This window comes from Ailuropoda melanoleuca, chromosome 15 (assembly GCF_002007445.2).
Source record: "Ailuropoda melanoleuca isolate Jingjing chromosome 15, ASM200744v2, whole genome shotgun sequence".
In the NCBI taxonomy this organism is placed as follows: domain Eukaryota; kingdom Metazoa; phylum Chordata; class Mammalia; order Carnivora; family Ursidae; genus Ailuropoda; species Ailuropoda melanoleuca.
This window is the reverse complement of record NC_048232.1, coordinates 60,660,631-60,723,628: the sequence shown is the minus strand read 5'-3', so window position 1 is coordinate 60,723,628 and position 62,998 is coordinate 60,660,631. Positions and strand designations below refer to the sequence as shown.

Sequence of the window (62,998 nt, the reverse complement as noted above, 5' to 3'; positions counted from 1 at the left end):
AAATGTAGTGAGGAGTATTTTTAAATGCAAATAGAAATGCAACCTATCAAATCCGATGGGATGCCACCGAAAGTATGGGCCAAGGATCTTCCTAAAAATGTAAGAAGAGATCATAACAAAGTGAAAGGAAAATATACAAAGTCCACATAAAAATGTGAAAAATAGTTGGCTTTTTGAAAATTTTAAAGTTAATCATTAACCAAAAGGAGAAGAAAACTTGTTTTAGTTCAAAAGTAATTAATAAAAACGCGGCTAACTTTCAGGTTACCATGAACCTTTTTAAAGTAAATGACAGCCACTAACTGGAGTGGAAAAATTGGAGAAACAAATGTAATAGAAATGTGATTTATGGAATTATTTCAGGATTTTTTCCGGGCTCTTGAGTACCGTGTGTGTATACTTTTTATCTAGCCTTGTGTTGACAGGAGGTGGGTAATGTCAGGTTGGTATTAGTGTAGCTCCTTTGACACAAATCCTTTACTTGACTGTCCTACTGCAATCCTTCTACAGACTCTGGTTCGGCATGAAAAGTGTGGCTGGGACAAACTTGCAGAGCAGCACATTGGCCTTCTGCAAGCAGGAAGAGTATTTTTAAGAGTATTTCTCTTTCGTCACATTCTTTGTACAAACGTATCATTAAGAATATTAATCATCTGCCTTGTTCTAACCTCTGTTCCTTTCAGTGACTCAAAACAGTGACCTGGCAGGATGAGAATGGCACTTACTGATTTTATAAATATCTATCACAATGATTTTGTGTTAACAAAAGGCTACCTATAAAACCTTTTGAAAAATACAAAGGGGGGGGAAAAAGCAGCACGTCATCACTTTGGGATGAGACACCTCTGTGCTTGCCCAGGATCTTTCCGTGGCTGGGAGAAAGAACAGAGTGAAACCCGATGGGCAGGGGCTGTGGCGTTCTCCGCTGGGTAAGAGGGAGGAGGTCCAAGACCCGGGGTAAAGGGCTTCTTGCTCAGCCGACTCTGGGATACCTTTGCATCTCATAATTCTAATGAAACACTATCGCCACCTCAGGTTGTTTCCTCTGCTTAATCCCTAAAGGAAATCCCTTTGCTTTTCAGAGATAAAAAGTTAGTAGAACAAAGAGAAAGTCAGGGGAAGCTCCTGGGCCCTTTGCTATAGAATTTCACTGAAGCCTTTCCAAGCCCCAAGGATAGACCCCGAGGGCTATACTGTTTATTCCTACACCTGGATTGAATATCAAGGTCTGTGAGAAGATGAATCATTTAGAAACATGATGTTCTTGTAGGGGGCTGTTGCCTTTTTAGAACTCATTTAATAACAACTGTGTCAAAGTCAAAAATCACATAAAAAGTTCAAAGTCGTTAAATCCTCTTTCTGCACTGCTTTCAGTGAGTGAGAGTCTGAACTGCCAAGCGCAGGGGCTCCTTGTCACTGTGATGTTGATCATTTTTCCTCTGAAAAGGAGAGATTAAAGACCCAGCATTAGGGGCATTGAAGAGGACTAACTGCTTAAGGTGGCAGTTTTTACTCCGGGGAACACCTGTCTAGACGTTCATCATTTTCCTTTCCAATGTCTCCATAAACCGCGTTGAGTCAGGCGAAAAACGCAGGACGGGATTTTGGACCAGGCGGGATCATGAAAGATACATATAAAAGGAGTGTGGCCAAGGAGGGTCCTGACTCCTTTTCAATACAGAGCACTTGTGAGCTCAGGGGATTGGGGAAGAAGCAGTGCGAAGTCCTTATCCTGCCCATGCAAGGAACCAGAGGCGATAAAATCCTACACTGTATCTATTCACCATTAATATAAGCATTTGATGTCCTAGACTTATGGTAATAATGCAGTGGCTGTAGAGCCAAAATGTCTTAGAAGCAGCTCCTCAACGCCCCTGTGTGTGTCCTTGTTCCCGGAGTCGATCAAGTGCGCCGCGGGCGTAGCCGGAGTAGCCAATCAGCGCTGGATGCCTCTGCGGTATTTCGAATTAGGTACCGATATTTAAAAATGAAAAATTTCATTGAAAATCCAGGTTTCTGGGTTCTGTTCAAAAACGGGAAGATCTGGGACTCTGTGATGGTCATTTATTCCGATCCTATGTTCTGTTATTACATACGGGGCGTCCGGTGGCACGTGGCAGCAACTTCCCGTCCACCTGTCCGCTTGTCTTTGGGGCCGGTCCCGGCTCTGTCCAGTCGGTGTCTGAACAGTGTGGCTTGTGTGTCTCCAAGCACAGCTCTCACGATCCCGTGGCCTCGGAAATGGGAGAACTGAGGAAACAGCTCTTTATCTCGAGGAAACGGACACGCAGGAGCAATGCGCGCCAGGACCCGGCCGCGGCCAGCCCTCTTTCCGCTGTTCCCTGCCGCCTCCTTTGCTTTGTATTTTAGTTCAAGACAGTGAATATATTTCAAAAACCATCAAGCTTTAAAATAATCGTATGTTAAGTGAAAAAAAAAAAGAGGAAATTCATTCTCTATGTACCATAGGATTAGAACAGTAGGACATAGCGCATTGAGAGAAGACTTTGGGTGGGGGTCTTAGGAAATGTTTTTCTTCTATTTTCCAGACTTTCTTTAATAATGACGTATTAACTTCAGTAATTAAATAAAACTCTCTTTTTAAGCATTCTAAGTGCACTGAAGCAGATGCCTGGTCATGACGATCCCACTTCCCTTTGCCAGAAACTTCCTTGCTTCCCTTATAGCTCAGAGGAGCCCAAGTGCCTCTGCCCTGACTAATGACATGGGAGGGGACGTCTTCCGGCGGCTCAAGATTTTCAGGACTTGCAGTCTTAAATAGAGTTATGTGAAAATGTCAAGCCAGATTCTGGAGGAAGAATTACACATTCTAATCTTGAGTACTGGGTGGGGAGTGGGGTGGAGGGGGACAGACCCTGAACCCAGTTACAGATACCCCAGTAAAGAATGTCCTATAGTTTATGTAATTACTAGGTTTTCTATTACAGCCAAAAAAGTGGATTCGCACAAGAACATTTGCATTTTCTTTCAGATAATCAATTTAAACACATGATCTGGAGTTGAGGGTTTTTTTTTTAACTTCCTTTCCCAAAACTATCTAAGTAAATCGAAATGAGAGCCAATACTTCGATAACCTCCACCCATGAAAAGGGGTAGTGAGGAGATGAAGAGAAGGCTCCACACCGTATTCCCTTTACAAGCGTGCAGATAATCATCCATTTTAATTCCATTCACAGGTTTGGTTCTGACAAACCTTGGGTTTCATGGGGCTGGTCAAGTAGGGAAATCTTTCCACTGATCATTCCAGAGACGGAAAGAAGATGCACACTTGACTTCATACAAGCATTCTGCTTATGCTGGAGCCACACGGGGTGCACTTAGGACGGGCTGACTTTCAGTCTGCTTCATTAGCGATGCCGGCTATGGCAGGTGAGGAGGGGGGGACCGAGAAATTCAGAGAGAGGCTGAGCAGCGCAAGAAATTGGACGCCATTCCATAATGGTGGCTTAAATGTTCGGAGATCTTTACCTAGGAGAAGAGAAGACCTGGAAGATGTGAGAACTCTTAGTTAAATTCTGTGGGTTCAAGGCTTAGAGGTTCATTTAGTTTATTTTAGGTTATGCAGAAATTTTTAGAAGACTCTCTGTGAAAATACAGAAGGCAAGAATCTCAATTACAGTGCCGAGCAGCATGACAAACCCAGGAGGAATCACAGTCAGGTTTGTCGGAAAAGAGAGAAACTGTGGTCTGGCTGGGCCTGCCTGAGCCTAGAACTTCAGTCTAGTGCAGGATAGGAACCGTATGGCTAGAGTCCAGTTACAGGTAACCTGTCGTACCATACCCCCAGCAGCAGAACTCTGGTTCTGGGGCTTCATCACTAACAGGACTTGGCGATTTTTATTTTGTCTCTGCTTTGCTGACGTTATCATCTGACCGACCTCTCCCCATTTTTCTAGTCCAAATGCTTGAGAGAAACAATTTTATTGATGAATTAAATCATCATCCTCCCCAGCAAGACAAACACTGGTGAGGGGCTTCCCATAGGCCAAGGATCAGCCCCTAGGTAGACCAGAACGGCGGTGCCACATAGAACATGGCCATTTAGGTACCAGGAAGTAGGTTGCTTCCCTCAGCTGGGCATGGTGGACAGGGCAGGCCCGCCTGCTCCAGCAGAAGGTTCCTTTATAGGAAATGGCAGGCTCTGGGTGTAAGCTGCTACAGAGACAACCTGGGCTTTTAAAAATTTCTTTCAGAAGGTAGAAGGAGGTGGAAACTACAGAAAGGTAGACTTTAACCAGAGCTAAGAAATACTTTCAATTAGTACTGTCTGAAAGCGAAATGGACTTCCTTGAGAACGAGCTCCTTCCTGGAGATGCTTCAGAGAAAGCTAGATGACCGCTTGGCAGGGGATTAGTAGCTCAGAACAGAGCATAGCACATCGAGGATCTAACCCTGAGACTCTCGGATCCCGTGGTTTACCTTAGCTGAACTGGTAAATGCAGAAGCAGTTCTGGGACGGGGGGGGNGGGGGGGGGGGGGGGGGGGGGGGTGTCTCACAAATCGAAGGTGGCCTTGAAGAACTGTGAGCCTCAAGAGACTCTCAGAATGTAAGGCTCTGACTCTTCTCTGAGGCAGATATTTGACAAACTGGAGGCTGCACAGTGTCACTTGTCCCAAGTGACCCGAAAAACTGGTTGAAGAGAGGAGCCAGCCCTTGATGGTGAGGAGAAAGCCTGGGATTCTCAGCTCTTACCCCTATTTTGAATTTAGGTGTTGAGGATCCCACATTAAAAGTGTGTGTGGGGGGGACATACCTTACCACATCGTCATTTAGCAAATGAATTAGGCAGTGACCTTATTATAAAGGGGCTGATGGTTTCAAGAAGGGCAGCAGGAGAGCGGCTGTCAGAGTAACTTGTTACATTAATTTTCAGTGACTTCTTGGATCTCTTCTTCTGGGGTGGTGTTCTGGGGGAAGGAAGGGGAGAGAACACCTAACTGAACATCTGTTGTGGGTCAGGCACCGGCACCTTCTTGTCTCTCATCTCTGGGTGACGAAGGAGGGATGACTCAGCCGAGCTTCCCAAACTGTGCTCCTCAAAACACTCACGTGTTCCATGAAAACAAAACCAAAAACCCATCTGGGCCTTGGATTAAAGAAGTCTGTGTCATGCTTCCTACCGTAGCTCCTTCCTGGACAGTTACTTATTTATTTTAAGTAGGTTTTTTTTTGTTTTTTTGGTTTTTTTTTTAAGTATAGGTGACAAACTTCCAGGACGTTTACAATATGAATTCGTTTATAAATGTTTTACAAATGGCTGCATTTTGTGGATTTTGACATTTTGCCAACGTTTTTGGCCACAGACGTCTTTCCCTCCCATTTACCACTGATCCCATGACATCCGGTGACACTGTTTCTCCTGGTTTACTTCTTCCCCAAGGCTGTGTGAACCGTTTAGGAGGCTGAAGGGAACCACCTAAAGGAAGTTTGGGCCTCAGGACATGTGTTGCTCTCACAGCTCTGCCTTCTAGCCTGTGTCCGTTTTTCCACAGGGTGACTTACCTCATGCGACTCAGGCGAGTTCAAGATACCGTGAGTGGCACCTGGTCCCACGCTCCTCCCTTCACAGCCAGGCCAAGAACAGATTGTACTCGCCTTGCTCAGATGACCCCGGACCCTTCACCAGATCTAGCCAGATCAGCAGGGCTCCCCCATGTGGCTGGGCGGGTCCCGCTCATACCTGGGCCCACACTAAGGGGGGTGGATAGGAGGGATGTTCCGTGGGGGGGTATCAGAATGTTCTCCACAAAGTGGCGTTTCAACAGTGGAGAGCTGAGGGCGTTGTGCCCGGCTCAGGGAAACCTCTCCTTACCCCTAGCCTCCCCGATGATCAGCAGCTTCTCACGCGGCCCTCTAGCCCTGGCCAGGCTGTCCCCGGGCTGAGGAGGAAGGGGCGGCTCCAGAGGCTGCAGTGTGGAGGCCGGTGGCAGAGACACGGGCCCACCCCGGGGCTGCTCCCCGAGGGAAGGGTCAGCATACCAGTGTACGGACGTGCCTTGTGCATTTTCTTGCCTTTTTTGATTCCTGTGTTTTCCCACAACTGAATTTTTCTTTCTCTTTGGTGCCACCCAGATTTCCCCAAGGCCTGGCCCCTAGGAGCACAACTTTTCAGGACACTTCTGAAAAGACTACAGAACGCAGAACTGACAAGACTTGTGTAAAGGGCTAGCCACCATGCTGGCTGTGAGCTGCCATCCCCTCTGGAGCTTCCAGAAGCACCCCCATGTCCTGATTCAGCAGGTCTGCCGGGTCCCAGGCAAATTATATACATAGACAAGATAGATACAAAGAGATAGATAGGTGCTCTCCATGTCTTATGTGGAATAACATAGATATGGATATTTGCCATTTGTTTTATGGTGATTGTAAACATTCTCATTTTAAGAGTAACGGTAAGCAACCTACTGACTCTTGCCGTACAAAACTCTTTAATGTTTCTCTCTTTTTTTAATTTTTATTTTGAAATAATTTCAAAAGTTGAAAGAATAATATGAAGCCATATACATTTTTTTTTAAGATTTGACTTTTGAGGAATCTCTACACCCAACGTGGGGCTCGAACTTACAACCCTAAGGTCAAGAGTTGCACGCTCCACCGACGGAGCCCGCCAGGTGCCCCAAAGCCATATACTTTTCATCCAGGTTTCCAAAGTGCTAACATTTTGCCACTTTTGCTTATTGTCATCTATGTATCTATCATTCTTTTTATATCTATCACCTATCTGTCCATCCATCTTCTATCCATCTATCATCTATCATCTTTCTCCCCCCATCTATTTTCCTGAAATAATTAAAAGTTGCAGACATGATGCCTCAGTCCCACTAAAAATGTCAGTGTGTGTTTACGAGAAGACAAGGACATTTCCTCCATAACCACAGCTCAGCCATCAAAAGAAGGAAGCTGACATACAGTTCTGCCATGCAATCCACCTACCCCATTCCCATTTCTCCCGTTGTTCCGGTAAGTACAGAAAAAAAAATTTTTTTTTTCTTCTGTCTCTGGATCCGATCCAATTTAACGTGTTACATTTACTTTTGATGTCTCTGTAGTATTCTTCAATCTTTCTTTATCTTTCATGACTTCAATGTTTTGAAGATTTCATACCATTTTTTTTTTTTTAGAATCTCCCTCAGTTTGGGTTCATATGATGGGTTTCTTTATGATCGTGTATACATTTTGCCAGGAATATCATGGAAGTGGTGTTGCTCCCCTGTGTGTGTCAACCCGAAAGACACATAATGTCAATCTATCCCACTATTGACAATGCTCATTTTGGTCTCTGGTCAGAATTAGGCAGGTTAAAATAATAAACAATGCAATAAACGAAGTTAAATGCCACCATTCCAGGTATGAGAGTTGCCTTTGCTCCAGTCCTGCACGAGAAGATGAAAAAAGAATACAGGCTGAAAAGGAAAGTGTAAGAAAGTGTACTACTGAGGACAAACCAGATTTTCCTGTTTAATAATTTCCTTGATAGTCAAAGAGAAGAAAAATATAGTTTTCCTTTTTCTCCCTGCTAACAAAAAAGGGTGTGTTATAGTTGACACATTCAGGAAGTATCAAGTTTGCTATTAAACAGATTATAAAACATGTTTTTGCCATATCAAACCATGAGATTACTCTAGGTCATGTTTTTATTGCTTACTCAGTCATCCATTTGCATGAATCAATTTTAACCTCTAAATTTATCCAGTATAATCCAAATGTTAATAGTGCAGAAGTTACAAATGGATCAGAGAAATGCCAGCTTGGGGCTGGAAATTTGAATTCTGGAGCAGCTGTTTCAAAGGGAAGTGGCACACTGTGGAAACAGAGCAGATGGCCTTCTGGAATCCCCTGTGGGGGCGGGGGGCGGCACCAGAGTCCCTGTCGAGCAGGAGTCCGGGGCAGCAATCTGGTTAAAATGGGGTGGCCGAGGGTTGTCTTAAAGCTAGGTCATAGGCAGCACACTTTTAAAACTTGAAGTATGTACAACAGGTCCAAAAAGTAATAAAATTCTCTAAACATGCTTTTATATCCACCTCATATACTATTGAGAAAATGGTTATTGTATATATTAAATGATTGTTTTTATTTGTAGCAAATGGGCCAAATCAATCTGATCAACAGAGATTATGAGGTTCTTCCTGGCAAATTGCAGTTTCTTCAAACTGGCCAGTCGGCATTATTTGAGCCCCATCAGTTCATATGTCATGATCCAAGCAAGTCCCAGAACAAATAGGTCAAACAGACGCACACGGGGGCACCTGGCGGGCTCAGTCGGTAGAGCAGGCGACTCTTGATCTCAGAGCCGGGAGTTTAAGCCCCATGTTGGGCATAGAGTTTACTTAAAACACAAAAAGCAAAACCAACAGATGCACGCATTTTAGCTAGCAGGCGGGCAGGCAGGCAGGAGCACACATGGCCTTGGACAGCTCCCTAGCTGTAGCTCTGCAGGTCAACCAGCATCTTACCAGAAAAGCCTCCTCCTGGGGTCCACTGACCGAGATAGAGACATCTGTAGGAGGAGCAGATAGGCAGGAAGACTGGGGATTCAGTTTTGAACATGTTAGATTTGCAATGTCAAGAGGCAGTGGGATTTGGAGTTCAGGGGTCAGACAGGAGAAGGAGCCTGGGATTGGAGTTACATTTGTCTGTAAGGCACAAGACTGGAGATCCCCAGAGGACTGAGATTAAACAGTGAAGAGGTATCCAACCCTGCCTCCTGGGAGGCCGGTTCTTCTGCAAGAGAAGGGAGGGCAGGCTTACGGCCATATTGCAAGGTGGGTGGAATCAGTGGTGAGGGCAGTGGAAATGGTCTGGGTGCATCTATTTCTCACTGGTCCCGGTCAGTGGCAACTCCAACTGGGCCAGAAACCTTGGAGCCTTCCTACATCTCTCTTCATCTCTCATACTACCCGTCCAAACCTGCAGCAATTCCCGTCAGGCACACTGTCCGAATAATTCTAGTTCGGCACCATGGTCACCATCCCACTGCTCTGAGCCCCCAGAACGTCTGGCTGGATGATTGAAGTAGCCTCACAGCTGGTCCTCGTGTTTCTGCCCTTGATCTTCTGCGCCCCCAGAGTGATACCACTGAAGAATGATCCAGATTCTGGAAGGCTTCTGCTCAAAATCAGACAATGGCTTTCCAGAGCAGAGTAGAACAGACTTCTTGAAAAGACCTTTGAAATCTCACATAATCAGTCCCCTGCCTCTCTCACCTCAGGTCCTGTTCCTCCCCCTGCCTTCCTTGCTTGCCTCCCACTAGGGCCTTTGCAATGTTGTTCCTTCTGCATGAAAAGTATTCTCCACGGACACTGAAAGCCTTCCTCTCTCACTTCCTTTCAGTCTTTACTTTTCCACCTTTCTCTGAGGACTTTCTTGACACTCATAAGTCACCCCCTCCCCGGTACCCCGATAGGCTTCTCTACTTTATTTTTCTCCATATCACTACGTATTTTATGCATCTCCTTTGTTGCCTAGAGCCCCCTCCCCCCGCCACTAGAATCTAAGTGCCACGAGATTGGCCGCTGTGTCTCCTGTACCTGGAACAACATCCAGCCTGTGGCGTGTGTTCAATAAATGTTTATTGACCTAATACATTTTTCAAAAAGAAAATAGAAAAGTAAAATCAGAGAACTGGGGGGGAGGGGCACCCATAAATTAAAAATGGCATATTATTCAGCCACGAGAAGGAAGGAAGTCCTGCCATTTTTTACAACAGGGATAGATCTCAAGGGCATTATGCTAAGTGAAGTAAGTCAGACAGAGAAAGACAGATACTGTATGAGATCACTTATAAGTGGAATCTAAAAATGCTGATGGGGGCACCTGGGTGGCTCAGTTGGTTAAGCATCTGCCTTTGGCTCAGGTCATGATCTCCAGGTCCTGGGATCAAGTTCAGCATGGGGCTCCCTGCTCAGCAGGGCGTCTGCTTTTCCCTCTGCCTGTGTAGCTCCCTCCGCTCGTGCTCTCTCTCTCTCAAATAAATAAAATCTTTAAAAATAACAATTAAAAAATAAAAATGCTTATAGAAGAGAGAGTAGAGGCTAGTTATCAGAGGCTAGTGGGTGGAGGACATGGGGAGATGTTGGTCAAAGGATTTAAGTTTGCAGTTGTGAGTTCTGGAGATCTGAACTACAGCATGGTGATTATAGCCAATAAAACTGTGGTATATACTTGAAAGTTGCTCAAAGAATAGGTCTTGAATGTTCTTACTACCCAAAAGAAATGGTAAGTATGTAACATGACGATGTTAGTTCAAGTTCTAGTGGTAATCACTTTGCAATATATATATCTATATCTATAATTATATATATGTATAATTTTCCAAATCAACCTGTTGTACGCCTTAAATTTATACAATGCTTTAGATCAAGTATATCTCAATAAAGCTGGGCAAAAAATCACCCATAACCACACTCTCCAGAGAGCCATCATTTAAATGCATATAAACTCACCATTCTTTTTCCTGAAGTCATATGCATTTTTGGTGGGGTCACTGTAGACATACTTTTAAAACGTGCTTTAAAATTATTTGCGTGCATATAATTTAGATTTTAAACACATAGTCCCATAGAGCCTTTAAGAAATACCCATCTTGCTGAGAGTTTATGAGGGTCCATTTTGACACCTTCTCCAAAGCTTGATCTTATCAGATTTGTTGTATATATAATCCAACCACTATAATAAGTTTGACTCTGATCTTGAAATCTTCCTTAGCTGACGATGTTCAGTGGCTTCCTGGATTCTCGTCACCTTAATCCCTTGTCACGATACACGCACTTCCTTTGTCCCTGATAATTACAGGGATCTAAGGGAATGAAAATTGAACAGTCTTTCTAGAGAAAAATTTCCTAATTTGAGAATCTAGCCTGCTAAAAACTGAAAGAGCCTAATAGTTTGAAGTAGGATGCATGGATTCGGATGCGTGAATCAGCCAAATATGGACACAAGCTAGGATTTCCTGGGGATATTTCGGCAGCCGTCATAAACCATAGCTGTGTGGTCAGCTGTGCATCGCAGGACTCCAGAAGGTGCCAGCTACACGACTACACTAAGAGGTTGCCCCCTGGAGTCGCGCAATGTGGTGCCCCCCCCCCACCGCCCCAATCTGGCTGGATTACACTTAATTCCGTTTTAGGAATCGTTTCTAAGATGTTTTCTTTCTCTGGCTCTGCCCTCCCCCCCGCCCCCATTCATCTATTAGGCATTTCTCTAAGGAAAGCAGACTTTCTGTTGTGATAGCTAATTTTTTTAAAAAGATTTTATTTATTTATTCGACAGAGATAGAGACAGCCAGCGAGAGAGGGAACACAAGCAGGGGGAGTGGGAGAGGAAGAAGCAGGCTCATAGCGCAGGAGCCTGATGTGGGGCTCGATCCCATAACTCCGGGATCACGCCCTGAGCCGAAGGCAGACGCTTAACCACTGTGCCACCCAGGAGCCCCTATGATAGCTAATTTTTAAAAATTATCCTCTTAGAGCCTCTCTTTGGTGGGCAGATAAGGGGATGCAAGCTACGCAGTCCAGTAAAGTGACCAGACGCGTCTGTCAAATGAGTCAGCTAACGGAGCTGTGGGAGGAGTTGGGAGGAGAGCAAAGAGCGGAACTCCGACACCCGTCATCTCGGGCGCGTCAGCCAGCGGCTTGTGTGTTCCACGTGTTCCGTGTCTCTTTGGGGACCCGAGGCCTTGCCTGCTGCATTTATACACTCCATCCTTCAGCCCCTAACTCTGGCCCTGTGACGGCTGTGATGGGTCTTCTACGTTTGAATTTCGTTTTTTCCTCTTGCTATAAGAACTTTCCAGTTGTTTAGACCTGAAAATCCTTTCCTACCAATTTAGGACTTGGACAAGCCCTTACACAAAATGTTAGCAAACAAAACAGGTCAAGGCTGAGCTGCTCTGGCTGAAAATGTCCTACCTCTGTCCTGATGGGGCTCCTTTTGAATCTGTGAGTCTCAAGGAAGCCGGATCTGAAAGCCTTGTACCTCTGCTGGAACTCCCATAAAGGCCCCCCATTTCCTCCCACCCCCCTTTGGGCTTTGTTAGATTCCCCTGGAGGCTAGAGTCAGGCTCTCACGCAAGGTGCAAAATTTTAGGGGGGGGGGCACCAGAAAAACTCAGTCATCAACATAGAAAATATTTTAATGTAATATTTTAAACAACCAAAATGAATGCAAAAAATCCAAAGGAAGCAAAATGTTAACATGTTAAATAAAGAGAGGAGCAGCAGGAGTGACTTGCTGAGCCATACTGGAGTCTGAACCAAAGGGAAAAGTTAGTCGTAAGGATACTGTCTTTGGTAGGAAAATATTTCTTATCTTGGTTACTGACGCTTTGGCGTCCCTTTAATTTTGAGCCCAGCTGAGCGCTTCACTCTTCTCGCCTGGCTCTCCTAGTACCCTTTACATCCATCACTCCATGGTTGTCTAACTGGCCGTTTCTCTTGTTCCTCATCCCCTCTTGGACTGTATGTCCCCGAGGAGAAGGATTGTGTCATGCTCGGCTGTATCCCCAACATATTAAGCACATAGTAGACATTTAATCAACCGTTTTTGAATAAAATGAATCGAGCCAGAAACTATTGGCCATGGGTTTTTTCACTGGTTCAGCCTCCAACTGGCCTCTGATCTTGGGCAAAACATAACTTCTCTGGCTTCAGTGTACTCATCTGTGAAATGAAAGATGTGGCCCTCTCGAATGCCCTTCTGTATCCGTCTCTAGGGGTCCCCTGTCTGGAGAAGCCCACGTCTCCCCAGACGGTCCCTGCCTGGTGCTTGTCAGCATTAATACGGCAGCTGCAAGCGTGCTGGTCTTTTGCAAAAGATCAGAGAGCAAAGCTGTGGGGCTATCTCTAAGATGCCCTTTTGGCCAGACGATTGCTTTGAATCTACAGTTTGCTGTGACTGAACTTAAAGCGCCATGTAGAGGCTAATTCCTCTGGTAATGCTCTCCTGGCTGGGAAACACATGCATCGCCCTCTGAATAAATCAACATATGGTAAGAAATACTGTTCTCTTTCTGGTTCCCTTCCTGTTGGCCTGTTGCCTTTAAATGTGGGGAAAGGTGATAAAAGTATAGAAAAGCACTTTATGCCTTCCCAGTGATGCGGGGTCATTGAGTGCAACAGTCAAGAAAGAATTCTTAAGACTTTTTCAGTGCAAAATGGTGCTTTTATTATAGCACGGGGACAGGACCCGTGGGCAGAAAGAGCTGCGCTGTGATTGTGAGAAGTGACTGATTATATATTGGGGGGGGGGAGATGTAGAGATAAGGGAAGTCTCTAAAGGGATTCCTGTATGTTCAAGAAGACTTACGGGATCCCGGGGGGTCTGGCTCTCCTCGAGCTAAGGTTGCTTGTAGTCTCTAGTAAAGCAGTGAGTTTTCAGACCCTTCCAAGAGTGAAAACATGAGCAAACAGGTGTCCTGAATCTGTTATGTAATCAACTGCAAGTCGGTAAGAGCGGTGGGAGTCAGGAAGGTAGGAGAAAAGGAAGAAGCAAATCACCTTCAGTGGCCTACTGTGGGAGGACCTCAAAAATCTTACCTCGTGTCGTCTTTATAATTATCTCGCTGAGTTAGGGGTTAACATCTCTAAAAGTACTAATCAGGACACTGAGGCTGAGCAAAAGCCAATCAGGAAGCATTATTTACTTTCCCAGAGCGTTCACATACAAGTTCTAATGTGTTTGAAAGGAACGACTTGACCTGGGAACGGTGAAATTTAACTGGGTAAGGAAATACCTTTCTCTGCCTTTCTTTGATCTTTTCTGCCTTTCGCGATGCAGGCCTTTGGGTGGGCACCTGGCTTTATTTCACCATCTCATTGGTGAAAAGTCTGCCTGTTAGAAGATCACCTGGATTTAGAAAGTCCAGTTGGGGAACTTAAAACAGGCCATTAGTTTTATTTTCACACTAAATAGGACTTGGGCCTTGCTAGCGAGCCATCAGAAACAAGGGTTTCCAAGCATTATTTGGTCATTCCGAAAGCTCTGGTTTCGGTGGCCAGAATTCCCCACCTGGCTCCAAGCTCCAGGAGTTTTCTTTCTTCTTTCCAGGGGTGAGCTAGCTCCTGGCTGTTTCCACCTGAGCGCTCAGGTGGAAAGCTGCCTCCTCTGTCATTCTAAAGCCATAACCTTGAAATGACAGCTTCAGAGCTGCAAAGCCTGTAAAACTTGTTTGGTGCTTTCTCTCTCCCTCTCTTTCCATTCTTTTTTTTTTTTTTTTTTAATGAGTTTGCCCTGTTGTTATTCTTCCTCTCCTCCCTCCTACACCCTTGACCCCAGGCAGTGGGAAAAGGGGTTAGGATTTAACTATCCCTGAACAATGGCAATTTTGCAGTCTTGGAATGTGGAGGTCTTTTTACTGAGAGGTTAAATGGGAGGCCAGATGCAACGCACACAGCTCCAACCTGCCTGCCGGGAAGCGGTGGAGCTCCACAAAGCTCTCGAAGGTTTGTAAGATATTGCCCTGTGTGCCCATGAGGTATTTCTAACTTTAAATAAAATCAAATGGATCAAGAGACAACAGTGACTACCCAATATTTGCAGTGTTCGAGGTGGCTACAATCACATCAATAGAAAGGGGGCTTTTAAGATTCTACTTTTAAAAACACGATGACTTTGTTTTTGTAGGATGATGATTAAAACTTCTATTCCATACTTGCTCTGTGAATTTTTAAAAATTATTATCCATGAAATCATGATGGAATTATTGGGGCAGAGATTTTGAATATAAAATGCAAATTATCATCACAGAGGCTAAGAATATGAAATAGCAGAAAGATGGTATTGAATGAGGACCGAGGAACTTCCGGTAAGTGGTTTGGATGGTTCCTCCCTGGAAGCAGCACGTACTTGCTTTGGGTCAAAGGCATGCTCTTCCTCCTGGGTCTCGGAGACCTTGCAGCGGAGCGCATGACGCATCTTCCAACGGCCACACGGTCTTGTTGGTGCTGGTGGACAGAGCGCGCAGGGGGTGACCGGTGAGTCAGCAGCGTCGTCCACGATGGCGGAAAACACTTTTTAGTGTTTTAGCAAACACTAGGGACGATAGCAGACCCATGGGAAAGAAGGAAAAATAAGTAGAAACTATGGTCCCTGAAAGAGCTTATAATTCAATGGCACGAAAAGAGCCCACATTCAGAGAACTTCTCATCAGCAAGTAGAAGATTCCTAATACATCCAAGCACGGGGGAGCCCACGGGCCATCTTATCTGTCTCTGACCTGAACCACCTCTCCTACAGACCGGCGAGCCTCTCCCCACCTGCCTTTGCCTGTGTAACTTCCACTTATCCCAGCTTTTCCAGGAAACTTTCTGACACCCCAGAAGATGACTGTGCTTCCGCCTATCTCCAGCATTGCCCTTAGTGCCTTTTGTTAGGCTGTCCTTTGTGTGTGGACTGTGACCTCCATGAGGGCAGTGGCCGGGGACTTACTCATCACGGAGCTGCAGGGCGGAGCCTGGTGCGGAGCGTATCAAACACCCAGCACTAAGAAGAGCGCAAGTCAAGGGGCAAACAACTGCTCGGGGTTTGCAATAAGGAAGAATGACAGGGTCGTCAGGGGATGCTTCTCAGAGGAGTTGAGTGTTGAGTAAAAATTTAAGGGTGTGGAACTAATTGGATTGGTAGGAAGATGAGTGGAGCATTTACAGGAAAGGTCAGAAGCTGCCTTGTGCTGCTCTCGGGGAACATCGTCCAGGGCGTTGACGAGAAGAAGGTCAATACCCGAAAGAGGAGGCTAGCTGGAGGACTTGAAAGCACTTTGCATTTGGATTTGATGGGCAGACCATGTAATTCTTTCTGCTGCTGCGGCGGAGAGGGTGAGCCACTGCCAGCAGTGCCCTGATCAGATTCTCACCAGAGAGTCTATATTCGGCTGATTTAAATCCCACTGTGCTTTCAGTTTAATGCAGCATTTCCTTCGTTTCCTGCCGGAAATCCTTATGCATATTTCAGCGGTGGCTGTGGATGGCGTCCCTGCCGATTCAAGTTTTTCCTTAAGGCTACACGTTCTTTATCTGCAAGCAACCTTAATCTCACATATACTATGACTCTAGCATCATTCCTCATGTATTCTCATGTCATGAAAGCCTTACTTGAGTCCTGCAATCACAAGGGCACCATCAGGAAGAGGAAATGAGCAGGGCTGTGAACCAGAACACGCTGTACCTTTTTAAACATTAACCATTGTTCAGGTCTGCAGACCTGGCTGCTAAAGGAAACGATGAGAATCAGGAATTAAATGCAAAATAAGATCCTACCTGTGGAAAATTTTAGAGTTCTCAGATCTGCTTTCATTCACTAAAGTTTTCTTTTATACATGTGTAATATATTTATAACATATATATAATTTATGTAATAAATAAAAGTATAACTAAATTGACCTCTTCCTGAAAATAGCTCTGTGTGACCCATGTCATGTTCAGAAGAGTAAAGTCATTCCATGTAACAGCATTCAAGCTAGGATAACGTCACGGCATTAGAACATTGCTATGGAAGGAGCTTCTGTTCCATGAGGAACTTTGTTTTAGGAATTAGAAGGAATTTGATCATCCTTGCCATTTGCCGCATAGCCTGGGCGTACATGGGTTATCATTGATTTTAATAATTCAAGGAGCACTTTTTGGTGCTGTCTTGATTTTATTTATTTTTTCTATAAATGTGGATCATGGAAACCAGTATTTAAATGATTCTATCAGCCATGTGATGGCTGTAATCTTCATCATTGTTGTCAATTTGTTATCGAGCGTTTCCTGCTCTGCTGGGTACCACACACATGATTTTGATGCACTGGTTCATAGAACGTGGTGCTTACTTCTGTTATTGTGCTTCTCAAGGTGAACTAAAGTGTGTTGTAAAAGCATCTGTCTCCACCCTATCCTGCCTCCGCTGCAGTCTCCTGAATGCAGAGCCTGTATCTTCCTCATTCCAGCATCCCAGCACCCTGTGCATCCGGGTTACTCAGTACATGTCTGTTATGTAAAGCAAAACAACTGAAGTAACAAGATCATAGAGTTTCCAGCATCTTAAAAAAAATTTTTTTTATGTAGGGTTGTACTACTTTGATACAGTGGTATTTTTCACAACAAAATCTGGAAACAAACTATCTTCAAGCTATGGGGGAATAGTTAAATATAAGTAACAGTACAACTAGTCTGTGATACTAGTGACTTTAGAAATAAAAGATTTCTGGAAAGAAACGTGTAACCCTGAAAATCTTGTGGCAACCAGTGTCCTGGTACTCAACCATATATACGGTTTGCATACAGGTGGTAATATGCAACGCTGTGAAAAAAGGAATATTATTCGTAGAGATGGAAAAAGTACCTGAAAAAAATATCAGGTTTCTGATAGTAGTCAAGGTTGGATAATCATGGACGCTTTTTTCTTCTTTTTCACATTTTTATTAAACTTTTATATTAAAAATGTAAACATAGTTTATTTTTTGTAAACAGTTTTGAAAGAAAAAAAACAGCAACGTTATCATGGGTTGATAACGGGTAATACTTGCTTATTTAGCTGGTCCTCACTGCCAAAATCTTTCACCATAAACATGTATAGCTGCTTGATTAAAAAGTTTTCTGAAATAATACAGCAAGGACACTTAGCAGTAAAATCATTAAAATCCATGTTTCCCCCGCCTCCAGGGGTTCAGAAGACCCCTTTAGGTCAAATGTATCAACATCTGTGTGGAATCCCTCAAGATCAAGTTTGGTCTAAATGACGGCTTACCTAATAGCTTCACTGTCACGTTATAACGCAGACCATGAAAAATAATAACATCGAGAGTCTGGTTGTTTAACTTTAATGCTGGTTACAAGGAAACAGGAGCTTTCTTCTGTCAGCTGGGTGCAAACTGTAGGGTGTAGTCGGCCACGCTGCAGAGAAGAGAAGGTCCCGGAGGAAAAATACCGTGAGACACTTAGCATGACAGAATCACATTTACGGTGAAGGAGGCCACCAGTCAGAAATATAAATGGCCTGTGTGCTGGGAGAGCTTCCCCTTCTGAGTCCCTAAAAGGGTTTCAGGTCAGAACTTTCTCCAGCCTTTGCCCCTTCAGATGGTCTCTGCATTAAAGGTTCTTTCCTCGTTCACCCCCCCGGCCACTTGCATTTTATTTTATTTTACTTTGTTGTATTGTATTGTATTAATTTATTTTAAATATATATATTGTTTTGCTTCTTTCTCCCCACCACTCTTCGCCTTCCTAGGCACTGTGCTTCTTGCTTATTTGTTCCCACAGTTCTACAGAAAACAGTGACAGCATTCGCAGCAAGATGTCCTATTGGCAGACAGTCCCTATCTTGGTTTGAACAACCCTTTCTTGTGTGTACTTTGGTAGCTCCTGGATTCAGTTGACCTTCACTGTCCAACAAGAGAGCTGCCCAGACAATTTTTGGTGGGATAAAGCTGGCCCTTCCCACTGAGTGACAACAAAATAATAATAAATAAATGCACACCCCAAGGAAGCATTTGCTTGGTTCTGCACAAATCAGAAGAGATTATTTGCACACCTCAGGATTAATGATCAATGAATTAACAGAATTCCTGATCCTATTAGAAATGCTAATCTCGTGAGAACAGAGAGCGCCATTTGCAGAAGGGGCTGAGCTGTCCAGGCCGTGCCTGTCCCCATTGTCCTGACTGTGTGAGAAAGGAAGGGAAAGGGGAGGGGGGCCCTTGGCACATCCTGTATTCCAAACTTTGGGCAAGGGGCTCTCGCATGCTCCACGTGGTTAATCCTCACAGCAATCCTTCAAAGCAGGATAACGAGCAGTCTTGTTCCTGATGAAAAACCTGAAGATCAGTGAGATTGAGTAACCTGACCTGGGCCAACAGCCAGGAAGTGGCAAACTTGGATGTGGGGACTTGAACTCAGGATTTTATGAGTCCAAAGTCTGTCATATCCTCCTGGTAGCAGTTGCAGAAATTGGTTAGATGGCTAGCGGCAACATCTCAGGCTGTTAAAGACCAAAAAGCAAGGTACAGGTTGACTCTGGGAGGCTGACCCCAGTCTTCTGCTGTCACGGACTCCAGGACTCACTCCCACACTGACTGGATGGCACGTAGCGAGATGAGAAGTCACGTTATCCCTGATAGACTCCAGGAACTCATGACCTCAGAAATCAGGATTTATGGCCACTGCCCTAATTCCGACTGACGTTGTGTCATTTGAGTAGTGGCTGGCCCAATGACTAGAAAGGGCTTGAGGGCCAGTGGAGCCATTCTTTATCCTTAAGCAAGTGCTTCTTGTTTGGGGAATTCTACCATTATAAAATCATCCCTTAGGATTCCAAAATATCCTATTGAAAGACACAGACCCTTAAAAAGGGATCACCTGAAACTCCTTTATAACCCAGCATCCTTGTAGGACGTACTGGATGAGGCCCATAACGCCAGGTGCTTGAGTGGAGAAGCAAAGAGAGGAGTTCTAGAAGAGAAATTTCGTCCTTACCACATGAACCCTTACTGTGCGTTCAGTCCTATCTTTATGTGTCAATTTTCCTCTTGGTCAAACATCAGTAATAATGGGACCCTGGAAATAGGAGTTGAAGCCAACTGTAAGTGGAAACCTGAAATGGACTCAAATGATTGGATTTGCAGAACTATGAGCCAAACTAACTTTTAACATTTATTTTTAATAAACATTTAATTTTAGAATTATAGAAAAACCCTGAAGATAGTACAGTGAGTTCCCATATTCCCCATACCTGGTTTCCCCTACTATTAATATCTTCCATCTGCATGGCACATTTGTCACGGCTGTGGAATCAAAAATGATACACCATTATTTACGAGAACCCATACTTGAGTCAGACATCCTTAGTTTTCACCTAATGTCCTTTTCTGTTCTGGGGTCCCATCCAGGACACCACATTTCCTCAGTTGTCATGTGTCTTTAGGCTTCTCCAGACTGTAGCAGTCTCTTAGACTTTCTTTGATGACCTTGACAGTTTGAGGATTACTGGTTAGGTAATTAACAGGACGCTTTCCCCTGGGTTTATCTGATGTCTCTCTCACTCAGGGTTTGATGAGCGTTATGGGTTTGGGGGAGGACGCCTACAGAGGTAAAGCAGCCATTTCATCATATCAAGTGGCCTATCACTGTTGACTTAACATTGATGTCTATAGAAAATAAATCACATGGTAAGCCAGTCTGAACCAGGACTGGACCTGCACATTTTCTAAAACGACAGAACTGATGCAAAATCGAAACGAACTGATGTTTCATTCAGTCCAAGTCCCTGGTGGTACGGTTTCTGCAAGCTCCTTTTGCAGACAACATGTGGCGTGCCTAAGGAAAAATGGCTGTCTTAAATATAGAATGTAGTTAGGATGCTGCATAGGAAGAATTTTGCCGAACTGAGAGCCGAGTGAGCACTGTCGGCGCAGAACACCTGCTGTGGACCCCGCCTGTTTAACCTCCAGGACTCCAGTCCCTAGAAGACATTAGCAATGAACCAGACTTCCACGTTTCCTGCCTCCTCTTATCAAGCGGCGGGGGGGNGGGGGGGGGGGGGGGGGGGGCTGCTCCGGGGAGCCCGTGTCATTACCTTGTAGGGAAGGCGCTGGCAGATTCATTTCTCATTTGTGTTGTATAAGAACATGATTATCATTTCAGTGTTTTAATCCTGATGAAATTTAGCTGCCAGCCTTCAAAGTTCTCTGAGAAGCTTTCAGACTCAGGAAGGGAAGGGGCAAGCCAGCAGGTTCTCTGCAATCGCTTCCCTCTTACCTTCCTAAGCGTCCGGGCAAGGCTGGCGTCCTTCTGAAAGCAATCGTGTGCCCGGCGGGAGTTGATTCTCCCACCCAGCAGCCCTGCGGGAGAAGGGAGCCCTGCACTGCCTATCACTTTTACATCGTTCTACTTTATTTTTTTTAAGATTTCATTTATTTATTTGACACAGAGAGAGCGCGCACAAGCAGGGGAAGCCACAAAGGGAGAGGGTGAGCGCACTCCCCGCTGAGCAGGGAACCTGATGCGGGACTCGATCCCAGGACTCCGGGATCATGACCTGAGTGGAAGGCAGACGCTTAACTGACTGAGCCGCCCAGGTGCCCCAGACACTGCTCTACTTTAAATTGCCCCCTTTGCTTCTCACGTAAATGCCTCCTGTGGGTTTTGTGTTGATGTGATGTGTATTTTCATTGATTTATTTTTCTGCCCTTTCCATTTTTCCTTTCTTGGTCAAGCCGTCTTGTGTTTTTCCTCCTTCTGTGTGCCCCCCCCCCATCTCCAGCCTCATGCTTTCTCTGAACACACAAGGACTGTTCCCCCCCCCCCCCCCCCCCCCCCCCTCCTCCTCCTCCTCCTCCATGCCTTCTGCTGCCTCCTGCCCTTAGGGAGAGTGAGGAGGTGGGACAGGCGAGGGGACGTGCTGGCTCAGCCTCCCTCCCTGGAGGGCCGAGGCAGGACCATCTAGGGGCGGCACACACAGTTCCACGGGCCTCCTCCCACACCCCTTTTTATGTGTGTGTGTGTCTTTTTAAATAATCACAAGGGGCCCATTGCTGCAAATTGCATGTCAGTGTTTTCATCTCGTGCTTTCTGTGTGCTCACCATGTGGAAAACTACGTAGAACGACAGAATGACCTGAAAAGAGATCCTAGGAATCCTTGGAGGGGACTGCGGCCGTTCCAGGTAGCCCTGCTGTCCAAGCAGCAGCATCCTGTAAGGATGTGTGAGAAGGTGTTGGTCAGCAGGCCCATGGGGCCAGGCTTGACTGATGAGCAGGACAGATCTTAGATGTTACACGATCGCCAACTGTGTTGATCTGCTCCCTTCCAGTCGGTATACCCAGCTGGATAAATAACATTAGTTTAAGCGTAGCTTCCCGGACAAATGGTTAAAATTGATAATGTCCTACATTTTTTTTAGAAGCGTTGTTTCAGATCAATGNCCGTTCCCCCCCCCCCCCGACCCCAGTGACTTTTCTCCATGCCTTCTGCTGCCTCCTGCCCTTAGGGAGAGTGAGGAGGTGGGACAGGCGAGGGGACGTGCTGGCTCAGCCTCCCTCCCTGGAGGGCCGAGGCAGGACCATCTAGGGGCGGCACACACAGTTCCACGGGCCTCCTCCCACACCCCTTTTTATGTGTGTGTGTGTCTTTTTAAATAATCACAAGGGGCCCATTGCTGCAAATTGCATGTCAGTGTTTTCATCTCGTGCTTTCTGTGTGCTCACCATGTGGAAAACTACGTAGAACGACAGAATGACCTGAAAAGAGATCCTAGGAATCCTTGGAGGGGACTGCGGCCGTTCCAGGTAGCCCTGCTGTCCAAGCAGCAGCATCCTGTAAGGATGTGTGAGAAGGTGTTGGTCAGCAGGCCCATGGGGCCAGGCTTGACTGATGAGCAGGACAGATCTTAGATGTTACACGATCGCCAACTGTGTTGATCTGCTCCCTTCCAGTCGGTATACCCAGCTGGATAAATAACATTAGTTTAAGCGTAGCTTCCCGGACAAATGGTTAAAATTGATAATGTCCTACATTTTTTTTAGAAGCGTTGTTTCAGATCAATGGGGCCAATCTTGTGCAAGCAACTAATACCAAGCCTTTTTGTTAGACAAAGAGCTTTTGTGTTTACATGTTCAGATTTGGGAGGTAAAATGAGTTTTCTGGGAACTAAAAATGTTCCTTTTAGAGCTAATGGATTGTTAACATCCAGTGTGATTATTGAGCTCTTTTAAAAGAAGAAAAGGAAGACAGCCCAAACAACAAAAGTAATAAAATCTGCATTATCACCATCAGCTTATTACAAGTTAACTTTCTGCTTATGAGCTTTTCAAAGATGACTCCCCTGACAGCTTGAGAAAAATATACTCTTATGAAACAGATAATCCTTCCTCGGGCTCCCTCTTCTCAGAATGCATCCAAGTGGGATCGGGACTCGTGCTGGAAAACGGTTCCTTTACGATTGGTTAGAAATGTTTCTTATAACTGAATGAATTACCTCCTCGTTAGATTCTTGAGTGTAAGTTTGTCAGGACACCACTTTCCACAGTATGGACTCAGCTTCCACTCTCCAAAGATATTCCTCTGTATATTTGGAGGCAAATATCGAAGACTCATTCTAGCTTTTCTTTTAGTTGGGAGAGATGACGTGGAAGCAAAGTCTCATTCAGTTGGTGAAGACCTACCGTGTGACTTTAAGCAGACCCTTCCTCTACCAGGACCTCTGTTGCCTTGTGCCTAATATAGGGAGTTGGGTGAAGGTCTGACTCTAATAGTCTGTACCCGTCATTAGAACAGTGATCAGGAAGGAGGGTACTGCGGTCAGATAGCCCCAGTTTCAAACATGGGGGCTCCCCCCGCCACCATGTAGATTTGTATGGTTGAGCACACAGTTCCCCTTTAGAGCCCCAATTTCCTCATTTGTAAAACTGTTATAATAATAGTTCCTACCCAAACAGGTTGGGATAAAGACTAAATGAGAGAATTACACGAAACACTTAGCATAGGCCCCGGCTTATAATAGGTGTTAGATAAACGTTACCTTTTGTTAGTAGAGTACATATTATCATTATATGTGCTGCTGAAGCGAGCACAGGAGAGGCCATGTTATCACAACAAAGGTTTATCTGTGCGTGGTTTCTATCCTACTGTCATTAAATTAATCAATTTTTATGGGGTTGGATGAATCAGGCCAATGGGTCACGGAAGGCCAAGACTCTTTCTGTTATGAATTCAGAGGAAAGGTTGCTGTGATTAATATGGCATCAGTGTTCCTGCTCCTAGTGTTTGATGCAAAACAGTAACTAAGTTTGTAGTGTCCTCTCTGGGTTGCTTTGTGTGACCATCCCTGCTGGGAAGGCCAATGCCCCACTGGCAATGTGGTTCTTTTCCTCAACTGTCCTCTAAGCCAGGCACAGAAAGGTTTAAAAATAATAATTTTTGACCAACGATGGTAGCAAATTATGGGGGTATGGACTTTCTAGGAGTGTGCACATGTCGGGAGACACGACGTGCTCTGGGTCCCAATCAAAATATCGTGGCTGATCCCGATCAAACCCACAGTAGCGGAAGACTTTGTGCCAGAGGAAAAAGATGGCGACAGGTCAGGCAGAAGAGAAGTGATTACCGTGGCATGGCCCAGGCAGGGGGACAGCCCGGCAGCAGGCACACTGAAGCCAGCTGGGAACCCTGGGAAAGCCACAGGAGCCTCTGTGTCATCTGTGAAATCAGGGTAATATGTACCCAGCCCTCCTCTCGGACCAAATGAAAGGGCTCTAGAGAATCCAAGAGCATTCCACAAAGGCCAGGTACTTGCTAGATTCCAAATGCGCAAAACAAAGAAATACTGAAATATGTCAGTGGAAGTAAGACCTTCCCTGAAAGATTTTCTTTCTTTGAACTTACTTGCAATCAACCGTTGCTTGGTTTGATCTTTTCTGGCCTGAGGTGTTTGTCCTAATTGCTTCTTCACACATAACAACCATTTCTACCTGGAAAGTCAGGATGTCAGACTCCCCTTAACCTACTGGTTAGACCCAGGGGTGGCCTGGGGGCCAAGCTGATCTGATATTATGTTTGTTTCCATCTCCTTGCATCGCATTAGAAGCTCCCCAGGGTTAAGCCCCTTGCCTACCTCGTTTACCGCTGCCTGGTATAGATTATAGTGCTTGGCACTTAGTAAGTACTCAACAAATGTTGACTGAAAGAATATCTGGAGATGCTGGATGTTGGAAGGGCACCTGCAGCAAAAATAAACAAATTTTAAAAAGAAGAAATTTCAACAGATTGAGGGAGGGTTCTGGTAAATGTTTCAGGGCCCTCCTTTCCTATCTAAGCACGCCTTCCCCCTCCCTCCCTAAACTCCATGAGAAGGCTGGTTATTGCTAATTTAGGATACTTTGCAAACCAAAACCGAAAATAACTTCAAAAGCATGTGACATCTTAGGGACACAAAATGCCATCTCCAGGAGATGTTGCTTACAGGAAAGTAAAATTCGGTTTCTTTTCCAGTTGCCGTTGTGCAGAAACAGTGGTTCCAGCTGACTGAAATTGCTGCCGAAATGAAGGAATGAGGATCTTCTGGGAAATGTAGGCTCCTAATGGAGGGTTGTGGTTTGAAAAGGTTCCCACGCAGTGATTTTTTAAATGCCTATTGACCTAACTGCAGTGGCTGCTTTTCCATCCTAATCTGTTATATAATTACCATGCGACTTTGGCTCTGCCTCTTACAAGACTGATTTAAACGTACCCACCTAGACCAGCACCACTGACCTTTTGTTAGAATCTGTGGGGCTTATTGGAATTACACTGGCAGAAGCAGAGAATCTGGTGATTTCAACCAGATTAATCCTGGGAAAGTGGGGCTCCTTTGCCTTCCCAGGCTTGGGAGGGTTGTCATAAAGCCAACATAGGGGATTTGAATGGCTTGAGAAAAATCGAACTTGGTACCTTAGTAAATGTTTGACCCCCAGTGACTCCTCCCACCTCCCAAATTTTGACCCTTAGCATTGCATTTGAGCCTGTAGCATTGGAGAAGCTATGTTAGCCCGAATCCGGTGCTGGGAATTACAGAAGCTAAGTCTGGATATCTTCTAACAAATGAATTTATTAGAAGGATAGAGAGTAGCTCACAGAACAGGAAAAGCTGAGGATCTGCTGCATAGAAGTGTAAGAGAAGCTCTAGGAATTCAGGTGTTAGGAATAATGCAGTTTTCTTTGGCTGTGGCTACCAGAGTAAATAATCTGGGACCATTCTGAGTTTTTGTGTCACTTCTCTTGACATCAGAATTCCAGGTCAAGAGCATCTGATAGACCTCCCTTCAATTGTGTATCCATCCTCCTCTTGGCCGGGTTAAGGGGAGGCACCATGATTGATAGACATTTCTCCTTTCAGAGAAGGGCTGTTCTCCAAAGAAAAATTAAGCCTCTCTGTCCTCAGGCCACTGTGGCACCATGGTTCCCCTCTGGCAGGAGGAGACGTGGTGCCGTTGGGCAGGGAGAGGTGTGGAGGTGGCTCAGACTATCTTTAGCTCACTGTCTTCCAGCTCTACCGCATTACCTTCCCTCTCCTCCCAACCCTGAATGAGCATACCCGGCATCCCCACACCAGGAGAGCCTATGCTCCTCCCCAGGGGGCGGATCGGCCATGTGTGAGCAGCTTAGAGTTGGGGAGAACAAGGAAAGTGGGCAAGAGGAAGGAGTGCTATTGGAGACCGAAGTGGGGATCCTGCTGTCCTCTTGAGCTGCTGAGTTGATTTTAATGTCTCCTCAGGGCAACACGGTTTTTTGAAATTATTATTTAATTTGAGAGAAACTCAAATTATCTTTCTACTGCAGTACCTTGAGTTTTTTGTGATCTCTTAAATGAGAAAACAAAAATACAGTCATAGTCAATGTTTCTTTAATTCCTTTTTCTAGAACCGACCTCACTATAATTTTTATTACATCACATAATTAATTAAACCATACCTAATGGAACATGTTCTTTTATTGATGAGATAAACCAAAAAAATGAGCCTTCCAGAGAAGCCGAAAAAAGTTATTGAGCAGAGCCCCTCCCTCACCCCCGCCCCCCAGGCGACGTGCTCATTTGAATGCTTGCTGATTCTCCAGCCCTAAATCTATTCTGTCTTGGGGTTTCCATATAAGTGACCTCTCTGCTGGTAGTAGCTAGCAACTTATAATACACTCAGGACTTCATCCCAGTGCACCCTAGAGTGGAACAAAACAACGCCACACGCTGGAGAAGAAATCTCTTCCAATGTTATGCCCATGCGGGTTCTAGTCTGGGGAATATCTACTTCTGTTGTTTCAGAAATATATATGGGCTTGTTTCTGCCTTAAACACACTTAAAATTTTTTTTAAAGATTTATTTGAGAGAGAGAGTGGGAGGGTGAGGTAGAGAGAATCCGAAGCTGACTCCATGCTGAGTGCAGGGCCCAACGCGGGGCTCCATCCCACAACCCATGAGATCATAACCTGAGCCAAAACCCACAGTCGGACGCTCAACTGAGTGAACCACCCAGGCACTCTTAACATTTTTTAAACTTTGGTATGTTGCATATAGTTCAGTGAAAAGTTAATAATTGAGTTTGATTTACATTAGAGCAAATCATTATGTTCATTCTGCTTTTCTCTCTTTTCCTTTCAGTTCAAATTACCTACTCCAGCACTGCAAATTTCTCTCATGCCTCTGTCACTGTAGGCCACCAAAGCAGAATGGAGCTGATGTTCACTGAACACCTGCCATATGACAAGCATTTTGACAAGTGTTTTTGCATATATTATTTCATTTACAGTTGTAGTATCTTCAGTGAACATATGTGTAACCCAAGATTCAGAGCAGTTAAAAAAAAGTATCCAGGGTCACAAAGGTAGTAATTGGTAGGTTCATATTGGAAACTACATCTGTTTGATTTCAAAACACATTCTTTCCATTCATTGTATTATGTCAAGTAAAATAGTTAGATATCAACTTATCAAGAATTACTAAGCATCCCAGGAACAAATGCATGTTAGGAGTTCCTGAAGATCAAATGGGGACAGAAAAGATGGCTCAATGGGAGCAGAAAGAATCTTGTATTTGACATATAGTCTCTTGGTTCTCTCTCTCTCCCTTCGGGACCACCCAGGGAGTGAGTGGACTGAGTACTACTGAGTTCAGTGTTGAGCAGGTTAGGTCAGGAAGAAGGATCACTGAAGCCTGGGGGACCATAAAGTAATTCCAGAAACTTACAGACTAGACAAAACAGAGCTTTAATTTAAATGGACATTGATTCATTCTTTCGTACAATGTACAATGAATATTTACTGCATCTGTGAGAGGTCAGGCATACAAAGATGAGTAAGACGTGGTTCCTCCTTCAATGACATCAGTGTCTTTTGGTGAAGAGACATAAGTGAACAAGCTTATATCTTGTTAACTTTATATAACAAAGGGATAATAAATATATTTCCATTGCACTTGGGTGCCCCTTCTATAAGCAACATATAGTGCACACATGCTGATTTTTGAACATTCATTATCTGCTCCATTTAAAAAAAAATTTTTTAAAGATTTTTATTTATTTGAGAGAAAGAGCATAAGCGAGGGGAAAGGGAGAAGTGGACTCCCTGCTGAGCAGGGAGCCTGACGTGGGGCTTGATCCCAGGACCCCAGGATCATGACCTGAGCCGAAGGCAGACGCTTAACCAACTGAGCCACCCAGATGCCCCTATCTACTCCATTTTTATTTCCTTTTGAAGGATGACATCTCCCCCACTGGCAAGTGTGATGAGACTGTTAAGTCCAGGTGCCCTGAGCCCTCTACTAACCAAAAAACAGCCACCTGACCAACTTGGAACAAATATTCACTCTTTAGAATCAAAATCTTGAAAAGGGGATAGAAAGCTAGAAAACAATTCCCCAGAAATGATGGAAAATCATTCATTTTGGGCAGGACATGACAATGCTGTTGAATAACTCCTACACTTACCTCATCCCCACACCTCACCAGTTTCTATCAATTTCTGAGTCTTCTGGTCTATCCTGAGGGTTGACAGAAATACTCCCAATAAATTCCCATTATTAAACAATAAAAGATCCCCTAGATGAGATATGGGTTGTCGGGGGAAGATCGCAAGCAGGAAAACCAGTTAGGAGACTACCACAGTGATTCCGGTGAAAGAGGGTAACAGATTGAACTCAGGCTGGAGAAATGGAGAGGGGGAAGATGGATTCCAGACTCAGAGGTGAGAGAGCTTAGTTGGACTTGGTGACTACCAGATGTGGACAGCCAGGAATATGAAGAATAGGATGAGGAGCTTTTCAGTGAAAGAGAGTAGGACAGCTCCCCTCACCTCTTTTCTGTTGGTCTAGAGGCTATATTTTGAGTCAGCCTCAGTTTTGGCAGTATTTTCTTACTCGCTAAGGCTGTCTTCTTCCCACTCCACCCTCCCAGCCCTGAGATGAATATGATTTCCTCCTAAAAAAGACCCTCCCCAATATCTAGAAGTCTTGGCAAGGACACCAAATTCCTTTTTTCATCTTATCTCCTAAGCCCCGGGGTACATGTGCAGTAGATTCTTAGAAACAGTCCTGGGTGGCACGTCGTAGTCCAACATCAACAGGCTAACTCTAACGATGACTCCATGTCACAAGCATACTTACTATACTTGTGATCCCATTTACATTCTCATCTCTGCAACCACAGCCCACGCAGTTCACACAGCCTCACCTGGGGGGGTTCCCAGGGTGCCCTGCGCTTACAGGCTTTGCTACAGAGGAAGGGTATTCAAGTGCTTGTGGTCATGTGGAAAGAATCCAACAGCACTCGGGTGTGAAGAGTTGGACTCGATGGACTGTCCTGTCCCTTCCAAAGGGACGGGCAGATGGCAAGCTTTGTGAGTCAGTGCCCTCTCTGCCTGCCTGTCCTTTGTACCAGTCTTTTGGACCAATAAATACAGTGACACCCATAACTACAACCTCTTATCTGCAGGAAAATAAGCCGGTAGGGAAGTTGTGCAAGACACGCAACATCTACAAGAACTACGGATTTCCCCCTCTCTAGAAAGCCCCTAAGCCCTGGATTTGGGAAGGCTCACTTTTGAGATGGAAAAGATGAATAGGTAATAGCTCCAGCTGGATCTTTCTCTAGTTTCTCTTATTGGAAGATACCTTGGAACTTGAGCGTCTTCACACAAATAAACAAAAAAAGGTAATGAGCATATTCACAAACACTAGTGGTACTTGAAATATCCCATTATTTCCTAGGCAATCTTCTGAAAAATAAAAGCAATGTATTGGTGTGTTCTAGTAGCTTTCGGATGCCCAGCATTTTCAAAACCGTATTGTTGAATAGCTCCCATATTTAATCTGTCTTAGTAAACAATAGGCTACAGACACTCAGATTATAAAAGAAATCTTGATGGATGGGAGAAGGAAAAGGACAGTGTCTCATGTACAATTTATGTTCTAAGGCAATTTCTGCTGGATGATTGGATTATTGTATTTGTTACAGCTTGATCACCTGTATTTCATTTCAAATAAATTTTCTGCAGTCTCTTTGCCAACAAAGCACATTTGACAGAAATGCCTCAAAATCAATTTATACGACTTCACCAGTTTTATGCATTTTAAATTCAAGGAAACAACAATTAGGATATTTTCAACGATGAAAAGAACTCCATTAAGCTGCCACAAATGTCAAAAGTTCCTGGCTATGCTAACACTTATGTAATTGTTCTGGAAACCCCACGCACCGGAATAGACCTACAACACTAGGCATGACTCACTGAATATTTCTATGCACATAGAAATTTAGAGCATCTCTCTAAAATGCTCTCCAGTTGGGATATATTTTTTCAAAGGGAAAAAAAAAAAGACAAAATATGGTCCATCAAATCCAAAAGTTCTTTCTGTAATTTTTTTGGAAAGTACTGCTTCAGACGAGAGCCTTAGAAGATGCTGCTGTTGTCACTAATAAAGCAGCAGATGGGCTAGCGTTAGAACAGGTTGAAACTTTGTAATCTTTCCTGAAAAAAAAAATAAAACAAAACCTAAAAACCCCCAGAGAACATGTGGGTTCTCAAATTTCCAAATGGTCCTCATTTCCTCTTGCGACTTTATTCCCAAGTCTGTTTTTGAAAAGTTGTGTCTGGTAGCCTCTGACTGGTGTCCTAATGCCCTGAGCGACGTCAGGGAAGATGATACGCGCCATGAAGAGCTCAGCAGTACAGACAGGCCTGGGCCCTCAACGCTAAGGCTCGCTGGTAGCATATATTCTGATAGTTTCGACTGGATGCCTCGTGCAAGTCCAAATTCTTACGGGGAATTTACAAAAGCTTATGGCATACCTGTGTCCCCGAAAGCCGATGTTTGGTGGTACCTTTAACACCGAGGTAATGCACTCGTCATTGGCAATAGTCACGGAATTGGGAATTCAATCAATGGTGAGCCAAACCAGTTTTGTGGATGGGAAGGTTCCAAGGGCACTTCCGGCAGGCAGCTGAAACAGGTTGTAGATGGGAGTTTTTGTGTAGGCAGCAAAGAGGCAGATCAGCCCTTTGGAGGCCATTGGCAGGCCACCCCAAGGAGGGAGAAGAGGAGGAGTCTGGTGGGCAATAACCATCCGCGAACCGAACACAGCCCGGGGTGAGCCCCAGGGCCAAGGACAGGGCTTGAGAAGAGACCCCGAGCCCTGGGGAGTGCGGAAAAGAAAAGGCAGAATTCCAGTGTTAGAGAAACTTTGAGGCAAAATGTGGAAGAAAGAAAGAGACCAAGTCAGTTGTTAGGACTGGAACACCAGGGAGAGCCTGTAACAGGAATAAGGAGGACGCCTCATAGCTGGCAGTGAAGCAGGAGCTCAGAACAGACTCCAAAGCCCACCGGACCAGACAGCGAGCAAGGTGAACTACTGTGTCTCCTCGGCGCAGGAGCGGGCTTGGGCTCCGGCCGGGCCGCGGGGCTCTGCAGCCCCAGCCAGAGGTTGAGACTGAATCAGGGCGGGGCGCCAGGCAGATGGTGGGGCACCACCCACACCAAAGGCCTCGTGGCCCCCAGCCCTTTCTTTCACAACTTCACTCCCATCTCTTTCTCTTTTTTCTTGAACTTTTAAGATCTACTCTCACAACAATGTTCTTTTTCTTTTTTTTTTTTTAAGATTTTATTTATTTATTTATTTATTTATTTATTTATTTGAGAGAGAGTGAGAGAGAACACAAGTGGGGAGAAGAGGCAAAAGCAGGTTCCCTGAGAGCTGGGAGCCCAACTTGGGGCTCAATTCCAGGACCCTGGGATCATGACCTGAGCCAAAGGCAGACACTTAACCGAGTGAGCCACCCAGGTGCCCCTCTCTCAGCAACTTTCAAATGTACAATACAGTATTATTGACTGTGGCCATCATGCTGCACGCGATCTCCCCACGACTTGTTTATTTTATAACTGGAAGTCTGTGCCCTTTCTGCAAGCTGTTTTTGTTACCCTGAAACTCACAGCCCACACTCCTCAGGCTGCTCACCTTCTAGGATTCAGTCCGAAGAGCATCTTCTGTGTGAAGCCCTTCCTGGCTTCTCTGGGTTCCAGAGGCATTTTATACAACTATCTGTTGTGACACTTTATACACTTTGCCTCGTCCTGTTTTTCTTTACCCACCTCTCTCCCCACTAGCCTTCAAACTTCTTGCCAAATGAGTCTTGGCATCTCCTAAGCCCAGCCTAGGACCAGCACAGTATAAGATCTCAATAAATATTTGATGATAAATGGAGTGAACAAGTGTTTATTAAATTCAAATCGATCCACTGATAAATAAGGTAATGAATGAAGTAATTGTTAACACTTCCATCTATTGATAAATAAGGTAATGAATGAAGTAATTGTTAACACTTCCATCTATTGACAAAAAACACGAAATATTAACCGTCGCCAACATTCGTGCACTGCTTGCTGTCTGTCCTGGGCTTCTATGCTCAATCCTTCACGTAGATTATCTTATTTCATCTTCACAACCACCCAAGGTGTAGGGACTATTATAACACCCATTATACAGATAAGAAAATGGAGGCATTATGCTAACATCTTTAAGAACTCGATCTGATCTGGGATCTGTATATTCTACTCAGCAGAATTCCTCATTCCTTGGGCCTTCTGCTTGCCGCAGGCGATGTGGCTGCTGCTGGAGGTTGGGAGGAAGCTGGGATCAGGCTCCCTCGTCTCCCTGCTTCCCTGCTTCTTCCCCATGTCTTTCATTAACAAGACGCTGCCCCACGCAGTCCTACTGGCAAGTCCCACAGGATGTCTACCCCTTCCTTTCCTGATGGGTAAAGCCTCACTGGAATTGGCCAGAGTTCCCTACTTCTCCTTTACGTTTTTCCCCTTGCTCGCTGTAAGGTGTAGGCTGTGGCAGAAATTGAAGTGAAATGATCAGGAGTTTTCCTCTGCATCTGATATTGACATATCTACCTTGTTGTGAGGACCACACAGGACTTTACGTACATCACCCTCTTCAGTCCTTGGCCTACCCGATGAAGGAGCTGTCTTCATCCCTCAACATACATGTGAGCCACCGAGATTCCCAGAGGGTTAGTTAGCAACTTGCCTAATGTCCTAGAAGCTAGAAGCAGAGCCAGGATTTGAACCTCCAGTCTCATGCAACTCAGCAAATATCTACGGATCACCTCATCCCCTTCCCACACAGCATGCTGCCACCAGTACCCTTTAGTGTTGAGGACACGGCCATAATCGCCTTCCCTGGCTGTCGGTCAGGGTCTCCTTCAAAGCATGCCGTGGAGGCAGTTGTTTAATCTACCTATCTCAAAAGTCAGAGTGCTAAAAAATAAAAAAAGTCACAGTGCTCACTGCAGCAGCACATACAGTAAAACTGGACCCGTACAGGGAAGATTAGCGTGGCCTCTGCACCAGGATGGCCCACAAACTCATGACGTCCATGTTTTTTCAAAGAGGGCCCTTGCTGTGAGGAGCACCAGGTATTGTATGGACGTGACGCATCACGGTACCGCACCCCTGCAACTAATATGACGCTGCATGTTAACTAACTGGAATTTAAATACAAACTTTTTAAAAAGTCACAAGCATCCAATTCGTGGGTGGAAAATCAGCTAAAATTCGAGACCGCAGCCGTGGACGACAGTGGGTACGAAGAGCAGCGTCTCCAGTGAGAGAATCCCGAATCTCGCTCCTGACTTCTGCCCTTCTGCTCTGCTCTCGGGCTCCTGCGCTCCCAGTCTACACGCAGCCCTTTCTGTGGGCCTGTTCACGATGAGGGGCGACGAGCTGCCGGGAAAGGATGCAGCGGAGGGAGAGCGGACGGAGAGCTGCAGTCCACGGCCGCACTGCTTGCTTTGTGAAATTCCAGACGGTGTAATCGGCTCTACCTCATCCTAAGAACTCCGGATTCCACTTTTCTTAATGACTTTCCCCTCCTTAAATGCCTACACAGTTATCTTTGAAGAAGGAGAAAAAGAATAGATGAATCACTTGCAGGAAACGGGGGGCAGAGACATGTGGTTGGAACGGCAGATGGCGGTGTGTGTGGGCACATAGCTGTCTCTGTTGCTCCTTCCACCACCCTCTGGAAACGAAGCCTTGGGAAGAGTACATTCATTCCAGGGTGGGGGCTGCGTCCGCATTCAGGTGCTGACATGCAAACCCACATCCACACGGATTCTTCTCAGACATCGGCACGCCGGGGAGAGTAGAAAACTCAGGTTCTGGCCCAGATTGGACTATTTACCCTCTCCTCCAAGTTCTGACATTAAACCTTCTAAATATAAAGTAATAAACTACATACGATTACTGGCAACGAATTTCTCATGCTTCTTTGTCCTGCAGGATATGAAGTAAGTACGTAAATATTCTTCCTATGTCACAACACAAGCTCCTGACCTCATAAGGGACTGGAAACGCCTATAGGCAAGCTGGAGGGAGATTTACGGTCAGATAAAACAGGCGTTAAGCAGGAAAACACAAACTGTTCTTGGTGGGACTTTTGGTGTTGCGCCCGTGAAAAGGACATAAAGGTATTATGCTCTCAGGGACAGGTGTCCGTGTGTGGCTCCTCATACGTATTGAGATGTCACCTACTGTGGTTGTTTCACTTGGAGAACTGAAATAAGTTTCTAGAATCCCAAGGATCAAGAGAACACTCAGTCTGATAAACTTTTTTTCAGAAGGTTTCGTGGAGGCCCTACTGTTACTTCTACATAAATTCCCAAGTGTCACCTGGATGTATATGCTAGGGTCAGTAATTGTTGTTTTATTTTTAGATGTATGAAACTCACTTCACTGACAGACTCTTAAGAAGAGTCTTCCGTCACTGCCACCTGCCCTCCCTGCCCTAGACCCATACCACAGGGCCTTGTTGTGAGCGCACAGATGTGCGGAAAGAAAAGAGCTTGTCACCTCCTTCCTTGGTGCATTAGGAGTTTTGGTAGAATATGCACCTAGAAGTTGAAATACATTCCTGAACACAACTTACATACTATCTGGAAACAAAGCATTGTGGTTGGCAGTGTTAAAATTAATGAACACTCCTTTAAAAATTAACGTTATAATAAAAATCATCTGATTAAGAATGAGTAAACTCAGTCCAGAAACCAATCTGAATAGCAATAAAAAGTATTTCATTAATCATAAATCCTGTTAATAATAGAATTTCTATCCCTATACTCATTATGATCTGATGACTCATTATCTGAAAGTCATTCATCTTAACCTTCACGAAAGCACTAATTCTTGAATCCTGAAAAGCTTTAAAATTATCTTTCTTAAGTTTATTTTTGTAAAGATTTTTATTTTATTTATTTGACAGGGAGAGAGAGCTCAAGCAGGGGGAGCAGCAGGCAGAGGGAGAGGGAGAAGGAGACTCCCTGTGGAGCAGGGAGCCCAATGCGGGACTTGATCTGAGGACCCTGGGATCACAACCCGAGCCGAAGGCAGACGCTTAACTGACTGAGCCACCCAGGCGCCCCTATCTTTCATGATTTTAAAACATGACCATACCAGACTAATTTTTGTGCCTCTCATCATTCCCCTGCCCCACCTGATCCCCAGGCTTCGGCCTCCTTCTGAACGGACAGATTCCTGAGGGTCCAGCTTTGGAGAGACCACATCTCGCCTGCTGCAATGGTGGCCAGGGACTCCAGGGCCCGGGTCTGAGCTGCCGAGGCTCCTGGACCTTCCGGATGGCCTGTCCCCTCCCATGTCTCCTGGACAGCTCAGCACCATCTTCCTCCTGATGAACTGCTTCAAGGTGACTTGTAGGACAAGCAAGGAAGTTCGCAGATTTCCTTGTGAAGTTATTACCAGTTCCTTAACACACCACCTGGTATCCGCATTCCTTCCTTCCTGGCTTTCTCTCTCTTTCTCTCGCTTTTTGAAGCCTTGGGATTGCACCATCCAACACAGTCTTACCAAGAGATCTTTGCCTCAGGTTTTATTTTCTAGATGATTTGACTAAGACAATGATTTTTAAAAAATCACATGTTATAGCTTCAATCTGGCCTCCTGCCTACAGTCTCTTTTCTTCCTAGTTAGAAAGATGAATGGAGACCTTTAATTCCTGTTAAGGTTAACTAGAGCTGCTCCAGCGAAATGTCTCTGGGTTGAGAATATGTTTCCTAAAACTCATCTAATTTTCCTGTGAGTTTTTTTCTCACCACAATAGGATTGGATATAGTAGCTCTTTTCTCGGGTTGGCTGCTTCTGCCCCGCTCGGTGTGGAGAAGCAGGACACCAGACAGTGCCTTTTCCTATATCCACCTTGCTATTTACGAACCTACTTCCTGATCTCCGTTTTATTACCTCTGATGCCATCTTCTCCCGTCATGGTGTCCTTACCTCCCATTTCACTTACAGTGAATTCCTGATATGTACTTGTGATGAGGCCAGTTCAAAGTAATATTCAAAATCCTTTCGACTCCGGATATTCTGTTTTGTGTAAAATATGTATCTTTTAATCAGCAGCTGCAGAGCGTCAGCTGCCAAGAGCAATGTGATATGTGGGGATTGTAAACAAGACACTTTGGTATCGCAAGTCTCTCCCAGACTGAGAACGAGACGTCAAGGGACTTTTTCATGTCCCTGTTTAATGGGCCAGATCATCTCTCAGGGAGAGGACTGGGGGGCGAGGATAAATGCTTTAGATATTTGGTGGCATCACTTTTCCTTTCCGCTCGGGCAGAAGGCAGGTACTGTGAATGCCTGGAGAGTGTATTAGGGCTGTGATTTTAATGAGTTAAAATTCCTTAGAAGGTTTGCATAGATAATAACAGCTGAGGCAGACCTTAAAACAAACAAACCTTCTGGGATTAAAACAAAACAAAAACCAGGGCTCCTTAACCCCGAGCAATTCTAAGGAGTGAGAGCAGTTTTAATTACAGCATGAGGTTCAGAATGAGCTGAGAAGGAAAAGTCAGGCACCAGTGAGTTTTGTATCAAAATGTGCTTTGGGATTATTGAGTGCCTCTACATGTTTTCTGTTCAAAACTAACGATTGAGGGCGCCTGGGTGGCTCAGTCAGTAAAGCGTCTGCCTCCGGCTCAGGTCATGATCCTGGGGTCCTGGGATCAAGCCCGTGTCGGCACCCTGTTCAGCGGGGAGTCTGCTTTTCCTACTTCTCCTTCTGCCACTCCCTTGCTCGTTCTCTCTCTTTCTCCCTCTCAAATAAATAAAAATCTTAAAAAAAAAAAAAGAAAGAATTTATCCTGCAGATATACTCACATGCAAAGGGGATAAATGTGTAAAAGACCGTACTCATTGCAGTCACTGCTTGCAATAGCAAAAAAGATTCTGCACAACCTCAATATCTATCAATTGTAAGATTAGGTAAATACAGATGCATGCCCGCACAATGGGATACTATGTAGCCACTGACGAGAATGAGGGAGCTCTATGTTTTCTGATATGATCCCAGCTCCAAAATGTGTTCAGTGAAAAAATAAACTGCACCCTTGTGTGTTTCGTCTGCCACGATTTTGTAATAAGAACATTAATAATACTAAATGTATACGCTTTTTATAGGCATAGTCTCTGCCGGGGCAGATACACAAAAACTAGTTAACAGTGGTTGCCTCTAGGGAGAACTAGGTAGCTAGGAGAGCCTACCTTTACTGTAGGTCACTTCTTTCCTTTTGAATTTTATTCCATGCACAAGTTAGGCCATATATAGCTCAAGAATGCTTTACTTTTTAGGAGAAGAAAAAACTCTATAACATGTGCAGACATTTGAAAGGGGGCTCTAATGCATGGGAACTACATTCTGCAGTCCCTAGTCTGCTGACAGTAGCATACACGTTGCTGTTTTTCAAAATAGACTTTATTTTTTAGAGCAGCTTTAGGTTTATAGGAAAACTGAGCAGGCAGCACAGAGATCTGGTTTATACATCCCAACCCCACACATGCACAGCCTCCCCCACGATCCACATCCAGTCCCAGCACCATACATTTATCATGACTGATGAGCTTATGTCGACACACCATTATCACCCTAAGATCATAGCTGACATAGCTATGTCAGCTCTTGATGGTACACAGTCTATGGATTTCGACAAATGTATAATGACATGTGTTCACCATTACAGTATCATACACAATAGTTTCACGGCTGTAACAACCCCCTGCGTTCCTCCAGTTCATCCCTCCCTCCCACTCACCTTGGGCAGACCCTTGACTTTTTTACTATCTCCATAGTTCCGCCTTTCCAAGAGGGTCCTATAGCTGGAATCACAGCCTATGAAGCCTTTTCAGATGGGCTTCTTTCCCTCAGCAATATGCTAAGTTTCTTCCATGTCCTTTCCTAGCTCGATAGCTCATTTCTTTTTAGTGCTGAATAATATTCCAAAGGGTGAACCGGTTTGTTTATCCATTCACCAACTCAAAGACATCTTGGTTGCTTCCAAAGTTTTGGCAATTTTGAACAAAGCCACGGTACACATCTGCGTGCAGGTTTTTGTGTGAACATGTTTTCGAATTTTTGGGTAAACATTAAGGAGTGTGATTGCCAGACCATACAAGAGTTATGTTTAATTTTGTTAAGAAGTTGCCAAGCTGTCTTCTGGATGATTGCACCATTTTGCATTCCTACTAGCAATATACGAGAGTTCCTGTGGCTCCACATCCTCACCGGCTTTCGGTGTTGTCAGTGTTCTGGATTTGGGCTGTTCTGATAGGTTGGTAGTGGTAGCTCATTGTTGATTCAATTTGCATTTCCCTGATGACACTGGATGTGAAGAATCTTTTCATATGCCAGCTGTATATCTTCTTTGGTAGGTGCCCATTAAGATCTTTGGCCCATTCTTTAATCAGGTTGGTTCATTTCCTTACGCTGAGTTTCAAGAGTTAGGTTAACAGGCCTTTACCAGATGTGTCTTCTGCAAATATTTTCTCCCAGTCTGTGGCTTGCACACTTTTTTTTTTTTAAATTAGTGAATGTCACCTTTAAAGACTGAAACAGAAGTTAAATTATCAAATGGCTATGATATTAACAAACGGATAAATCTTTGCTACTTTCCCTTTATAACTGATTCTTTGTTGTCAGCACAGCCATGTTTCTAGTTGTTTCCTGGAGCCTTTGTTGCAAAGGAATCTAAGCCCTTAAAATATGATCTCATTTGCGTGAGGTTTCAAAGTTCTTCTTCTGTAATTTATAATCTCTCAATTTCTTTGTGATGAATTTTACCAGTAAGTTTTCCAAGAAGTTCATGTTAAGAGAGAATAAGTGAATTAGAATAATTTAGTGTACCAGAGCAAGTATTTCATTAGAGGGAACTTATCATTTATTACTTAGGTAAAGGTACCTCAGGCAGTAGCATATATTCTCTTCTCTTTCTTTGCTCCTGGCATGTCTCCTCACTCTATCACTCTTTAACCACTTCGTTGTCATATATAAAGTGAAGGACTCTGGATGAACGGACTATCACGTCAGTCATCTAACATGACCATCCTTTTGGATCTAGAACTTTGAATTGTCCTCACAGCATGCCAGATGCTACCTTTGTAATCTTCTCTCTTATGTCACAATCCCACCTGTTAGCTTTTGGAGGGGATGGTCCCCATGTGGCTTATCTTTTTATCCCTCAGACTATCTTGCATCAACTCAGCCGGTATATCGAGCATGGATTTTTTTAAAAGGTAGAAGACAAAGTGATTTTGGCAAAATTTAAAGCATGTTCAGTCTGTAGCGATTTCTGTGGTAGATACCCGGGATACATTTCCAAAGAGAAGAGAGAGTTCTGGCGTGGTCCAGGGTGGTGAACTGGAGATCTAGTTGTGAGAAAGGGCCAGACGGCAGATGGAGAAGGGATGACCGGGTGCCCTTTACTTTGAGGACAGACTCCAAGACCCAGAAGGCGAACGCAACCTGAAGGCCTTATCCCAACTCTCCATTTAAATGACTGTGTGTAACTTCGTCTGGTCCTGAACATCAGATGCTCCCTGCATCCCCGCCCCGGCAATGGGACACTAGGAGTAACACTCCTTACACTTTTGTTTGTAATGAAAAACAATGGGGTCACAGGCTTTCTTTACAAAATGTCACTTTTGCAACCAAACATTGCCATGGCATTTTCATCCTAAAGGTGACGGACCCTTTTATCAGAAATACCACTTCCTGAGTGGTGAGCACCTGAGACTTCGGCAGCCGCCTCCCTCCGTGCAGTGTTTTTGATGGCTTCCCTCGGCTTTCTGCTTTTCTGTTGGGCTGGACATTTTTTTTTAAGTAGGCTCCATGACAGAGCTTGAACTCACAACTCTGAGATGAAGACCTGAGCTGAGATCAAGAGTCGGATGCGTCACCAACTGAGCCACCCAGGCGCCTGTGAGGCTGGAATTTTTATAACAAAAAGTAAGAGGCGAAAGGCAGTTTCTCTCCTGGAGCGGAATTATACCACTGGCATTTAGAACAACAGTGCCCCCTCTTTCCTGGCTACAATTATAAGCATCTCGCATACCTCCCTATGTGAGGTAAGGTAAGTATTTTGTCATCTTCTATTCATAGGGAGGGATTCTGAGTCACAGAGGGCTAAGTGATTTTTCTAGCCCCAGAAATAAGAGGACTAAAACGAAGCAGGAGGATGAGCACGTTATTCTAGGAGCCTGGTGGTATAGCATCGTTTTCCTGGACAATTGCAACTGCTTCCTGATGGGCTTTCCTGCCCCTGCGTTTTCTCTCCCCTGCGGCCTACTCACCTCTTTGTTATCAGAATCACGTTCTGAAATCAGGTCACACCCTTGTGTAAATATCTTTGATGACTTCTTGGCTGCCTAATGAAGAATCCCAAACTCCTTAGCATAGCATCCAAAGTCCATTTCCAACTGGCTTTCAACTACCTTTCTTACATGCTTTGCCGTTCTGCGCTTTCCATACAGTGGTCATGCTTGTGCATGGCTCCAGACCTTTGCTTCATGCCACCGATCTCTCTAGCCTGGAGTGCCTGTCTTCTCCTGTCCCTCTGGGATAAGGGAGAGGGGGAAACCTGCTTATCCATGGGGATATAACTCAGATACCGTCTTCTCTGGGACACTTCGCAACATCCAAGGCCCATGAACCATTTCCTCCTTTTGCTCCCTCCCAGAGCACTTCCTTTCTGTTGCAATGATCATATTTATTATTACACTCTAGCTACCAGGACATGAGTCTAACCTACCCTGTGACAGCAGGGTCTGACCCTGACCGATTTCCACAAGTCCTAGCAATCATGTCAGTTCCAGACACACGATTGACGGGGGCTCAAGAACTTGATGCTGTTTTCAAGAGCAACCTCCTTTTAGGCAAATCCACAGGCAGTTTTGGGTACAGTTTCAGGCCTTGAGAAAAGAAATCAGGCTGTGTGCCAATTCAAGAATCGAGCTTTCGAGGACAAGCGGGTTAGTTATGTTGAACATTGCGTTCTTCTGTTAGGAAGTTCTGATGTTTGTGGGGAGAGCATGCTATTTGATTCCGGGTAACCATCCAAAACATTTCTGTACTTCCTAACTAGAGCTGACGGGCTAGCAACCTGGCAGCCTGGGATAGCATTCGGAGTTTTCCAAAGCCTGGCCCACCTGTATGGGCCACTCCTGGCTGCTAGACTGCAAGACTGTTGCCTGGGGCCATCTCTAGACATTCTGAATCAGAGTCCTTGAGTTAGAGATCTGTGAGGCCTCTGGACTGAAAGCAAGTACCTCCAAGGAGTTTCTAAGCATTTGAGACCCCTTGTCTGGCTGGACACCTCTCCGTAGGCAAGGGGATTGATGGCGAATAGGTGTTGTGGATCCCTGTAAGCCAGTGGTTCTCAGCTCAGGTTGCATATGAGGATCCCCTGGGGGATTTTTGAGACCTACCAACCCCGGGGAACCCCCCTCCATTTACATCATTTAGATCAGAACTACTGAAGATGGGATTTGGGCCTCCATGGTTTTTGAAACCTCTTCTTCTGAACCAGTTTGGTGGTAAAATAAATGTCAGATTCCTTTGACAAAAATCATAGCTCTCTAGTGGTAGAGCTCCCATTTACGTGGCATTCCTCACTGCACTCAACCTCACTCTCACTATAGAAGTAAATCTCATACCAAATTTAACACGTAAAAAATATGTTTTAGCAACTAAGTGCAGTGGCTGGGAAAGGTCTCTCTCTCTACCCTCAGTGCTTTGCTTAACAGCACCTTGCATGAAAGGGCCATCCGAAAGGAGAGACAGCAATGTTCCAAAATCAAAACCAGCAGGTTTTGTAATCTCATGGGGTCAAGATCCTAGGTGAAATGGGGCGGGAGAGAGGTCATAGGGTCCAGGGCTGGAGGCTGCATGGTTACACACGTCAGTGGGCTGCAAGATCCAGGGTCCTCTCACACTTCCTCTAACAATCACTGATTTCAGCAATAGAAATAGTATTTTTTTAGAAATAATTTTAAAACATTTCTTACCCTAAACTGAAACAACAACAACAATAGCAAAAACAAATGAACTCCACTCTGGTCACTAAGCTGAAGGTGTTGATACATATTAAAGAATGTCCCAGCTAAGTACCCATTTCTAAATCATTAGAGTACTACAATTCTTACTTACCAACCTACTTCAAAGTAAATTACCATAAGGACAATAGAACAGAAGTCAGAGGGGCGCCTGGGTGGCACAGCGGTTAAGTGTTCAGGGCGTGATCCCAGCGTTATGGGATCGAGCCCCACATCAGGCTCTTCCGCTATGAGCCTGCTTCTTCCCCTCCCACTCCCCCTACTTGTATTCCCTCTCTCGCTGGCTGTCTCTATCTCTGTCAAATAAATAAATAAAATCTTTAAAAAAAAAAAAGAACAGAAGTCAGAGAAATCCCATCATAAAGGCTTTTCCCCTGGGAACTGGTTAGGCAAAATGTTGGAGAGAGGAAAGGGGAGAAGTGGGGGGCATGACTTAGCGAGCATTTAGACTTTTGGGGTTTGGGTAAAGAATCTAAAAGTGCTGGTAGGTCCAGAAAAACCTGATGGGAATACACCAAAAGATGTACACTCGTCCGATGGTTAACAAAAATAACCTTGGAATCCTACACGTGCAGAAATCACTACAGAAACTGCGTTAAGCAGCTGGTCTGTTTACTTAGGGCTGGGGGTGTTTCCATAATGTGTCCTCTAGCAGAGCACCCTTCCCCCAGGAATGGAAGATTCCTTTCCATTTCACAGGACAGTGGCTCTCATACCTGGCTCTGACCCACCCCCTTTCCCTCCCGCATCTGAAAAGCTCCTGCTGGGCAGGAAGTCAGGGGAAGGAAGGAACTTCCCATAAGATTAGGTTTCTTCCTTTCTAAATAAAATTCTTTTTTGAAGACTTTATTTATATATTTGAGAGAGGGAGAGCTCAAGCGTGAGTGTGCAGGAGTGGGGTGGGGCGGGGGTGGAGGCGCAGAGGGAGAGGGAGAAGCAGACTCCCTGCTGAGCGCGGAGCACAATGGGGGGGCTCCATCCCAGGACCCTGAGATGACCTAAGTCCAAGTCAGATGCTTAACAGGCTAAACCACCCAGGCGCCCCAAGATGAGGTTTCTTAGATGCAAGGAGGTCTTAAAAGCTTAAGGACCCAGTATATAAAGGGGCTCTCCCATCAGAGACAGAGAACCCAGACCACTGAGGGACGATGGTTACATCGTTTGGGCCGGTAAACTCCCAAGTCTCCTCTTGCAGAACATGAATTTAACAGGACTGGCTTGAAGGGCACCTGGGTGGCTCAGTCCGGTTAAGAATCGGACTCTTGACTTTGGTCATGATCTCAGGGTCCTGGGATAGAGCCCCGCATTGGGGCACAGCCTGCTTCTCCCTCTGTTCCTCCTCCAGTGTGCTACCACTAAAATAAATAAATAAAAATTTAGAACAAACAAACAAAAAAACAGGACTGGCCTGAGCTGACAGTGATGGGGGGGGTGGGCTGGGGGCAACATGTGAGTCCTAGGTGAGTCCTAGACTGCTGGGAAATCCCTCAGAAGCAAGCAGCGATCTCAATGTTACTGATTTATCCAGGTCTCCATACGTTGAGAAACTGCAATTTCTGGGCTGCTTACATCACCAGCTAAGGGGATGGTAAAGCAATTGACTCTTCTCTAAAATTTTATTTTTCAAAATCTTGTATGGATAGCCTTTCTGTTCCCGAGAACAAACAGACACTGTAGTGTTTTTCACTATATAATCCCCTTTCAGCAGGGTCAATAAACATTTATTAAGAACTGTGTGTGTATGTGTTAATAATAAAAACAGGTAACTGTCAATGAATTATTATTGTTTCAGGACTGTTCCTACCCCTTTACAAACAGAAGTTATCTATTACAATAGCCCTGTAATACAGTATCCCCATTTTACAGATGAGGACGCTGAGGCATAGGGAGACTAGGTGAGTTCCCCCAGAGACACGTGATTAGACAACTGCTGAGTCAGGATTAGAATCCAGGGTGGTCTGACTCTGGAACTCCCAGTCTTGAGCAGCAAAGTAAAATTTAACAAGTTATGTAGAGGCTGCCCTTTTATAACAGATTGAATTCATAACAGGCTGCACGGAGTCATGCTTTACGGTTATTTCTACCGATTAGGGAGCAAAACATACTTACTCGAGGGGCTTTCCAGGAGATGCAAGTTTGGACTCCCATGAGTCCCTGACCTCGGAGTCCAGCCTTCCCCGCTATGAAACTGTGGTAATGGTGTATGTGCTTGGCAGAGTTATCACGGTGGTAGTTAATTTGACACATACAAATAGATTGTAGCCGTTATGGTTTTTTGTTTGTTTTTGTTTTTACAATATATCCAAATATATCTTTTGTCATTAACCCACCAAATGGCTTATAGCAGTACTGCTCAGACTGGAGTTTGGAGGTCCCTGGGGTTCCCTCAATATATTTTGGAGGATCTGTGAATTCTTAAATTCAATAAATTAAGCTAAAGCATGCCTTGTATTGTGGACACGCACAGTCATTTTCACTGATCGCCGAGGCAAAAGGGGCTGACAGGGAATCATACCTCCTTAGAAAAATAGTTCTTACACAACAGCTATTTGTATTGCTCACACCTGCGTAAATAAAGGAACACAAGATGAGGAGAAAAGTCGCCAGAGGAACCGTGGCCCACACAAGGAGGCATGAGGCAAATATTCTGCGTGTAGATACAGCACGGATAATGCCCAGGAAGCATCCATGATGCTTCATGTCATGACTACGGAGCTTCTGGAAAGATGACTTACATATAGTTCTGTGCCTCCCTGGAAGGCAATGTAAGCCTAATTTCCCGCTGAAGATGTTGCTGGGCTTTGACAATGGGAAGCAAGGTGTCATTGTTCCTTTTCCAAACAACAGCAGTAACAAAAAATCGTAAGGGAGGTTAGCTGTACTCAGAGATGTCAGCTTCCTGATGACTGCTTACATGTACATTTACGTACGGTTTTAGATTTCTTACTTTTTGAAAATAAAAGATACGAGGGAAGAATCAATGAATGTTTCTCCACTGGAAGGAAAGGGACGAAAGCATCCAAAAGAAGAAATCAACATTAGTATCTCTAAATGAACGTCTTTGCTAGACTGTCTAGCTTCAAAAGAAAATTCTAGATGACGTCCCTATGGGCTCCTGAATGTAAATTAATGTGCATTCCGTCAGGTGAGGGGAAACAAAGAACACAAGAAAGTTGATGAAGACCATAATTTTTAAAAGCTTAGCCTGACTGGGGCCAAGGTCTGAATTTCACAATAGTTTATGTTTTTCTTCAGGTCCTATCATCCTGGCAAGGTGCGAAAGTGCCATCTCATTCATAGGAGAGCTCCAACCACTCCCTGGATGTGACTGTGGCTGTGTGATTCTCGCTCTGCTGCTGTCTGGCTCCCGCTAGCTGCTGTCTAACCTGGCCTGTCTCTCCCCCAGCCCCTACCTTGTTGGGGAAATCGTCAGCCTGTGCCTAATAAATTAGATCCTGCAGCCCTGCACCAAGGGGCAAGCTGTCTGACTGCAAAGCAGGGGGCTCATATTTGAAACTCCCTTTGGCTTTCCCTATGCACAGCCTAAAATGTGCAGAACGTGTTTCCTATTGGCAGTCCTTTGGGCCTCTGGGGTTCCACAGTTCCTGCTGGTCAGATATAACTTGCTGTCTTTTTGAGGCACCTGTCAGGAGAGCTCAGCTTGAGTTTTGTGAACCCCATTTGCCCTTTAAGTCAGTCTACGTCAAACACATTTCTGAACTGCAGTAAAATTCTGTTCTGAGATTTAGCGGCTCAGAAAGCCACTGCTGTCACTTTGAGGGCTCCTTGGGACTTCTGAAAGGGAATCCTGACTATGTCACAAGACCACATTTTAAGTCAGAACTTCCAAAACACTCTCTCCTTATTAACGGAAAACCGTTTAACTATTTTCACATGATGTGTTAATAAATGTTATTGTATTCACAGAGATTACTCCAAGAGGATTAAAGGTCGTGCTAACCCTTTCGGGTCTAGGAAATCACAAGTGTCCTCAAACACAGGAAAATTTGTTGAAATGCTTCTCCAATAGGCAAGCAAACATTCATAAACAAAAGACTTATTTTTAAGGAGCTTTCCAGGAGGAAACAGCTAATGAAAGAAGGTGGAATTGAAGCACGGGTGCTTGGTGTATGCACGCAAATACACACACACACACACACACACACAGAGCTTAGGATAACGTTGCTCTGTGCACTTACGAGGAGTAAGCAGTGACCTGCTTGGCTCTCCAGTCTGGAAACACAGTTCTCTGGATATGAATGATACACTCAGCAGGGACCTGGGGCCTCCGGAAATGAGGAGGCCTGTGGCCCTTCCTGACGCTAGCTAGAACTCTTCTGAGCTTTTTTCCTGAGAGCCTGGGCAACAGGGCCAGGATGAGGAGGTTCAAGGCAAGATCACCAACAACAGGGAGTCAGTTTTCTGCAGGAATGAGGCAGTGAGTTTTAAAAACATCATCTTTTGAATACTCATTTTGTGCCCTATACTTTCTGTGTGTCTCTAATCCTCCTTGTCTTGTAATGAAGGTATAACTATTTCTAATTTTACATACTGCTGAATTACCTTCTTTGCTTTGTTTTCCTTCACAGCACCTTTACTTCCTAATATACCCTATAATTATTTTGTTTATTGTCTGTCTTCACTAGAACGTAAGCTTTGGCGGGGGTGGGGGGGTAGGTATTCTTGCCCGGTTTATTCCCTGCTGATTTCCTGGAACCCAGAATAAATAAGTGAATGAGTGAATGAATGAATGAATGGAGGCCCAGAGAAGCTAAGTGATTTTCCCCTATCAAACTACTAGTGAGTGGCAGAGCTAAGGCTGGAACCCAGGCCCATGTGCTGACACATTAGATTAGGAACGGCAGTTGTTAGAATTAGAACCTAAGACAAACTCTAAGGAAGAAAAATAGGAAGCATTTAGTGAATGGTTGACTAACAGAGAAGTGTGTGCAGAGAAAATCACCAGATTTAAAGCAGCAGGGAAAGTAAGTACAACTTTTGATCTTTCACATTTATGGGGAAGGTGCAACAGGATATGTGAAGCTGGAAAAGCCTGGTGGTCAAAATTCAAAATGTAGAGCTGAATCCTTCAAATTTTGACAGGGAACCGTGCAATGCATGGCCTCCATGATACCCTATAAAACGTGTATTGTGGTAATCCTTAATGGTCTATACAGGGTCTGGCCTCAAATCCTGACCCCACTGTTTGTTACTGTGTGATCTCATGCAAATTCCATAATCTCTGTGAATGGGGGTGATTTACATGGGCTTTCTGAAGACTGACCAAAAGTATGCATGGTAAACAACCGAAATGGAGACTAAGCCTTCCAAGTAGCAAATGCCCAATTTACATAGTATTTCGACTCTGTCAGTTTGGTGTGGCTGGCGAACAGGGTGTTGAAAAGGGGACCGGTTAGGGAGCAGTCAGAAAGGTAGCTGGGCACACTGTGTTAACCACATCAAAGGATTTCGACCCTGGTCTGTAACAGCACCTACTTTGACCGCAGAATCGACACGGTTTAAACTGCCTAGGGCAGTTCCTCAGAGGGCTTCTCTCTAGACTAGGGAGTTCCATGCGGGCCGTTAGGCAGGCCTCAAAGGGCATCTGGATATGGACTCAGAACGGTGTGCAGGTTGGGAATTCAGAACAATAAAAACATCAACAGCTAGTAGCACATCAACATCATGCCACGGCCACTTCACCCATTTAACCATCACAGAGACCCTACGAAGCGAATATTTTCATTATATTCATTATGCCACGTGGAAGACGAAGTTCACGACAGATTTAACCAAGGGCACACGTTTAGGAAGTGATAGGGGCACAGTTTCAATCCTGGCCACCAGGTTCCACGACCCTTTATGCTTCACTTCTTAGAACCGAGTAATCAGAATGCCATTTTATAAAACGTGCTGAGAAGGACCGACATTCCCTTGCTGTACGGTTCAGAAGCCTGGGCCAAACTAAGTGTCTCTAGCTTCAGGTTTGAGAAGTGTTGCGAATACCCTCCCAAATCTATGCCCCGGCTCAGGTAAGAACGAAGTAACAACCAATTTCCCTCCCTGTCTCTTCTGCTGGGAGATCCCGGGCCGAAAGACTTTGCACTTCGCAGCTCGCCTGCAGGGCGTCCTGACTCGCCCCCAGGTCCCAGTGACTGAAACTTCTTCGGGTGGGAATGCCTGTAACAGGTGGGGGCGGATCGGAGGCGTCAACTCCAGTGCAGGCCTCCTCCAGTTGGAACTAGATGATAGCCAGTGAAATATGGGGATTTTGTTCCAAGGGATGCCCAAAAAAGGCGCGGGGAGAGCGCGCGGCAACCCCCACCTTCGTCAAACACGCTCCTCCAGGGGCGGCCTGCTTGCAGCAGAGTTCCAAAATTGGCAACCTGGGCCTCGCAGCCGCCTTTTTTTAGCCTACATTCCCCAAACCAGGGAAGAGGCGGGGGACTAAAAATGCAAATTGGAGCCGGGGCGTCAGCAGGCAGGCCTGTGGGTGCGGGGCGTCTGGCTGGGGGAGACCCCGCGACCTCAGGTGCCCTCCGCTCTACTTGCGCTGGGCGCCGGGAGGGGCGTCAGGGAAAGACGCTCCCCGCCGAGCCGCTGCCGCCGCTGCCCCCGCTTCCGCCTCCCGGGTGGCGGCGGGACAATGCGCGGCCTCTTTTCCGCCGGGGGTTAGGGAGGGGAGGCCGGATCAGGGCCCGCGCTTTCCGGCCGCAGCCCCTCCCCCCCCGCCCCCAGCGCCGCGCCGGCCGCACACAGGTGGTTTTCCGCTCGGGAGGGGCAGGCCCCGGCACTTTTATATAACAATAGAGCTCTGCACGCCGGGAATGCGCTTCCTAGCCGCCGCGGCCCCCGCCCGGCCACGCCTCCATCCGGTTCCCGGCTCGCCCTCCCCGCGGCGCCTGGGCGGAACGCGGCGCGCTGGCCTGGCCGGCACTTCCCCAGTTACCTGCTCGCCCTGAAGAGCGGCGGCGACGTTCCCTGCGACTCCCAGCCCTCCTTGCGAGCCAGGGAGATCTCGGCAGGCACTCTAACTTGCCCCTCACCCACCCCGGCCGTGACAGAACCCCAGACTCGCGCGTTTGGCTCCGCACCCCTCCGCGGGGTCGCCCAACGCCCCGCACCAGCTGAGCCAGGAGGCGGGGGCGTCGGGGTGCTAGGCAAGGAACGCAACGCGCAGGCGCGGCTTGTGCTCCGCAAGTGCCTGGCGACCCGCAGGGGAGGGGGTTGCGGGGGTGGGACAGAAGGCGCCCCTCTGTCGGATCTCTCTGTGCCACGTGACCAATCGCCGAGTTTGCTTGAGCCCCCGCAAACCTTGCGGGAAGACTTCCCCACGCTTCGCCGCTGATGGGGACAGCCCGCCCGGCTCCCGCGCGTCCTAAATGCACCTAGCCCAGGCAGCACCGCCAGACCGGCTCCTCTGTCGGAAGCCGAGCTTGCTGCCCAGAAATGATTAACGAGCGCAACCCCCCAGCGAGCGGTGGGTGACCGCGGGAAGGCGGGTGTGTTTGTGTTTGTGGGGGGAACTTGGATCCCCGGAACAATGGCTTATAACGACCCAGGCCCCTGGAGAGGAATAAAAGCACCATACTGTCCAACCAGTTTTTTTCTACAGGCTCCACTGTTTAAAAACAAAATAAAGTAATTTAAATGCTATTTAAAAACCCTCTTTCTTCCTATTATCTGGACAACCAGGCATTTGTTTGCTTGCTTTAAAATGTTTCAACAAAATCCTAGTTTGTTTCGAAAGATGTTGGATTAGCATTTAACACCTCATCGGTCACTAAAGCCCAGGCAGTTCACCAGCCCCAACACAGCCTCAGCTAAAAGAACATCAGAGCAAACAGAGCTGGGCTTTTTAAACTGGCAAACAAATGCCACACACCGCCTAAAGGAGGGCGGAGGAGGGGGGTTAAGGCGAACTGCGGTCCAAATGAGTTTAAAGGGAATAAAAAGGGAAAAAAGCACAAGTTTTCTTAAAGCTAGCTTGCGAGCATAGGCGTCATGAACAAGGGCTTTTGTGCCTGCTAATTGCACCATTTGTGCGCAAAAGTTCCGACGCGAAGTGTGAACTCTCAACAGAAGGAAACATGAGACAACTGAAGTGCCCTGGTTTATGTGCCCTGCTCCTCCTCCGCCGCCGCCTCCTCTTCTTTCTCCTTCCTCCCGCCGAGCCCGCTGTTGCAGCTTGTTTGCACTGGGGCTTATCCGGAGCGGAAATTCCTTTCCGTTTTTGTGAATGACAAACTCATTAACAATTCATCAACACAACCTGTTCCAGCCGGCCCGTCCCCACGGCAACAGCCCCTTCCGCAGCGCGCTCATTGGCTGGCCCGGAGAATGTATCCATTGAGACGCTCGCTGTTTGTATCCATTGAGGAGCTGCCTCGCGCAGGGGGTGTGCGAGGGTTGAGTCCAAGGGAGAGTGAGCAAATCGAGGTTTGAATAATTCGAGGAGGAAGACACCCGAGCGGATTTGAGGTGCAGCCTTAAAGGGAGGGATTAGGAGCCGCTGGACTTTTTTTTTTCCCCCTTCCCTTCCCTCTTAGTAGCAGGGAGTCCGAATTAATTGGATTTCATTCACTGGGGAGGAACAAAACTGTCTGGGCAGCTTCATTCAAAGAGATTCATTGACACCAAGAGCGAGCGGCTGCAGCCGGGAGCCGAGGGAACCGCCGGCTTCACTTCTGTCTAGCTTTCCCCAACCGCTAACCCGGTCTGGGAAGGGCAAGGTGGAATTAAACCCCGCTCGGAGAGCGGCAGCTTCGCGCGGCGCGCTCGGCCTATGCCTGCCCCGAGGGGCGTCTGGTAGGCACCCGCCCTCTCCGGTAGCTCGACCCCCATGATAGATACGCTCAGACCCGTGCCCTTCGCGTCGGAAATGGCGATCAGCAAGACCGTGGCGTGGCTCAACGAGCAGTTGGAGCTGGGCAACGAGCGGCTGCTGCTGATGGACTGCCGGCCGCAAGAGCTGTATGAGTCGTCGCACATCGAGTCGGCCATCAACGTGGCCATCCCGGGCATCATGCTGCGGCGCCTGCAAAAGGGCAACCTCCCGGTGCGCGCGCTCTTCACGCGTGGCGAGGACCGCGACCGCTTCACCCGGCGCTGCGGCACCGACACGGTAGTGCTCTACGACGAGAGTAGCAGCGACTGGAACGAGAACACTGGCGGCGAGTCGGTGCTTGGATTGCTGCTCAAGAAGCTCAAGGACGAGGGCTGCCGGGCGTTCTACCTGGAAGGTAGGCGCCGGGGGAGCGGCGCGCGCCGGGCAGGGCGGGGGTAGCGGGGCTGTGCGGCGCGGGTGAGGCGCGCAGATTGCAAGTGCCCCTGCTGCGCTCCACCGGCGCTTCTGAGTCGCGCTGACGGGCTGGGGGTAGTCCGCCGGCTCCCGGCTGCGAACCTCGCGCGTCCCGCACCCGCGAGCAGGCTGGCGCAGAATCCACCAGCTTCCGGCCACAGGCACGGGTTGTTTCTTTCTAACGAGATCTCCTCCTGCCTACCCGTAATCTCTTCCACCTGTCCCTGCTTTGTATCGTTCGATTTTGAATTACGATTTGCAGGACAGTGGAGGTCACTGGGGGTGCAGATTGCACTTCCTAGCCCCTCAAAATATTTAGAAAAGTTGCCATTTTGTGCATTTCCGGATTTAAAAGGATAAGGGTTTCCAGGGAAGGCGGGCCTGGTCGTTCCACTCCCAAGGGGTACCCATTTAAGTGTCTTTCTCTTATAATTGGCTCTGTATGTAGGGGGTTTCGTAGGGTGCTGTGGTGTTCCCTGCGCCCAGCTGCGGCCCTCACAAGCTGTGAAAACTACTACGGGATCTCAGGTTACACGATTGTTTTTCTCGTCCTGGCAGGTGGCTTCAGTAAGTTCCAAGCCGAGTTCGCCCTGCACTGCGAGACCAATCTAGACGGCTCGTGTAGCAGCAGCTCGCCACCGTTGCCAGTGCTGGGGCTCGGGGGCCTGCGGATCAGCTCTGACTCCTCCTCGGATATTGAGTCTGACCTTGACCGAGACCCCAATAGTGCAACGGACTCGGATGGCAGCCCGCTGTCCAACAGCCAGCCTTCTTTCCCCGTGGAGATCTTGCCCTTCCTCTATTTGGGCTGTGCCAAAGACTCCACCAACCTGGACGTGTTGGAGGAGTTCGGCATCAAGTACATCTTGAACGTCACCCCCAATTTGCCGAATCTCTTTGAGAACGCAGGAGAGTTTAAATACAAGCAGATCCCCATCTCGGATCACTGGAGTCAAAACCTGTCCCAGTTTTTCCCTGAGGCCATTTCTTTCATAGGTGAGACTAATGAACAGACTTTTAAATGCAAAATTCCTAGCCATTCATAGAATTTAAGCTGTTAATCTCTCTTGTTGCTTGCTGGCCTGAGTGCGGGTCTCTAATGTGAGGAGGGGGTTCTTAATTCTGGTTTATCTTCTCGCATAGAAAAGAAAAGGTACCTTTTGACATGGCTGCAGACCACAGGTGTATTTGAAATGGGGTTTCTTGAGTCTTTGAATTAAGTCGTTTGAAAGGCTGTACATAATCAGACAACAGAATTTTCTCACAGTCTTTGGACTTGGGGACGGCTAGATAGAAGTACTCACTATTGATAAGAATTTTAGCTTTATAATTTTAAAAGATCGGGGAGTTATTGTAGGACTTGGGGTTAGTTGTTGGAAAGCGCTATGAATGCTAGATGTTGTAATCCAGTTGAATGTTACTGTGATACCGGTTAACAGTGAGACAGTGAGGGTAACCTGAGCCCAGCAGGAAGGACTGTGGGCTGGAAGCCTGGAGAAGCGAATCTCCAGGCATTGTAATGCATTTCCTATTACAAAGGAACTCATTTTCAGGCCATGTCGACATCCTGTTCCTCCTAATGGGCTGTCCCCTGTGACTTCCCTCTCTCTTTTAAAATGCCTGAATACCTCCATTGTTAGCTGCACAACAGTTGGAGAATAATTTAATAGACCCTTGCAGTCTGCTTGTCTGTATAAAAGGCATTCAAGACCATATTGCAGGGTTTCTGGTATTCACATGCTGAGGCAAAGAATGCACACATTAAGGATTTTTTTTTGTTGGCAGAAACTTAATACAAAAGCTCCCTTTTCAGAAAATATCTGAAATATGTAATTGTGCCCAGTATACATGTTTTATCGCAATGATACATTTGCTGCTGCCTGCGGGGCTCAACTGCCACACACAATTCTTTTTTCTTTCTTTCCTTCTTGTTTTTTTTTTTTTTTTTAAGATTCAGTTTTTAGACTGTTCATTCACAAAGAGTGGTTTTGGTCTACTGAAATCTTGCTTTTCTTTTTGTGTTTACAGATGAAGCCCGGGGCAAAAACTGTGGTGTCTTGGTGCATTGCTTGGCTGGCATTAGCCGCTCGGTCACTGTCACTGTGGCTTATCTCATGCAGAAGCTCAATCTGTCAATGAACGATGCTTATGACATTGTCAAGATGAAGAAATCCAACATCTCCCCCAACTTCAACTTCATGGGCCAGCTGCTGGACTTCGAGAGGACGCTTGGACTCAGCAGCCCCTGTGACAATCGGGTCCCTGCACAGCAGCTCTATTTCACCTCCCCCTCCAACCAGAATGTCTACCAGGTGGACTCCCTGCAGTCCACGTGAAAGGCCCCACGCCCCTCGGTGGGATGTGTCCGTTCCATTAGCCTTTTCTCTTGGCAGCATCAGCTGGGCTGCTTTCTTTGTCTGTGGCCCCAGGGGTCAAAACGACTCCAGTTGTCTGTATTAGACAAGGTTCCCACATGTGGAATTGGTTATTACAATGTGAGAGATTTGCTCCACTCTTGTTGGAAGAACAGAACATGCTGTGTAGATCCAGGCCGTAGGTTTGCTCCATCAAACCTACGTGTACAGCCTACCCATGCAGGGACTGGAATTTGAGTGTTTCCAGGTATATAGGGTAGGACTAAATGGTAGGGGTAGGAGCGTGTGTTCTTTAGGGCCTCGTGTGACTGTTTCCTTTTGCATCTGGAACTGACTCTATATTGTCTTCAGTGAAGACTGATTCAATTTTGCATATAGAGGAGCCAAAGAGAGGTTTCAGCTCTGTATTTGTGTAGTATCAGTTTGCAAAAAATAAAAAATACAAAACAAAAATAAATAATAATAAATAAAATTAATCTGATACTCCATTTGATTATTGTAAATATTTGATCTTAAATCACTTGACAGTGTTTGTTTGAACTGTGTTTGTTTTTTCTTTGATGGGTTTAAAAGAAATCATCCAAAGGGAGAAAGAGCAGTCTGCCACTTCTTAAAACAAAAAAATAGAAACGTTTGCTCTTTTCTAATCCAAAGGATATATTTGCAGCATGCTCGACTTCACCAACTCTGAATGACATTTTCATGGACACTGTTATCACTGAGACCTTGGTATGGTGCAGCCTTTAACCTCTTTCATATATCTTCCTTGTGATTTTTTTTTCCTCTTAATGTAGTTTGACTATGCCTTACCTTTGTAAATATTTTGGCTTGTGTTGTCTCAAAGGGGATATCTTGGAAAGACACCAAAATCATGGGCTCACTTTTTTTTTTTTCTTAAACTTCAGCTGTGCTAAACAGTTTATTACCTCTGTACAAAATTCTTCAGGGAGTGTCACCTCAAATGCAATACTTTGGGTTGGTTTCTTTCCTTTTTAAAAAAAATTTGGATAAAACTGGAAGTGTGTGTGTGAGTATGGGTCCCGGTCTGATGGGTGAAGTAAGTGCATATGATTGTGAAAAGGGAGAGTCCGGTTGCTCCATAGGTTCATGGTGTAAAGTTTTGAGCTGAAATTTATTATAAGAATGTAAAACCTTAAATTATTAATAAATAACTATTTTGGCTATTGAATGTGTATTTTTTTAAAATCTCTCCTTCATTGTACCTACACGTGAAATGATATTTCTAAAGAATCTTAGAGTGGGGGAGCGCCAGCGGCTTTTGAAGTCCTGTAGGAATAGCGGGTCAGAGTTCCCATGGTTTTAGCAACCCCAGGAATGTTTCTCAGGTGTAGTTTATAAAATTAATCTTTTGCTTCAAAGATGACATTGTAGAATGAACTGCCTGTATTATGTGCCCCAACAATACTTTACGAAGACAGTTCTGGCTTAAGAAACTAGTAATGCTCTTGAAGAAAAACAAGCCGTACAATACACCTTGCTCAGGTACAAGGTTTGGCTGTTCATGACTGGTCATAACGGGGGATACCGGAGTGAGAAGACACTCACAGTGTTAACCTCTCTCCTTCCCTGCCAGGGTCTTCTACTCAGTAATACACATGCCAGGGAGGACATAGGGATAATTTTCTTTCCAGTTTGTTCCTGTGGCCATTCCACCTGCAAATTATCCTGTCTTAGGAATACCAAATGAATGCGGACCGATGACTCCCCCTTGCCTTTCTCATATACGTGGCAAGGCAGAGCTAAGCTCACTGAGCCTGGATGTGGGCTTTAAAATTTCACATTGGCACTTGAGGTCACGCTTTGCCAGTCCTGTTCTAATGTGCTTTGTGCTTCACTGGTTTAGAATGTGGGCCAAAAAGCACTATTGAACCTTATGTCGAGGTTATTTTAAACAGTTCCTTTCAAGGTAAAGGCTTCATACCCTGTCATTTTCCTTGGGACATCCCTTCTCCTTGTCCCAAGGGTAAAAATACACAAACCAAAATAAAAGGCAGGTGTATGAAATCAAAAGAATCAGAACATACTTACATTTCAGGCTCTTTTCAAATGAACTTAGTCCCTTTGCCTGCCTCGAGGAGAAAGAGGAGCTTTTCCCCCATGGGGCACATGTTGGGATGGTTTGGTGATCTGCGGGCTCTGATTTCAGAGCAATCATTATCAAACCATCCAGAGTGACTTTGAGCAACTAATCATGTATAAAAAGCAAACAGAGAAACGGTGCAGAAAAATACCAACTCAGTCTTTCCCATTTGGGTGCCCCAAGTCAGCCAGAGCTTAGAAAGGAGAAGTGGGTTGCAGTTCAACTTGGCTCCTGTTAATCCAGTTCTGAACGGTTTCCGCTTCTGGCATTCCCTAAACTGCCTGTTCAAAGTAGGGATTTGCAAGCAGCGTTAGCAATTTCCTGCCCAGCTGCAGCTCAAGTAGCTGCGTGCCCCCCCCCTTTTCTCTGATTTCTTTTCTCTTTCTTTTTTTCTTTCCTTTTTTCTTTACTCTGGGCGGTGGATAATTTTAGTGCATTTCCTCTTTGTGGATTATCCTCTCCTTTCCTCCTGGAACCTGCATGCATTGAGTTCCTACTGCTCTGCTCCAGCCGACAGCTGGCCTCCCCAGCACTTCCTCTCGTTTCACTGTGGGTTTGTTGTTTGTCAGTCCACTTCTGAAATTAATAATGTTTTCTGGCCAAGTGCCACAAGCCATTACCACAAAGGGGAAGTAACACATATGAATAGCAGGAAGCCATGCAGGGTCACAGTGTGAGCTGAACCTGTGGAGGGAGCATAATTGAGCCTGGCCCATTCAGCAAGTGTCTGACAGCGATTTGGGGAGAAGGAGCTCCCCGCCTTTAAGCAGCTCAAGCTGTGAAAAAAAAAAAGTTTCCAATAAATTGGTAGCAAATGGTCTTTGTCATCAGCCTGAATAAAGGAGCGGGAGCAAGAAGAGTTTAGGGCCCCCATAAAGTTGCAGTGTTTGGGATTTCTCCCCCCACCTTCTGGCATATTGTTTCAGAAGGCTGGTAACAGAGGGGTGCCTGCTTCCCTCTATGGCCACAAAAGGACTCATATTAAATGGGTGGTTTTTATGGTTCACTCAGGCCAGAAAGATTGAAAGAGCTATTCTCTTGCTTTCTTTTTCTTCTGTGGAAGGTGGAAGGTTGTAACTAACAGCATGGGCCCCCACCTCGCCCTGCGCCTGCCTTTCTCCTGGCCTTACCTCCATCCCTTTAGCTCCTTTGTGCTTGCAGGCGCTGGGGAAGGCGATCAGTTTGTGTCTTGGAGTTGGGCTCGCTTCCTGAATGGAGCCTGCACGGTTACTAGGGCAACCTTTGCCAGCCAGCAGCTGCAGCTCCCCGGCCCCCCTCCTCACCTGCTGTCCCTGTTAGCGGCCTCCTGAGGTCTCTCCTTCAGGAGAAAGCCTTACCTTTCCTGGCCTCCCGCAGGGGCTAAGGGTGCCTTTCCAGAGAGGAGGTTATCTTCAGGATTCATGGGGCTCTAGGAGACTTAGGGAATGCGCTGGTTCATGGGACCAACTAGTCTTGAGGTTAAAATCAGACCACGAAAGGGTTATCTGGGGATAGAAAGATCAGCACTGCCTCCAAAGGAGTGAAAATTGGAGACTGGCCCCCCAACCCAACAATTAAGAGCCCTGAACTCTGACTCGTGCTTTCTCACTCAGGCACCGGATAGCCCTGGGTCAGTCACCCAGCCTCACTAATTTCTTCTTTCTTGTCTGTAAAATGAGAGCCTTCCTCTTTCATTCTAGGATTCTCTTCTAATTTGAGCCCTCTGGTCATGGATTGGCGACACTTGTTTGATGATAAAATGAGGTACGGAGCAGGCCGAACAAGCGACATTTATCATACTCTACGTCGAGTCCAATATCAGCTCATTTCACCCTCAGAACAGCCCTGTGGGGTGGTTTCTATTATCACCCTTATACTGCAGTGAGGAAACTGAGACCCGGAGAGACCAACAACGCCAAAGTCAACCAAGGGGAAGCGGTAGAACGGAACTTTGAAGCTTCAGCTCTTGTTATAAACAGCAGCCTTTGCTCGTCTTCACAAGGTCTCCTGATGTCGACGGGGAAGTGGTGACCCCACTTTACAGCTGAGGAAGTGGAGGAAGCAGAGACTAAGTGACCTGCCAAATCACACCCAACTTCAACAGCGCAATCATGAGGGAGCCACGGGCCCCCCCCGCGGATGTGTCACCAGAGATGCCGCGTCCGCCTGGAGGCTTCGGTCTTCTCTCTCCCTGGAGAATTTGCCTTATCTTGGGGCCCATGAGCACAGAAATTACAAAACTGATTTTCCTAAGGCTCTCTAGTGTGGCTAGCCTGCTGTCTAGCTGGCCCCGACCCCCCCCGCCCATGTACCCTTTCAGGATTACACAGGGAACCCTCACTCTGATTCCTCCCGGGGGGAAAGCTGGTTTGGGAGGAGAGAGAGAGAGAGAGAGAGAGAGAGAGAGACACACACACACACACACACACACACACAGAGGGAGAGAGAGAGAGACAGAGACAGAGAGGGAGAAGAAGAGAGAGGGAGGGGGGAGAGGGAGAGAGAGAGACAGGGAGAGGGGGAAAGAAGCAGAAAAGACAGGGAAGGAGGTAGCGAGAGAGGGAGAGAACATACGGCAAGGTCTGCAGGCTACAAGAGGCAAATTAGAAACCAGTGGAGATGTGAAACACAGTAAGGGCAGATTATTCGGTAGCTGGCTGTTAAGTATTCTTGAAAATTCATCTTAAAAATCATTCTTTGGATTAAACTGCTTCAAAAGAATTACTTTGGGTATAAATTTGCTTGCAGATGCTCACACAGTAATAATCGTTTTCCAAAAGATCCTGCAGACTTTCAAATACCCTTATTCCTCTTGTGTTCTTACCGCAATTGGCCCTGAATCAGTCTAGTTCTGGTGATGGGATCTTCAAACTTCTTTAAAGTCCAAAACTGATTTCCTAAGAGTATTTAGGGGCACAGAACAAAGTTCAAACAATTCACAAATATTTATCCAGGCCTTGATCTGTGTTGTACTGATTTGATGAAAACAAGGTTGAAATAAAAGGGAATGGAAGACTTATCAAGCCCTTGAAGGCTGAAGGCAATCTCATTTTCTTTTTTTCCTTTTTTTTTTTTTTTGAGGGATGGGGGCGGGGAGGGGCAGAGGGAGAGAAAGAGAGAGAATGGTAAGCAGACTCCACACTCAGCACACAGCCAACACAGGGCTCGATCTCACAACCCTGAGATCGTTACCTGAGCCAAAATCAAGAGTCAGGTGCTTAACCGACTGAGTCACCCCAGGCACCCCGACAATGTTATACTTCTAAGTGTGATGGCTTAATCTCTCTGCTAGTGCCCCAAATCAAAGCAGAACCCCCAAGGAACTCTGGGGCAGGTCATTGTATGTCCCTACATGCTGCAATAGTCAAAATAACAGGGGAGGATTAATAGCCCACATGTATGCAATCTGGCCCACCCACCTCCCTGTTTCGTCATAGAAAATACCTTTCAAGAGTGTATATATCTCCAAAGAAGATAAATTCAAGGAGAAGTTTTGGACCACTGTATCTTCAAAAATGAACCCTCGGTCACACAAAAGAAGAAAGAGAAAATATCATTCATCATTTGATAACATCCTAAAAAGCATCAAGCAAATCTGAAAAAAGTTGCTTCTTCTAAGCTAGAATTCCCTCTTTCCTGCTTTTGGATACAGCCTAATTATTTATTAGATTAAGGATTTTTCATGAGATCCAGTTTAATTCCTACAGCAAATATGAACAGGAGAAGGAAGAAAGAAAGAGGAGAAGGCAAAGAAGGGGGGTTGGGGGAACACATAGCTCCCAGGACAATTATAGCTAACTCACTGAGCCACTAAGGTGCCCCTTAGCAGGAATGCCCCTTGACCTTATGTGTTGCTTATTATTGCTCTGTAACAAACCACCCCAAAACTTAGTGGCTTCAAATCATGACAATCATTTATTTTGTTTCTAAGTCTGCATTTGAGCAGAACTCTGCAGGAAGGCTGATCTCTGTTCAGCATCTTATTATCTAGAGCAGCTTGACTGTAGGCCAGAGGCTCCATTTCCAAGATGGCTCTCTCCCATGGCTGGCAAGTTGGTGCTGGCTGTCAACTGGGAGCTCAGCCAGGGGTTAGGGCCAGGGACTCCGGTTCTTCTCCATGTGGCCTAAATTTTCTCACAGTACGGGGTCCGAGTTCCGTAGGCAAAACTCCCAACTGTGAGAGCCAGGTGGAAACTGTATTGACTTTTAGAACCTAGGCTCAGAAGTTACTTCTGCTGTATGCCAAGATCTATCTCCATTCAAAGAGAGGAGATGAAGAAGGGGCAAGATTCTGGAAGAGAACATGGGATGGGAAGTACTGTTGCAGCCATTTGGGGAAAACATAGTCGGCCACATCCTACATGGAAGCTCTTTGAATGTAAGACCATAAGAAGCAATAGTGAGGTCCTAAATTAGTCTCAGGACCCCATCTTAAAAACAGTTGTCAACAACTGCTAAAATTATTTTTCCAATCCAGCCCTTTTTTCATCTGCTTCTAACATTCACAACAGAGCAATATCATCAAAATAATCCTTAAGATTGATCCATAAAATAGAATAAAAGATAGTTTTCAAAAAGAATGTCAATGTTTTCATTTTGGCAGAGAAAATGTTATGTTCAAGATAGATCCACCAAAGTTATCGAGCACGGTGATAGTTCATTGTTTTCAAGCAAAATAGTACTCTACTGTATTTCATCGCATTCCACTGTAGTAGACCATCCTCCTTTGATAGACATTTGGGTTTTTTCCATTTTTAACTATTTTGAGCAATACTGCCAAGAAGACTTTGGTGCACATACCCCAGTGATGTACATATGCACATGTTTCCCTGGGGTAGAAAGGAAGTAAAATAGATATAGACTGAGTAGATCCCCAACTTCAAATAATGACAAACTGTTTTCAAGGTAGTTGTGCCAATTCACGTGACTACCAACAGTATCTGAATTTCCATATCATTCCATATTTTTGTCAACACTTGATAGTGTCAGACTTTTTAGTCTTTGCTTATCTGGTGGATGTGAAATGATTATTTATTATGATTTCCATTTTCATCATCTGATTCTTCAAGAGGGTGAGACCTTGTCTTCTGCGGATTGGCCAAAGGATATTTTATTTTGCATAGCGCCTATTAAATCTCTTGCCAAGTTTTCAATTGAGTTATTTATGGGTTTTTTGAATCAATAGAAGGAGTGCTCTAATATTCTAAAGACGGGTCTTATATTGATTATATGTATTGAAAATATCAGTTCAATGCTTTTCATACTTTGTTCCTCTGTTCCTCCTCAGGGAAGGGTGTAGCTGTATTTGGGGCAGGTTGTACCCTGTACTATTCTAAAAGGCGCCAGTCAAAAAGACAGTGACAAAAATGCATGGCCAACCTGCAAAAGCTTACGTGGGTGTCTTAGAGGCCCGTGGTTTTTGAATCGAGGGACTTGTAGCTAAAAATGTGTGAAAACTATTGATTGAATCTATTTAATACACATGGAAACAGAGTCAGAAACATTGAGTTGAAAGGATAGCTACGTTTGATGATTTAGACTAAAGTGGGGCTGGTGCAGAAGTGCTTTGGGGTGGACTAAATCTTGAAAAGTTTGGAAGAGGGTGGTTTTTCACAGAGAAGAGGAAAGGATGCCAGAGTTGTAGGTGATGAATTGAGCCTAGCTTTGGAAGAGTAAAAGACAAATTCCTCATGTAGCCTAGCGAAAGTATTTTTCAAAGTATAGAACAGAGAGCAAAACATAGGAATGCTCAGGGCTATGGGGGATGACATTTAAGGAGAATTTGCAGAGTGTAGAAATACTTGGGGTTTTGGTTAGCCTAGCCTCTCAGTTACATCCGGAACTGGAAACACTCCAGTTCTTCCTTCCTGCGAGTCTTCTATGTGTCTCCTTGACTACTCACACAGAACACTTCACTTTAGACACTTCCGGTCACTAAATGTGTGGAGGTTTTCCCACATAAAACAATTCTCTCTGATGCCAGCTGGGTGTCCTACAATTTAATTTAATTCTAACACCATCTACCTTGGAGATGGTGTCTGATCCCACAGGTTAAGCTCTCAGTCCCCCAAGACTGCTGCCACCCTACTTCAGATGTGAACAGCAAGTAGCAGGTCCCCAGGTTACACACAACTTCTGTCCAACTCGACTACAAATCAGAGGTGCCCATAGCCCTCTTCTCAGGTTTCATTAATTTGCTAGGACAGCTCACAGAACTCAGGGGAACACTTACGTTTACAAGCTATGAAAGGATATGTTAAAAGATACAGACAAATGAAGAACTACACAACCAGATGAAGAAATAGGGCAAGATCTGGAAGGGTCCTGAGTGTAGAAACTTCTGTAACCATTGCAGCTGGGATGTGTCATACTCCTGGCAGGGATGTGTTCACCTACCTGGAAGTTCTCTGAACCCTTAACTATTGGAATTTTCTTATGGAGGCTTCATCATACCGGCACGACAGATCATTAACTCCATTTTTTTTCTTTTTTTTTTTGCCCTTCTCCCTTGTCAGGGGAGTGGGAGGTAGAGCTAAAAATTCTAAGCTTCTAATCATGACTTGTTCCCTTCCAGGGAGCAGCCTTCATCCAGCAGCCAACCAGGAGCCCACCCAGAGTCACCTCATTAGAAAGAGGTTTTTCTGTTACCCAGAAAATTACAAGGGTTTCAGGGGTCCTGTGTCCGGAACTGGGGCAGAGACCAATGTACCTTATTAACTGCGGTATCACACATCTGGTGACAGAATCCTACAGTTTCAGGGAGAATTAGGTTCAGAAGCCTAAAATAGGGAACAAAAACTAAAAAAAAAAAAAAAAAAAAAAAAAAAAAAAAA

At 45.6% G+C, this 62,998-nt stretch overlaps 1 protein-coding gene and 1 non-coding gene across 3 annotated transcripts; both read left to right on the top strand.

Annotated features, from left to right (window-relative positions):
- The first annotated feature begins 33,293 nt into the window (after positions 1-33,293).
- LOC117796557 lies at positions 33,294-33,397 on the top strand. Its single transcript, XR_004621108.1, has one exon. It is a non-coding gene; the product is annotated as a U6 spliceosomal RNA (small nuclear RNA).
- A 17,340-nt stretch (positions 33,398-50,737) lies between these two features.
- On the top strand, positions 50,738-55,269 carry DUSP6 (dual specificity phosphatase 6). Of its 2 annotated transcripts, XM_002928477.4 has the most exons (3): positions 50,744-51,651; positions 52,269-52,706; positions 53,739-55,269. In XM_002928477.4, exons 1-3 carry the CDS (start codon positions 51,252-51,254, stop codon positions 54,044-54,046), a joined length of 1,146 nt encoding a protein of 381 aa, XP_002928523.1. In that variant the 5' UTR covers positions 50,744-51,251; the 3' UTR covers positions 54,047-55,269. The 2 variants fall into 2 exon arrangements, with proteins under 2 accessions (XP_019664798.1, XP_002928523.1); XM_019809239.2 differs by lacking the exon at positions 52,269-52,706 and having other exon boundaries at positions 50,738-51,651.
- Positions 55,270-62,998: the final 7,729 nt, after the last annotated feature.

What these genes read in the sequence shown, in the direction of transcription:
- DUSP6 (XM_002928477.4), top strand. Translation starts at nt 51,252, where the DNA reads ATGATAGATACGCTCAGACCCGTGCCCTTCGCGTCGGAAATGGCGATC. An exon ending in CCGGGCGTTCTACCTGGAAG is followed by an intron (nt 51,652 to 52,268) that starts GTAGGCGCCGGG and finishes TCGTCCTGGCAG; the next exon opens with GTGGCTTCAGTAAGTTCCAA. An exon ending in TGAGGCCATTTCTTTCATAG is followed by an intron (nt 52,707 to 53,738) that starts GTGAGACTAATG and finishes TTGTGTTTACAG; the next exon opens with ATGAAGCCCGGGGCAAAAAC.